This window comes from Lissotriton vulgaris, chromosome 3_1 (genome assembly GCF_964263255.1).
Source record: "Lissotriton vulgaris chromosome 3_1, aLisVul1.2, whole genome shotgun sequence".
Classification (NCBI taxonomy): Eukaryota; Metazoa; Chordata; class Amphibia; order Caudata; family Salamandridae; genus Lissotriton; species Lissotriton vulgaris.
The window spans coordinates 164,997,186-165,069,274 of record NC_141689.1 but is presented as its reverse complement, the minus strand read 5'-3'; the positions used below and the strand labels follow the sequence as shown (position 1 = coordinate 165,069,274).

General features: G+C 44.8%; 1 long non-coding RNA gene across 2 annotated transcripts; it reads right to left on the bottom strand.

Moving 5' to 3' along the window:
- Positions 1 to 23,255: 23,255 nt before the first annotated feature.
- Positions 23,256 to 27,265, bottom strand: LOC147726157 (uncharacterized). Of its 2 annotated transcripts, none has more exons than XR_015309268.1 (3): positions 25,689 to 27,265; positions 25,050 to 25,620; positions 23,256 to 24,911 (listed from the first exon to the last, which is right to left on the bottom strand). It is a non-coding gene; the product is annotated as an uncharacterized LOC147726157 (long non-coding RNA). The 2 variants fall into 2 exon arrangements; XR_015309269.1 differs by having other exon boundaries at positions 23,256 to 24,917; positions 25,056 to 25,620; positions 25,689 to 27,263.
- Between the last annotated feature and the right edge of the window lie 44,824 nt (positions 27,266 to 72,089).

Sequence of the window (72,089 nt, the reverse complement as noted above, 5' to 3'; positions counted from 1 at the left end):
TGGGTGAGTGGTGTGTCTAGGTGAATGCTGGGTGAGTGAGGTGTCTGTGTGAGTCCTGGGTGAGTGATGTGTCTAGGTGAATGCTGGGTGAGTGATGTGTCTGTGTGAGTCCTGGGTGAGTGATGTGTCTAGGTGAATGCTGGGTGAGTGATGTGTCTGTGTGAGTGATGTGTCTGTGTGAGTGCTGGGTGAGTGCTGTGTCTAGGCGAATGCTGGGTGAGTGATGTGTCTGTGTGAGTCCTGGGTGAGTGATGTGTCTGTGTGAGTGCTGGGTGAGTGATGTGTCTGTGTGAGTGCTGGGTGAGTGATGTGTCTGTGTGAATGCTGGGTGAGTGATGTGTCTGTGTGAGTCCTGGGTGAGTGATGTGTCTAGGTGAATTCTGGGTGAGTGATGTGTCTGTGTGAGTCCTGGGTGAGTGATGTGTCTAGGTGAATGCTGGGTGAGTGATGTGTCTGTGTGAGTCCTCGGTGAGTGATGTGTCTGTGTGAGTGCTGGGTGAGTGATGTGTCTAGGTGAATGGTGGGTGAGTGATGTGGCTGTGTGAGTCCTGGGTGAGTGATGTGTCTGTGTGAGTGCTGGGTGAGTGATGTGTCTAGGTGAATGCTGGGTGAGTGATGTGTCTGCGTGACTGCAGGGAGAGTGATGAGTCTTTGTAAGTCAAGTTTTAAAAAAATGCTTTCTTGAAAGATATGCTGAAAAGGCATCATTTTTAACCACTTTTCCCTCAGATGTTCCTGCTGGGGAGAAAAAAAAACCCAGCAGCCTGCCCCCCAACCATGTTTGATTAAGGTTCATTTGAACTTTGTATTCAGCTCAAAGCTTTCTGCCCCACCACTTTTAAAATGGCACAGAGGGCTTTGAATTTAAACCATTGCTCAAAAAGGAGGAGGCACCAGAGTTGTTTGCCCCAGCCTGGGATATCTTTAAAATGTTTATATAACACAGATCAGACCTGGTTTGCTTTTGTGGCATAGTCACAATGAGGCAGGCATCTTCATCCGACACCAAGCAACAATATCATCTGAAGGAGTCTCCTAATGTGTCCCTAGGGACGTTTGTGACCCGGACCCACAAAAGCTTCTGACATGCCTGTCCACTCGATGAAGTGAATACCGTTGAGGTGGGTAGCAATAAACATCTCTCATCTGCACCACGCGACCCCTGTGTCTTGAATGTGTGCTCCACAAATGCACATTATCTCCAAAGGTTGATAAGTTATCATAACTACATCTATCAGCATTGTGATCCAAGTTTGCAATGGATGCTGCCAAATGGCCAATACTTTACAAGGCTGGAGTGCACAGAGCAGTGCTTAATTTGAGCTGGTGGTGTCCACATAATTGTCAACACCAGTGCATGTTACAGTCTGCCACATGGCGGCAGTGTTTGTCTAATTTAGAGATGAGCACAGAAACAGCTGTTTATGAATCCAATATTCATAACAAGCATTTACAATGCAATGGTCTCGGCAATATTATAGGTAGAGCTATTGGCATTGCTCATTATTATTTTTTTTTTGTGTCCCTAAAAAATGGCATTGTCATTTATATTGGCAATAGCTTAATTGCTTGCATATGCGAGACCTATTGCATTAGCAGAGAGAGAGTGAGGTAGTGAGATAGAGAGAGAGTGAGGTAGTGAGATAGAGAGAGAGAGTGAGGTAGTGAAATAGAGAGAGAGTGAGGTAGTGGGAGAGAGAGTGAGGTAGATAGAGAGTGAGGTAGATAGAGAGTGAGGTAGTGAGAGACCGAGAGAGTGAGGTAGTGAAAGAGTGAGGTAGTGAGGGAGAGGGATGTTCTGAGGTAGTGAGATAGAAACAGAGAGTGAGGTTGTGATGTAATGAGATAGAGAGAGAGTGAGGTAGTGAAAGAGAGTGAAAGTGAGTTAGTGAGAGAAAGATAGAGAGAGTGAGGTAGTGAGATAGAGCGAGAGTGAGGTAGTGAGTTAGAGAGAGAGAGTGAAGTTGTGAAGTATTGAGATAGAGAGTGAGGTAGTGAGAGAGTTCCTCTTTGTGGGGCTCATCAAATATCGGTCACATTTTAAGATTCGCAATACTGTTCCATCCTGGATGATCCGTACCTTATAGCGAGTATTTCAGGCTCAAGATCCAGAAAGCGCCCCCCTCAAATGTCCGCCCTAAGATTGATGACCCCCTCGCACAACACTGGAGGCAGATGCGGCTGAGCAGGGTGGAACCAGGGGGAGCGGGCCTAGGAGCAGGGAAAATAAACAGGGGGAGGGAGGGCCATGCACGGAGAAAGGAGAGCGCGTGGAGAGGGAGAGATATGCGAGGGGGAAAAGAGGAGAGAAATGATGAGGGAAGTAAGGGCAAGGGCAAGGCCAAAGGCAGAAGAGAGGAGGGTGTGGCGCAACTGCCAGAGCTCGCGACTTTGGAGCTGGGGAACCAGCTCGGCGTCTGCACAACATATGTGATTCTGGACAAATCCCTTAATCTCCAACTATCTACAGCGCTGAGGAGAGGCAGATGCGGCCGGGCAGGATGGAACCAGGGGGAGAGGGCCAAGGAGCAGGGAGAATAAACAGGGTGAGGGAGGGCCGTGCAGCGGAGAAAGGAGAGCGTGTGGAGAGAAAGATACGCGAGGGGGAAAGGAGGAGAGAAATGATGAGGGAAGTAAGGGCATGTGCGAAAGGCAGAAGAGAGGAGGATGTGGCGCATCCCAATCACGTAGTTTTGATTAAGTTTGCCGTAGTGGTGGTTTCTCCGGCCTCCCTGCCCTGCACCGGCAGCTGCTGCCTGCTGGGATAAGATACATCGATATTTCACTATGGCGGCTGCTAATCGGGTACAAAATACAGACTTTAGGATCCTGTTTTTATTTCAATAGGACAGCAGATAATCGTGCATAGAACGCTAATTATAGGATTCCATATCCTATTTCTATTTCATCATGGCAGTTGCCAATCGGGCATAGAACAACAACTATAGGATCCCACGTCCTATCTCTACTTCAATCGCCACTCTAGCGGACCAGATACGCGTTATGTAGCTAAGACGCGAGGGACCTTTAATAAAAAAACGGGGATGTTTCTCCTGCCGTTCGTGGATGCAATTTTCAGAATATGGCAAACTTGTGAATATAAAAGTTGGTGCAAAGAAATGGTTGTGCCATTTTACTTTATTTTACGGTCTGGGAGATGTATACCTAAACCATATGTCTGGTTAATGTACTCAATTACTTACATGTATATCTTAATTGGGGATAGCCGGGATGCACAGAAAACAGCAACACGAGAGGGGACGAAAGGAGGGGGCAAGGGGGGGACAGACACAAGGACACAAGCACAACGAGGAACAACGAGGAACGGCTCACCTTCACTGCGGGTGACAAAAAAATGGCGGCCGCAAGCTTCCGAATTTTTCGGAATCGGGGGCGTGGTTTTGTGGTTCTGAGTGACAGACTACGTCACTGTCTAAAGAACAGCAAAACTTACGCCCCCGAATCCGAAAGAGACGGGGCTAAATTAGAGTGACGCATCTCTCCTCCAATGGCTGGCCTCCGTTTAGGAAGCCAGCCAATGAAGGAGAGACGGGGCAGGGAGGCGGGTTAAACCACACTACTAAGAAACATTAAATCTCTGACCCCAGACTGCGCAAGCGCAGCCTTTAGATCCTCGACCTAAATATGACTAATGTCAATTGCCCAAGCCATTCTTATAGCTTTGGGAGTACGGAATAGTGTGAATTGTCACACTTCCAGCTGCGTGATGGTTAATAGTAGTGTTATACTGGCATTGGCAGCGCTGGCAGGAGAACTGGGGGTGCAAGCTGAGGTGGCCTCCTAACAAGGACCCTGACACTTATTTCGTTATAAATTAAGCAGTGTGTTGTATCCCTTTAACTATGACTCCATTTATGATTCTGTATTCATTTCTAATAAACTCTTCTTTTTAATTGAACTTGCTTCATTCATAATGGTGTGACCATAATACAACACAGTGGTACCACTGCTACTGCTGCTGTGCTGAGAAGTGCAGGTACTCCCCCTTTCAAACTGTAGAAGTGCAGGTACTCAGGGGCCTATTTACAAGCCCCTTGCGCCGCCGGTGCGTCACTTTTAATATGGAAAAAGAGACATACCAGGGGCGCAAGGGGCTTGTAAATAAGCCCATTAGTACCTGTCGAATTAAAGCACTAACTGGCACAGAGATCTATAGGACACCATTCACTCGGTGCACGGTGGTTCCAGTAACTCCAAGTTCGCGTTATTATTTCATGTAAACCATTATGAGCCGCCCTCTTCCTCCTCCGCCGAGGGATGCGCGTTGTAATGCTTCTGACGGAGTCCGACAACGCTGTTGCGCTGTAAAGAGAGGCGTCAGGTGTGTTTCGAAGAGAGTGACTGACACTGACAGGTTCCATCTTCCCGTCTCGCGGGCCTGAGCTTGATTGACACTCCATCGCTGCCCGCCGCCTCACTGTCCGATAACTATCCAGAGAGAGCCCGCGGCCTAACAGGGTGAACTGGTGGGCGACGGGGCGAACATGCCGAGTTCAATAAACCCATAGTGATGTGTGCCTCTTCGGAAGAGCGAACGTCGCCATCAATCGCGCAAACACGGCTCGCGCGGCCCTCGGTCGATGCACAGCCTTTTCTTGGAAACCTCGTGACACGAGCCGGCGGCTCTGGCAACCCGATCGCCGATCCGTCAACCGTGATCAGCCAGCTCAGATGTTAGATTGTGGTGAAACTGAGCGAAGCAGCCTTCAACGCAATCGAATGGCACTGGGGGAACGAATGGAGTCAATTAAAGGAGTAATTGTCATGTATTGGGAGCTCCTGAGGCGAATGCAAGATGGGTAACATGATAGGTTGAGGAAGGGCGCCTGGAACAGACTCTCACGGCTTCTTAAAGAAACATTCAAGTGATTGGCACAGTTTCCACAATAACCCAGCTCGACAACGCACAACACCCTCCAAGCATTTGCTCTGTTTCCAAAAGAGCCACCTGCAAGCCAAACAACACTATATTCCACCCCGCGATTGGTTCAGCATTAGACCTGGGAATAGCTGACGTCAGTACTAAAACATGGATGACGCCATATTCAATTGGTCAGTATTAATCGAATAAACACCTAATGCTTGATTGTGGAATGGACTTGTCTTCTGGTGAGTGTTGCTATACGTTTGGGGATAGCACGTGCTATCTGTTAATCTCGCGCCTGCCTCCCATGCACCCATGCAATTAATTACCACTAACCATGGGCGTCAATTCACCAAAATGCCAGGGGGTAAATGAAGGGACTTTACAAGCCTCTCAAACTCCACTTTCACTCTCACATACATATGCTTATATATACACACACACACTGCCTACACATGCACACTCATACACACTCTCTCTTACATAAACACACTCAAAACTACAGGCACGCACAAAACAACATACATACATTTAATAGCATGCTTTTACTTACCTCAGCTGCCAAGAAAAGTCATATTCCAACTATTTGTACTCAAGTTTTTTTTTTATTAAACTAATAGCGAATAAGGTATTATTATTCACTATTAGTATAATAAAAAAAAGACAAAAAACGAGGTGAGCGAAGCCCCCATGTCCATCAGGGCGAGCTGCTTCGGATCTTGCCACTGATTTTGCCACTGCTGATGCTGGGGGTTACAAAGGCAGTGCCAGCGTTCACACGGAGCGCCAAATGACGTCCACGCTGGTAAAAAGCACCCACTTTAGAGTTATGGAAGTCACTCTTCAGTGACACCTCTGCGCACCTCTCTGCTCTGTCCTACTGACGTTGGACCTGGCGGTACTGCAAGTGGTTACTAGATGTTTGCTGTTGGATCTTAGTCATGCATTAGTCTTAGAAACACGCTAGTACTTCACCATACGTCTCTACAAGTGCACCTCCCACCCTAACCGCAGGGACGTCACTCCAAAACTGCGACGTCAGGAAAAGCCACAACCCCTGCGAAAAATTCGGAAATTGAAAATGTTTGCAGTGTAACTCAAGCGCCCTCAGGCAAATTCTTTTTAGCCAGTTGAGCAGAAATAGGCCATAGTCATTGACAGAGAGCAAGCCATCGAGGCTAGAGCTATTTACAAAACGGCATGCATCACCCACAAAGCTTTGCACTCTTCCTCCCCTCGCTATCTGGCGAATAAACTGAAATTGTCTGGAGGCTCAAGACCTTCTAGGAATGCAGAAAAGTTCCTACTTGAGCCCCGCTCCTTCAAAAGGGATGAATTGACAGCGCAATCGTTCTCAGGTAATGCAGTGAGAATCTGGAATTCGCTTCCTCCTTTGCTCTCTGCCATCACCTCCATCGAGATCTTCAAAGCGGACCTCAAATCTCTTCTATTCCAAAGACACTTTCAGAACTAATTCCCTCCTTCTCAGACCCCGCCAGGAAGTTCTTTAGTCATTGTAAATGTGTCATTTATATTTATATTTTTGTTTGAACATTCTGTGCTTGGTGTGTTTGATATTGTGTTCCTTTTGCCTGCGTTGTTGTGATTCAAAGAGGTACAGGGTCAAGGCTGATTTGCATATGGCCATGTCTGAACTAGGGTGGTGTGGAGTGCAAAAAAATTATGGATTTAGCCCCAGATCTCTGTACTGGAGTGAATGTATGAAATTGTTCTGCATTCTGTCCATCAATTGTTGTTTTTGCATTTGTCACCCCGAGTGGGATGGGTATGGTCAGACGAGAGTCCCATGCTCTCCACACCACTGGAGTCAAGTTATCTTGGCTGAAGACGGCTGATAGCCAGAAACTGGTCCTAGGATGCTTGATTCCGGTCCAGGAAAGACAAGGCTTGGCAGTTCGGGCTGGACTGTTCCCATGAGGCACAGAGTCACGGCTGATTTGCATATGTCCATGTCTGAACTGGGGTGGTGTGGAGTGCAAAAAACGATGGATTTAGGCCCAGATCTCTGTACTGGGGTGAATATATGACATTGTTCTGCATTCTGTCCATCAATTGTTGTTTTTGTTTTTGATTCAATGGCCTGCTATTTTTGTTTGTTCCATTTTTGTAACAGTTCTCTCATGTAACGTAACTGGTTCTATTGTACAGTGCTCTGACACCTTCGGGTAAAGTCTGCGGTTTATGAAAATGCATTAAATTAATAAAACGAAATAAATAAAACCGTTCTATTTTTTAGTTATTGTAGGACTTTTGTTCTTGTCTGCTGTTCTCTATGTTGGGTTGGAGGATGGCATGAAATGTGGAATGCTAGGGCAAAGGAGGATTCCAGGGGGACAGTTGGACCAGGGTCTTGATGAGAATGCTGGGCGATGCATAGCTGCCAAGGTTTCGGATTGCTTATGAGTGACACTTTCTTGCACGCAAAATCAATCAATGAAGTCAAGGGAAACACATAAATATCAGAAATTAAAACAATTTTGAGCAACCAGAAACTCTAAGCAGATCTTAAAGCTGCTGGAAAGAACCAGAGGTGGGAGGGCACTAACCTAGTGACCAGGTTGCTTAGGCTCATGATCATGACACGTTAAAAGTAAATTAAATAGGGATTGGAGAAGGTACTAGTGACACTTACTAGTCTGTAGCGAGCAGCATGTGACTGTGTTGTAGACGAATCTAGGGCTCTAGTGTAATTTTCCCGATTCATGCCCTTATACAGGTATATAGGGATCAGAATCATAACCATATTTAGACACAGCCAATGTAGCCCAAATATGGCATGGCTACTTCCACAGATTCCTAGAAATCACAACGAGTTCTTGGAGAGACCAAACCTCCAGCAGTCCGGAACTTTCCCCTGCTTCTGTATTGATTTGTGCTAGAACTCCTGGAGTCCTAAAAGAACTGCGAGTTCTCAGTGATGTATTATGTCAACCTGACGTCAACCTCGGCACCTTCCAGGTACAAATATACCAGCATCTGCCCTAGCAAAACACACAGTGGTTTGGAGCAGATCAACAAACTACTTACCCGACGCCCTGCTGTAGCGAGTGCCGAAGGAAGCCGACCCTCCAGCTGACGCACTGAGAGAGACGCTGTCTTTTCTCTTGCCGAGAAATCCAGCTCCGGTGTTTCCTGGCTACCCTTGCGGGTGACTGGGAGATCGAGTCCTGAGAGAGAGATACAAGACCTCCTACATTCTATAAACAAGGTACGGGGCTGATTAGACCCTTAGAGAATTCTTGGATAGATTCTTGGCAGAAACTATTTAACTCAAACTACATCTCACTTACTCCTTCCCATGTACTAGGCTTAGGTTAGGTACACCGGGGTAGGCGTATCTTAGAAGCACCAGTTGAGTACGTTTAGTCATCTTTTATCATTGTATGTATTTTATCCATTTTAAGTATTTTATGGCTTAGAAACCATATAAATGCTTTTACAGCATTATTTCATAATACTCTTTTTACTGTATGCACTTTACTTTATGACAAGTATTGCTATTGTAGCAATTCACTTCTCTTGCATGAGAAAGAAGACTGCTCAATAAATAACCTTTTTATTGAAAACGCCCGTCTCTCTATTTCTCTGCACTTCTGGTGAAACTAAGCATGCACGATTGACTGAGTGAAATAGCCATCTATTGTTTCCGCGACTCTGGAGATACATTCCTTATTCTTGGGGAACAAAGTTGTCATGTTATATGGTTGTCAGAAACGAATCCCTTCTTGTGTATTCGAGAAAGTTTCTAGTGAAATCTGAGCTAGCTGGCATTCACAAATGAAGTCTAACATATTCAATAGAGACCTAGTCGACTTCAGTCCTACCTCTAAACTATCGTTTATGTTATTCCGATGCGCAGAGCCTACTGGGAATATAGGAACTACAGTACATGGCCCCCAACGTTTGGTAAGGCGATAATTTAACGCTAGATACTAGAGTAACTCAGTCGTGCTTTTCACACAGACCCCTTTCCTGTAAAAACTCCAATAGACGTCTGGAGTGGGTGAAAGGTTAATATCCACCAAAACAGTAGGAGGAGAATCCTATGTATTAGTTGTTGGTTTAGTCATCGTTGAAGGATACAGTGTTCCAAAATATTGTGCACCTAATCTTTGTTTCCTTGAAACTTGCTTTGCAAACTTTCAGTCAGTAAAATGACGGAGAGTGACGATGAAAGGGAGAGTGCTAGAATAGCAACTCAAGCAGTCTTAAATGATACAACTCTCCAACAAATGACCCGGATGCTATATTCATCCCGGCAAATATAAAGAAAACCATAACTATAAAATGTATAGAAAATGGGGTATCATCGAGAGGTGGTAAAGTTATATTTGTGATAGAGGCATATGAGTATCAGCAGACAGAGGAATTATATTCATGGATAACTTTTCCAGCAGCAAATGTTGTGACACACGAGTTCCACTACTACAAAACAGAGGAACCTCCATCGCAATACGTTCCTTTCGAGGACGTTGAAATTTCACTAACTTACCAGGAGCATCAGCTCTGGTTTAATGGCGCCCTAAAACATCAAAATCACATTACCAGGCTCGGTCGACTAGGTAGACCAGGCGCTATATGGCCGGTTCTAGCCAGCTATACACCACATCCGGACATTGAAGAAATGTCAGACAGAGAACTTTTAGCTCAGCTAAAACAATTACCAAAAGCATATAGACAATTAGTTCAATTGACAAGTGACGGTACAACCTGCCGCCAAAAATTAAAAGAAACAGAAATAGCAGACCAGCCTTTTGAACCTGCCAGAATAATTGAAAAGTGCTATGAAGAATAAGGTAGAGATAGTTTGAGTGGGAAACCACTAAAACCACAACTAACAGAAAATCCTGAAAAACTTTTATTAAGAATAATCTCACTACTCCAAAAAAGAAGTGGGAGAGTAATAAACAAACTCTTCCTAGAGAAAAATATTCTCAACCCAGAGGAAGATCTCCTCAACAGAGAGACAAGTCTCCCCGAAGGGAGCCCTCTGAAAAGAGATATAACCTCAGAAATAGGGATAATTTGAGAAACCCTGACAGATATCAAGATAATGATACACATCCCTCTCGATCTTTTTTCAGACTTCCTCACAGAAATCAGAAAGAAGAGGAGAGGACGGTCAGAACATAAAGAAGAGCACGTCAAGTCGAAAGACAAGGAACCTGCTCATCAAAGTAAAAAATCACAATTTTCTAAAAAGAAGGTAGCTTGCATAAAGATAAAACATGCCGAGGATCCTGAGGACACAACTCAAGGACGGAGAATGGGCCAAGACAATGCTAGACAGTGCAGCAGAAGTGACCATAGCTCGCAATATCCTGATAAATCTTCTGGAGACAGTGGACACAAATGAGTACATTCAGGTGGAAAATGCAGACACCAGAGTTAGTGTAACCCATACATTATATGAAATAACATTACGTATAGAAGAGGACAAAACTAGGAAAATAAGAGGTCTCTTTTGGGAGAAGCTATCTAAAGGCTATGATATCCTTCTAGCTGAGAAAGACTGGCCACCAGAATTTGTTAGGGAGTGCCCACATGGCGAAGAAATGATTATGCCTGCCTTCTCAAATCACATTCCAATTCATAAACAAGCATTTGCAATGCAATAGTTCTCGCATTAGGAAAGTTTGAGCTATTGGTCTTGTAAGTGACACATTTTTTATTTATGTGTTGGTTTTGAAAATAGCGAAATGAATAGCTTTGTCATTTACAATGCCAATACTTTTATCTTTTGCAAATGTGACACCTATAGCATTTGTAATGCAACATGTTTTGTATTTACGTGACTTAGATGTATTGATATTACAAATAACAATGGCTTTTAATTTTTTGCATTAATTAATACTTAAATAAAAGTTATTGTTATTTATAATGGCAATAGCTTAAACTTTTGTCAATAACTTTTGTGAAGATTATGTTCAGTGTATTTTATTGTGACGAAAATCCAAGAACGGAAGTGAAATATTAACATCTTTTTGTGACATTTGTAATAAAGCTTAAAACATTGAGAGAACATATTTGAATCAGTTGTTGTTGAATGGTTTCACAGATTGATACTGTGGTGGCGCTGAGTGATGTTGTGGTGTGATGTTGTGGCATTCAGTGATGCTGTGGTAGCCCATAGTGATGCTGTGGTGCCCCTGAGTGATGCTGTGGTGGTGCCATAGATAGATTGAGGGCGATAGATAGCTAGAGGGAGGGCGAAAGATAGAGTGAGGGCGATAGATAGATAGAGTGAGGGCGATAGATAGATAGTGTGAGGGCGATAGATAGATAGAGTGAGGGCGATAGATAGAGTGAGGGCGATAGATAGAGTGAGGGCGATAGATAGATAGAGTGAGGGCGATAGATAGATAGAGTGAGGGCGATAGATAGATAGAGTGAGGGCTATTTGCAATGCAATAGGTCTCGCAGTAGGAAAGTTTGAGCTATTGGTATTTTAAATGACAAATTTTGTATTCATATGTTGCTTTTGAAAATAGCGAAATTAATAGCTTTGTCATTTACAATGCCAAAAGTTATAACTTTTGCAAATGTGACACCCACAGCATTTGTAATGCAATATGTGTTGTATTTATGTGACTTAGATGTATTGCTATTACAAATAACAATGGCTTTTAGTTGAAAAAAATATTAATACTTAAATAAAAGTTATTGTAATTTATAATGGCAATAGCTTAAACTTTTGTAAATAACTTTTGTGAAGATTATGTTCAGTGTATTTTATTGTGACGAAAATCCAAGAACAGAAGTGAAATATTAAACTTTGTGTGACATTTGTAATAAAGCTTGAAACATTGAGAGAACATATTTGAACCAGTTGTTGTTGAAGAATGGTTGCACAGATTGATGCTGTGGTAGCGACGAGTTATGCTGTGGTGTTCAGGGATGCTGTGGTAGCGCATAGTGATGTAGTGGTGCCCCTGAGTGATGCTGTGGTGGTGCTGAGTGATGCTGTGGTGATGCGATAGATAGAGTGAGTGCGATAGATAGATAAAGTCAGTGAGATAGATAGATAGAGGGAGGGCGATAGATAGATAGAGGGAGGGTGATAGATAAAGGGAGGGCGATAGATAGAGAGATAGAGTGAGGGAGATAGATAGAGAGATAGAGTAAGGGCGATACATAGAGTGAGGGCGATGAATAGATAGAGTGAGGCCGATAGATAGAGTGAGGGCAATAGATAGAGTGAGGGCAATAGATAGAGTGAGGGCGATAGATAAATAGAGTGAGGGCGATAGATAGATAGAGTGAGGGCGATAGATAAGAGTGGCCGATAGACAGTTAGATAGAGTGAGGGCGATAGATTGATAGAGTGAGGGCGATAGACAGATAGAGTGAGGGCGATAGATAGATAGTGGGAGGGCGATAGATAGATAGAGGGAGGATGATAGATAGAGGGAGGGCGATAGATAGAGAGATAGAGGGAGGCCAATAGATAGAGAGATAGAGTGAGGGAGATAGCTAGAGAGATAGAGTGAGGGCAATAGATAAAGTGAGGGCGATAGAGTGAGGGCGATAGATAGATAGAGTGAGGTCTTTGTTCTGGGACCTCAGGACTCTGTCTTCTGAGCACACCGCACAACCGAGTGAACGCTGGTCGCGGACCCTAGCTACAAACATTTCCCGCCGCCATTGACGGCGAGCCGCGAGGCCACGCCCACTTGGAGGACAAGCCCCCGCCCTGCCCTGCTTAAACACGCTGATCACAAGCGCCTGCAGATAGAGGCACGTATCCTCCTGAGGCGGAAGCCGGGAGTTCTTGGTTGTATTTTAAAATTTATATGTCACGTTAAATTGCTGATTTTAAAAGCACTCACTTTGTTCTGGGACCTCAGGACTCTGTCTTCTGAGCACACCGCACAGCCGAGTGAACGCTGGTCAAGGACCCTAGCTACAAACATTTCCCGCCGCGATTGAGGGCGAGCGGCGAGGCCACGCCCACTCGGAGGCCACGCCCCCCGCCCTGCCCTGCTTAAAAACGCTGATCACAAGCGCCTGCAGATAGAAGCACGTATCCTCCTGAGGCGGAAGCCGGGAGTTCTTGGTTGTATTTTAAAATGTATATGTCACGTTAAATTGCTGATGTTAAAAGCACTCACTTTGTTCTGGGACCTCAGGACTCTGTCTTCTGAGCACACCGCACAGCCGAGTGAACGCTGGTCGCGGACCCTACCTACAAACATTCCCCGCCACCATTGACGGCGAGCCGCGAGGCCACGCCCACTCGGAGGCCATGCCCCCCACCCTTCTCACCTCCTTGATAACATGTGCATTCACCGTACGCGCAGCGGACGGGCGCAGCGGGCGTGCCGTTTTTGCGCCAAAGGCGCGCCTAAGGCAAGCCCGTCTGCGCCCGTCATCGCCAAGACATCGCCTCTCGCCTGTCCCCCTGGTCAAACTACCTGGGAAGTCCATCGCTATGATACAGACTTCCTTATCACCCTGAACCCTAGGAGGAACTGCGAAATGATATCGGGATATCTCGGACAGACATACCTTCACTGTAAGTCATGTCATTTCTCCACACCCAACCCTTGTCTTCCTAAGCGCCTTTCAGCTGCTTACAAACCTATCCCCCTCACTATCCTACAACTTGATGTGAGGTCACTCTGTAAGCACCACCAAGAGGTTAACACCCTCCTATCTGAAGAAAAACCTGACATCCTCTTCATCTGTGAAACTTGGCTACATGACGATATGACCAGTATTACCGACAGCGCGCTACCAGAGAGCTGTCACATGAAATCGATAAATAGAGACACTCAAGGTGGTGGCATCGCTGTCATATACAGAAAGCAATTTCTGTGCTCATTCATTAAAGAACCTATCCCGAACTGTGAAAGTGCTCGCTTTAAGATCACAGCGGGCTCTCATTTCTCTCTATCTGGCCTCTATATTTATCGGCCCCCCGGTCCTTCATCTAAGTTCACAGAAGCTCTCCTTGAAGTAGCAAACTCCCTGGTAGTGAGCTCGGCTAACTTCACTATACTAGGAGACCTAAACCTTCATTTCGACCGGATTCAAGATCCCACTATTAAAAATCTTCTGGCCGACCTGTCAGCCCTACAACTCTGCCCCCTGATTTAGGATGCCACCCACTCGGCTGGTCATATCCTAGACCCTGTTTTTACTAACCTCCCGGAGACTATAACAGAGGTGCCCAAACCCATGGATTGGACGGACCATCACTTAATCAAATTCACTATATTGATTAAGGAGGCGTTCAACAGGGTTGAACCTTCCCGTCACCTCAAAAGAGCATGGCACAAACTCTCTATTAGTGACCTACATGCCACTTAAGGAGAATTCCATCAAGAAGCACATACAAACATAAACACCACATATGTTGCTTTTCATAACTGGATCACTCAAGGATTAGACATCCCTATACCTCTCAAATGGACCAAGGGACGCGGCTCCCCCTCCAACCCTTGGTATAATAACACTCTGAAAGACATGCAAAGGGACTGCAAGATAGCCGAAAGGGCATGGAGACGAGAATACAGTAACAAAGACAAATCTGTCTATCGTCTCAAACAAAAGCTTTATCACAAAGCTATTTGCTCCGCTAGGGCCGCCTTCTATGCTGAATAAATTAATTCTAGTCCAAACCCCTCTATAGTTGTGTTCAAACTTGTAGAAGAGCTGCAGAGTAGCAGATCTTCTGCCTCACATTCCATGTCAGCACAGCAATGTGAAGATCGTGCTTCTTTTTTTGTTGACAAAGTACAAAACATCTACAAATCCTTCCCACACCACTCTGCTACATCTTTCAACTCTCCCCTATCCATCAATGAAGGCACCAAGCTGGTGCAAATACCTGAAATCTCTCACGAAGACCTGACTGTACTTTGCAGGAAAGTCAAGTCTGGTTGCCCTGCAGACCCTATGAGACCGGCCCACTTCATGGAATCTCTGGATTTTTTACTTCCCTCCCTAGCATATATAATGAACCTATCCTTTCCTCGGCCACGGTTCCGACTGCCTGGAAGCAAGCTTGGGTCTCTCCCATCATTAAAAAACCGTCTCTCGATCCCTCCAAACCGGAGAACTTCAGACCCATTTCATTGCTCCCATGGATATCCAAACTCGCAGAGGCCCACGTAAACATCACCCTGTCCAAACACATGGATCTAAACAACACCTTAGATCCATCTCAAAACGGTTTTAGGCCAGGCCACAGCACTGAGTCTGCCCTCCTAGCCACGTCAGAACATCTCCGGGCGATACTTGATGCCGGCCAAAGTGCTGCGCTGATCCTATTGGATCTCAGCGCGGCCTTTGACACGGTATCCCATAACATTCTGCTGAATCGTCTGGCTACTGCAGGTATCGCGGACCGTGCTTTGGAATGGTTCCGTTCCTTTCTGGAGGACAGGTAGTCCCTCAGGGCTCTGTACTCAGCCCATCCCTCTTTAACCTATATGTACAACCGCTCGTGGCTGTAGCCAGAGAATCGGACCTCTCGCTGGTGTCATACGCTGCTGACACACAGCTGCCTATCACTCTTACCGAGGGTACCTCTATCTCTGCAGCAAGGTTCAGGGATGGGCTGGCTGCTGTAGCCTAATGGATGACAGATAACTGCCTGCAGCTTAATGCAGGCAAGACGGAGGTGCTGCTCCTTGGAAAGAACACCAATCCCCAAATCCGTGGTCAAGAATCTGGGCGTTTGGATGGACTCATCACTCAACTTCCAGACCCACACAAAAAGAGTAGCGGCCACCTGTGTGGGCCTGATGAGGAGTCTCAATCCCATAATTGGCTTCTTGGATCCCAAGGTGCGTCAAACGATCATTCAAGCCACAATTCTGTCCCGTCTAGACTATGCTAACGTCTTACTCTTGGGCGCCAACAAAGCAGAGATAGCGCGTCTGCAACGCGTGCAGAACACCGCTGCAAGAACCTTGGTCGGACTTCCCCGCAGGTGCTCGGCCAAAGCCACAATACGAAAACTGCATTGGCTACCTATCGAGTCTCGAATCCAGTTTAAAGCTCTCGTCATGACCTTTAAAATTCTTAAGACTGGATGCCCAGAACTTCTCCGGCCACTCCTTATTCCTTATGTACCACAGCGCAATCTGCGCTCACTAGGCCAACAACTACTGACGGTTCCTCTCACAAAGTTGGCTCGCACTGGCAGACGCTCCTTTAGAGTGCTAGGAGCCAAACTTTGGAACAACCTGCCTATTTGATATTTGATATTTATGGAAATTTATAGAGCGCGACTATCGCTCCGGAAGGAGCATCTTGGCGCTGAGCGTACAGAGGATAAAAACGTGGTGATAAGATGGATTATATAGCTGCTAGGACCGAGGCGTCAGACTATTGGAATACCCAGGTTTTCAGAAGTTTTCTGAAGTGGGACTCAGTTTCAACTAGCCTGAGATTAACAGGAAGGCTGTTCCAGGCTCTGGTCGCTAGGAAGGAAAAGGGTTTTCCCCCCTTAGTTTTTAGCTTGAACCTTGGAATTATGACAAGATTGGTTCCTGAGGATCTTAGACAGCGTGTAGGGGTGTAGTAAGTGAAACGCTTGGAGAAGTAGAGGGGGCCTGATTTCCTAGTGGCTTTGAATACAGTAAGCAGAAGTTTAAACAAAATTCTTTTGTGGAGTGGTAGCCAATATAGGGCGTTGAGGGCTGCAGAGGCAGAGGACCTTCTGGGGAGTTTGAGCACAAGTCTGGCCGCGGCGTGTTGAACGCTTTGGAGTTTCCTAAGGGTAGACTTCTTCACTCCTGCCATTAGTCCATTGCAATAATCAAGTCGGGAAAGGATTAAAGCGACCGCGACTGATTTTCTGGCTGCAATGGGGAGGAAGTCAAAGAATTTCTTCAGTTGTCTGATGAGACTAAAACAACACCCGGCAGTGATACGGACATGATCATCGAAGGAGAGGGATGTGTCAAATTGAATGCCAAGGTTACGTGCCGAGGAAACAGCGCTCGGGGGGGCTTCTGAATTTTTAGGCTACTAGTCTTTTGGGCGGAAGGATAGGTCTTTTCCAAGAGGTATTATTTCAGTCTTAGCACTGTTGCATCTAAGATGATTTTTGTTCAGCCATAGAAAGACCTCAGAGAGACAATTCTGGAATCTAAGTTCTGCATCAATACATTTTTTATCAATAGTGACGACCAGCTGAGTGTCGTCAGCGTACGATGTAACGAGGATTCCGTGAGATTCAATCACTGCAAGAAGGGGGGCCATATAAATGTTAAAAAAGAGGGGACTAAGCACGGACCCCTGGGGGACTCCTGATGTGATAGATCTTTCACTGGATAGGTAGGGGCCTAGTGATATCGTTTGAGATCTGTTGGATAAGAACGAAACTATCCATGCCAACACAGTGTCTGCCACACCAATCTCGCGCATTCTGTTAATAAGAATGGCGTGCAAGATGGTGTTGAATGCAGCTGTTAGGTCAAGCAGGATGAGTACAACCTGTCTCCCCTCATCCTGCAAGAACTTAATGGAGTCCGATAATTCTATCAGGGCAGTCTCGGTGGAGTGGCCGGGGCGGAAACCTGATTGTTGTGGGTGCTGAATATGGTTGTTCTCTACAAAGGTTTTTAACTCCCCATACACTAATTGCTCGGTGATTTTACCTAAGGCGGGTAATAACGAGATCGGGCGCATATTAGTGAGATCAGTGGGGGATTTGTTCTGCTTCTTCATTGGGGGCTTTACAATGGCCTTTTTCCAATCATCGGGTACAGTACCTGAACCAAGGGATTCGTTAATGATGGCATTAATTGTAGGATTAACAGCTTCGATGAGATGGTGAAGAATGCTAGGGGGGCATGAGTCCGTAGGAGCTCCTGATTTACAGGCAAGGATTGCCTTCTGAGTTTGTTGAAGGGAGATTTGTGGAAAACTGCCCAGGGTGAATGAATTAGTAACAGCTTCATGGGTAGTGATTATGGGTTGGGGGAAATCCTTCTGAATGTTAGCAATTTTATCTATGAAATAGGCAGCAATTTGATTGCATAAGATTTGGGATGGGGGAATTTCGGGTACGAGGGCTTTAGGATGGGTAAAGGACTTAACTATGGAAAAGACAGTTTGCTGTTTTTGTTGGGCATCATCTATGGCTTTGATGAAGTATTCCTTTTTGGCGGCCTTGATGCTAGAGAGGTATAATTTCCTCTGCTGTATGTAAAGTAGTCTTGAGGCTTCATCATAGGTTTTTCTCCATTTCCTTTCTTGGATTCTACAAAGGAGGTGGATTTCAGTGAGGGACTGGGTGTACCAGGGAGCATTGGGCTTTCTTTGACGGCGGGCTGGATGATGGGCGTTTGGACCAGAATTGTCGGAGACAATTTGGTCAATCCAGATGTGGAAATTGCGAGAGTCTGACGTTACATCTCCGACTAGTATGGGGGCCGGGGCCAGGGGCTGGGGCTCTGACTTGATACGTTCAGCCACTTTCTTCCAATTGGTGGAGAAAGAAGGGGGGGAATGTTTGGCGCTAGAAGACATAGAAGGTTTTTCCTTTATAGCAAAAGGGATAAAACAGTGGTCGGTCCAAATTTGAGGGATCGGGGGGGACGTAATTAAGGTTGTCAGGTTAGAGCAAATACCGTCTAACGAGTGGCCAGCCTGGTGTGTCGAGGTAGTAATGAGCTGGGAGAGACCAAAGATACTTAGCGACTGTTGAAAGCTAATGTTGTGAGGGTCCGTACAGGATTCCAAATAGAGATTCAAGTCGCCTAAAAGCGTGAAAGTGGGATAATGGTCATAACTGACCCCAGGAAAATCCCTGGAAAATCTGTCTGCCTTCCGGAGAGCCATTAAAACCCACCTATTTCCTCCCCTTTAGGTCCCCTGCCTCTTGCTTCTGTCCCCTATGGAGTTTATGTGGTTCTCCAGCGCCGGGACGCCCCTTTGCTGGGGCAGCTGTTTGCGCTCTACCAAATTTTAACATAACATAACATAACATAACATAACATAACATAGATAGATAGAGTGAGGGCGATAGACAGAGTGAGGGCAATAGATAGAGTGAGGGCGATAGATAGAGTGAGGGCGATAGATAGAGTGAGGGCGATAGATAAATAGAGTGAGGGCGATAGATAGATAGAGGGAGGGCGACAGATAGAGTGAGGGCGATAGATAGATAGATAGATAGATAGATAGATAGATAGATAGATAGATAGATAGATAGATAGATAGATAGGATAGATAGATAGATAGATAGATAGATAGATAGATAGATAGATAGATAGATAGATAGATAGATAGATAGATAGATAGATAGATAGATAGATAGATAGATAGATAGATAGATAGATAGATAGATAGATAGAGTGAGGGCGATAGATAGAGTGAGGGGGATATATAGATAGAGTGAGAGCGATAGAGTGAGGGCGATAGATAGATAGAGTGAGGGCGATAGATAGTGTGAGGGCGATAGATAGAGTGAGGGCGATAGAGTGAGTGAGGGCGATAGACAGATAGATAGAGTGATGGCAATAGATAGATAGATAGAGTGAGCGCGATAGATAGACAGAGTGAGGGCGATAGATAGACAGGGTGAGGGCGATAGAGTGAGGGCGATAGATAGATAGATAGATAGATAGATAGATAGATAGATAGATAGATAGATAGATAGATAGATAGATAGATAGATAGATAGATAGATAGACGGAGAGAGAGCGATAGAGTGAGGGCGATATGAGGGCGTGTAATGGCTGGATTTTCTGTTTAGATGGGATCAGCCCCCAGGGGCCCCTATGACCCAGCCAAAACGTACTCACCTTCCGTCCTCAGGACCACCTATCCAGGCACCTGGTACCTACCTGAGGATAGGGAACTCGCAATATACAAGCTCATATTATTAAGAACACCACTAAATCTATAGGGATACTAAGAATATTACTAGGGATATCCATACACTACACTTATTCACATCAGTTGGCCTCGCGGTCGCCTCGACCCAGACCGTTCTACCCTAGGGCAGATCTGACACACAATCTGGTGCGTCTACACACGTGGGTCTGCAGCCCCAGTGCTCTCCCTTTTCCAGCGTTCGCGATCCTGCGAAACATACACGGTAATCTCCCTCTTACCGCTCTCATTTAATCTTTTACCACAATCCGGTGGCTTTACACACTGGTAATCCTCCCCAGTGCTCTCATTAACGCCGCGTGTCAAACGACGACCACATTCCTATGAACACCTATACATATATATATATATTGGGATATTATCTCAGCTGTCTACTCGGGATGAAACTACAATAATAACTTTAGATGTGGGTCCAGATTATTTAATGTACTCTCTGCTCTTGGCATCAAAGGTTCACTCACTCCCTATTTATGTGATCACCACTCACCTGATTGGGATTACTCATCCATTCATGCAGCAATTACCTAGGAGCTATGTTTACCCTTAGTGAACAAGAATAGGGATTACACACCAGTTAGTTATAAACTGGGGACATTTATTATAGGATGGTGTACTAACTTAGTCCCTTGGTTGCAAGTCTCCTCTCTCCCTCACTATTACTTACCTGATCAGGGGTAGCATCTGTTCAAACAGCAATACTTACCAGGAAAGATTATTCTTACAATATGAGGACAAAGATATACACACTATGTGCTAGAGTTGTTCTCTGATTTAAGCGCTCCTACCCCCCTTTTTTGATCCATCAGTGGCTCAACAGCAACTGGCTTGAAGCCAGGATAACTTTATCATAAAAGAACTCAAGCACTGTAGTTATGGGGATGTTTATTATTACACTAATAAGAAACACATATACAGATATGTAACTGACAAAGACTATAGGTAGAACACACCACTTGAAAGAGAAGGATTAAACATAACAGGAACACTCCACTGAAAAGGAAAAGATTAGAAAGTGTAAGTGTAACTAATTCAGACTACCTCACCTATTAGAAGGAAGATTTCTCTCTCTGCCTCTGGTGGGATTAGGGCTCTCTCTGTCTCTCCCTCCTTCACCACATCACCACGCCTCTGGTTCAGTTGCTCCAGCTGACAGCCTTCACTGCTTCCTCTCTCCTCATCTTCAGTAATCGTCTGCCTTCTTTCTCCATTCAAGAACTGCACTCTATTCTGCAGCTCCCAGCGGACATCCTCTCTCTCTCTGCAAGCTATTTGGAGCTCCAAGTTGTTCTGGGCTCCCTGCAGTCCTGTGCTCCAAGCTGGTCTGAGCACCACGCTGAACTGCACACCACGCTGCACTGACTTCCAGAACTGAACTGACTTGCACACAAGCTGGAATGAACACTCCTCCTCTCCTGTAGCTCGCTAATATGGATGCTTGTCCTTTCATGGAAAGCTACGGCCAGTAACCTGCCGCCCACCAAATTCTTGTACCTCCCCGTACCAAGGACACGTTCCCAGCTGGCCAGCCTGAAGTTGTGTCTTCGGAGTGGGGAAAAATACATTCTTTCGATAAGGGCCAGCCTGAACCGGTTCTCTCCAAGCGAACAACAGCCTTAACTATAAACATTACTTTTGCCCTAGAAAGCCTCTCTGCTTCCATCAAGATGGAGTCTCTCTAGCTTTAGGCCTGAAAGGGGTGAAATGCTCCTTAGCTCTGTCAGAATACCTACATGAACCATACCAATATGTCTAATATGTCAAAGCCAATAGGCAATAGACAGGTTAAAGTCAAGAATAAAGGCATATTAAGCAGCTATCCTCTTCTAGGTCTAGAAAAAGGGCTTAAAAGGGCCAACACAGGCTAAGAATACCTATACTAGATGCGAGCAGGATTAATGATCTATATCACTTCTAAGTAAAGCCAAAAACTCTGCCATAACATTCCACCCTTAGATCCTTATCATGCGAGCATCTATATAAACAATAACATCCAAACAAACAAACATCAACACAATCTATCAACATAGGCTAAAAATACCTATCCTAGATGTGAGCAAGATTAAGATCTATATCACTGCTAAATATCCCTGCCATCCACCCTTAGATCCTTATCTTGCGAACATCTGACAAACAATAACATCTAAATAAACAAACATCAACACAATCTATCAACAAATCAAAACCTAAAAAACTCCCTAAAAACAATGACAACTCAAGGAAATTCCACCTGAAACTCAATTGTAGGGAATAGAAACCTAAAAACAAATCAAAGCACCCTTGACTTGAATGCTGAAACATATCTGAGATTGGATCTGATAACGAAAGAAACTAACCAAAGCATCCTCAAACTAAATGTGCCTCAACTTCTAATGATAACTGGTGAAATCTAATGATGTAGGGACTTATGTGTTGAATGAAAACAGCAAGGGGCCTAAATGGGCCTACTTCGGACAACTTAAGGCTAAATGAGGCCTACCTACAGTTGTGAACTTAAAAACTAAATGTGTTTCAACTTCTAATGAGAGAACAAGAAAGGGCCTAAATGAGCCTTACGTACTATAGGCAACTTAAGCTAATGATGACTCATGAAACTATTGGTGTAGGTGCTAATATGTGAGATGAAAATAACAATAGGCCTAAATGAGGCCTACCTGCTGACATTAGTCAATTTAAGGTGAAATCTGAGAAATGAACATGACAAACTGTTGCAAGGTCTGGATAAACATTAACACATAATCATACTAAAAGACACACCACCCAGAACCATCTAAATTGTAAGGTAACCACCCTTTGATCAATTAAGGTGAAAATGCAAGAACAGTAAAAAACTACAACCCCAGTCTACAAGATTACTAGTGTAACATCAAGCTTAAATCACACAGTGGAGCACATGTGTGCGCCATCATTGAAAAAAGTCCTTCATTCGGAAAAACTATAATAGGTGACATATTTTTTTTTAAAGTGGGGCCTGCTTGTACAAGGGATTATGAATCAAGTCCTTTTACAATCCTGTAACAAATAAAACATGTTTGGGTTTCATTTTTTTTCAAAAGTGGGGCCTGCTTGTAGTATTGCAGGCCAAGGAATTAAATAACTTAGTCACAATAGGTGACACGTTTTTTTGCTTTAAAAGTGGGGCCTGATTGTCCAAGGGATTATTTAATGTCCAAATTCTTCAGTGTAGGCCACCACCCTGCATCCTGGATACTTCCTCCAATGTGGCCATCCATCACCCGGTCTGGTCTGGTCTGGTCTGGTCTGGTTCCATCATCCAAAACAATAAACTAAAATAATAACATGAAAATAAAAAGCTAAAACAAATAAAGGGAGTGGGCAGATGCACGCACGCACCCCAACTGCAGCAATCCTAGAAACCAGAGAAAAAGTATCATTATTCTTGTAAAATAAAATTTTCCATTTAAAAAGCACCCCGGGTGCCTTTCATTATTGAAAAGAAAATATCCTAATTAATTAAAAACATTCAAAATTTAACTTTTAGTAACATTGAGTGGGGCCTAACATACCCTAATCCTAACTAAGCCAGTCCCACCCTTCTGGGCAAGAGTCATGCTACAGTGTGAAAAAAAAATTGTAACACTGCCAAATGATGACAGCATCAGCAGGGCACTGCAAGCCTCCCAATTTCCATGGTCAGAGAAGCCCAGGCCACCCCGCCCTTAAATAAACAAGCCGTGCGCGGAAGAAAATTGGATTGTAGCCCATCATAACACACTGCGACGTGATCGAAACTTGCAGAATGAAAAAAAGTTCGTCTGCGCAGACCAGCTGGGCTGCCAAGGTCAAAAAACAAATTCCTTTTGCCTGTTCTCATGGCCTGATTCTCAAACTAACGGAGGCTAATATTAATAAAAAACAATTCTGTTACAGTGTATTGCCAATTAAAAAAGATCCACATTTTTTTAAAAAGACGTTTGTCCACAAAACATTTAAAAATATGAGCACTTATTTAAAAGGGGCAACTATCTTTTGCACACCAAATTATATACATTCTGCATTTGAGAAACGAATTAACATGGCCCATTTGTCAAAAAGAAATAATTTGTAAAACAGCATAAAATGCATATTCATTTCAACATTATATTTAAGTTCACATTTTTTGATGACACATTTATAAAAGCATACATTTTAATTCACATTTGGGAAAATAATAATGTTACATTTTAACTTTTTTATTCAAAAGCATATGGTTGCCTCACACTAATTAAAAGCACATGTTACCACGCACTGTCGGGCAAGATTTATTATTCTAAACCTATTATTATTGCAACCATCACATTCCTGTCTAGATGGAAACCCCTCACAGAAATAATTAATGAAAACAGCTCGCAGCGTGCACTCTAACGGGCTATATTTTATCAACATTTCTCTCATTTTAAAAGAACAGCTTTCTCCGTAATTCACTGGTTGATTTATAAACACTTCAGTTCCAAAGTGAACCCACACAAATACGTAGACGCATTTCAAAAGGAATGTGAAATGAACAGAACTCTTCTCAAAACACAAGATGTTACCTTTCCGTCAAGAAACTGACAAAGCACATAGGCTGACCAAGGAACCAAAAAAAAAAAAAAAGTCAAAATCAAACCATCAAAAATCCTTAAAATAATTCACTGACTTTTATAGTCAGGTCAGATAACCATGCATGTTGACAGCATGTAAAAAATAAAGGCTGCCACCTCAACTCAAGATATTAACCCTTTGGCAGCTCAAATGGAAACATTTCCCAACGTCCATTTATACATGGGAAAATCATTAGCACATTTCTTCACGTTTACAAATGACACGTACACATATTTTCAAAAACGTTATCCCCAAGCACCCGAGAAAGAACCAGCTCTCTCCTGCCAAACGTAATGAGAACATGCCCTGTCCAAGCCATGACCACATGGCGCTATTTACAAGCCATATTTACAAGACAAGCCTTTCACAAACAACATTTCCAAGGCGCAATGCACAAGGAACACAACTGATTAACATAAGAACATGCACCTCACAAACCACATTAATATGGCGCTATTCTAAAGCCATATTTACAAGACAGTAAACAAACTCAAAAAACAACACGCTTTTCACAAAGAATATATCCAAAGCACCATTCACAGGCAACACAACAGATCAACATGAGAACCTGCACCTCACAAGCCACATTAAAATGGCGCTATTCCAAAGCCATATTTACAAGACAATAAACAAACTCAAAAAATGACACGCTTGTAATATATTCAAAGCACCATTCACAAGCAACACAGCAGATCAACATGAGAACATGCACCTCACAAGGCACATTAAAATGGCGCTATTCTAAAGCCATATTTACAAGGAGCTATATTCACAGAACTCCACAGATCATATTAAAATGAACACATTTCACATTGCACAGCATAAGCAGATGCAGCAAGCAATTTAATGGGCAATTTAAAAGCACTTTTTACACACATTTATACAATTGGACCATCACAAAGATGTAACTGGCTTCCTCATGTAATGCCATCCTTCAACTCTGACAGTTTAAACACCAAGATGAAAACCATTCCTTCCACCCTGAATAAACCAAATGCCATGATGTAATACAATCTCCTCACGCTGCAACTGTTCAAGCCAATAGGTCTAACAGGCTACATAAACTGCAACATTACGCCAGATGGAACTAGCGTTCAGGGCATTCCCTCAGAACACATGGGCAACTCTCTAAGCACATGGCCAGGCACACAGAGTTCGTAAACTGTCCGACTACGCCAAAATGTAATTGGCGTACATGGCACTCAGGGCACTCCCACACAACACATGGGAAACAATCTAAGCACATGGCCAGGCACACAGAGTTCGTAAGATGCCGACTACGCCAAAATGTAATTGGCGTTTACTCACAACACATGGGGTCACACAGAGTTCGTAACATGCCGACTACGCCAAAATGTAATGGCTGGATTTTCTGTTTAGATGGGATCAGCCCCCAGGGGCCCCTATGACCCAGCCAAAACGTACTCACCTTCCGTCCTCAGGACCACCTATCCAGGCACCTGGTACCTACCTGAGGATAGGGAACTCGCAATATACAAGCTCATATTATTAAGAACACCACTAAATCTATAGGGATACTAAGAATATTACTAGGGATATCCATACACTACACTTATTCACATCAGTTGGCCTCGCGGTCGCCTCGACCCAGACCGTTCTACCCTAGGGCAGATCTGACACACAATCTGGTGCGTCTACACACGTGGGTCTGCAGCCCCAGTGCTCTCCCTTTTCCAGCGTTCGCGATCCTGCGAAACATACACGGTAATCTCCCTCTTACCGCTCTCATTTAATCTTTTACCACAATCCGGTGGCTTTACACACTGGTAATCCTCCCCAGTGCTCTCATTAACGCCGCGTGTCAAACGACGACCACATTCCTATGAACACCTATACATATATATATATATTGGGATATTATCTCAGCTGTCTACTCGGGATGAAACTACAATAATAACTTTAGATGTGGGTCCAGATTATTTAATGTACTCTCTGCTCTTGGCATCAAAGGTTCACTCACTCCCTATTTATGTGATCACCACTCACCTGATTGGGATTACTCATCCATTCATGCAGCAATTACCTAGGAGCTATGTTTACCCTTAGTGAACAAGAATAGGGATTACACACCAGTTAGTTATAAACTGGGGACATTTATTATAGGATGGTGTACTAACTTAGTCCCTTGGTTGCAAGTCTCCTCTCTCCCTCACTATTACTTACCTGATCAGGGGTAGCATCTGTTCAAACAGCAATACTTACCAGGAAAGATTATTCTTACAATATGAGGACAAAGATATACACACTATGTGCTAGAGTTGTTCTCTGATTTAAGCGCTCCTACCCCCCTTTTTTGATCCATCAGTGGCTCAACAGCAACTGGCTTGAAGCCAGGATAACTTTATCATAAAAGAACTCAAGCACTGTAGTTATGGGGATGTTTATTATTACACTAATAAGAAACACATATACAGATATGTAACTGACAAAGACTATAGGTAGAACACACCACTTGAAAGAGAAGGATTAAACATAACAGGAACACTCCACTGAAAAGGAAAAGATTAGAAAGTGTAAGTGTAACTAATTCAGACTACCTCACCTATTAGAAGGAAGATTTCTCTCTCTGCCTCTGGTGGGATTAGGGCTCTCTCTGTCTCTCCCTCCTTCACCACATCACCACGCCTCTGGTTCAGTTGCTCCAGCTGACAGCCTTCACTGCTTCCTCTCTCCTCATCTTCAGTAATCGTCTGCCTTCTTTCTCCATTCAAGAACTGCACTCTATTCTGCAGCTCCCAGCGGACATCCTCTCTCTCTCTGCAAGCTATTTGGAGCTCCAAGTTGTTCTGGGCTCCCTGCAGTCCTGTGCTCCAAGCTGGTCTGAGCACCACGCTGAACTGCACACCACGCTGCACTGACTTCCAGAACTGAACTGACTTGCACACAAGCTGGAATGAACACTCCTCCTCTCCTGTAGCTCGCTAATATGGATGCTTGTCCTTTCATGGAAAGCTACGGCCAGTAACCTGCCGCCCACCAAATTCTTGTACCTCCCCGTACCAAGGACACGTTCCCAGCTGGCCAGCCTGAAGTTGTGTCTTCGGAGTGGGGAAAAATACATTCTTTCGATAAGGGCCAGCCTGAACCGGTTCTCTCCAAGCGAACAACAGCCTTAACTATAAACATTACTTTTGCCCTAGAAAGCCTCTCTGCTTCCATCAAGATGGAGTCTCTCTAGCTTTAGGCCTGAAAGGGGTGAAATGCTCCTTAGCTCTGTCAGAATACCTACATGAACCATACCAATATGTCTAATATGTCAAAGCCAATAGGCAATAGACAGGTTAAAGTCAAGAATAAAGGCATATTAAGCAGCTATCCTCTTCTAGGTCTAGAAAAAGGGCTTAAAAGGGCCAACACAGGCTAAGAATACCTATACTAGATGCGAGCAGGATTAATGATCTATATCACTTCTAAGTAAAGCCAAAAACTCTGCCATAACAGGGCGATAGAGTGAGGGCGATAGATAGAGTGAGGGAGATAGATAGATAGATAGATAGATAGATAGATAGATAGATAGATAGATAGATAGATAGATAGATAGATAGATAGATAGATAGATAGATAGATAGATAGAGTGAGGGGAACAGATAGTGTGAGGACGATAGATAGAGTGAGGGCGAAAGATAGCTAAATTGAGGGCGATAGATAGATAGAGTGAGGGTGACAGATAGATAGAGTGAGGGTGATAGATAGATAAAGTGAGGGCGATAGATAGAGTGAGGGCGATAGATAGAGTGAGGGCGATAGAGTGAGGGCGATATTTAGATAGATCGATAGAGTGAGGGCGATAGATAGATAGAGTGAGGGCAATAGATAGATAAGAGTGGTCGATAGACAGATAGAGTGAGGGCGATATATTGATAGAGTGAGGGCGATAGATAGATAGAGTGAGGACGATAGAGTGAGGAGGATAGATAGAGGGAGGGCAATAGATAGATAGAGGGAGGGCGATAGATAGAGGGAGGGCGATAGATAGAGGGAGGGTGATAGATAGATAGAGGGAGGGCGATAGATAGAGGGAGGGTGATAGATAGAGAGCTAGAGGGACGGAGATAGATAGAGAGATAGAGTGAGGGTGATAGAGTGAGGGCGATAGATAGAGTGAGGGCAATAATAGGGTGAGTGCGATTGATTGATAGATGGTTGTGTGTGTGTGGTTGTGTATGTGTGGTTGTGTGTGTGGTTGTGTGTGTGTGGGTGTGTGTGTGGTTGTGTGTGTGTGGTTGTGTGTGGGGTTGTGTTGTGTTTGGGGTTATGGGTGTGGTTGTCTGTGTGGTTGAGTGTAAATGAGTGTGGTTGAGTGCGGTTGTGTGTGTGTGGGCGGTTGTGTGTGGGGGGTTGTGTGTTGGGGGGTTGTGTGTGGGGGGGGTTGTTATGTTATGTGTTATGTTAAAGTTTTGTTAGAGCGCGCAGCTGCCCCAGCTAAGGGGCATCCCGGCGCTGACCGTTTAATTGTACAGGAAATGGTAAGACTGAGAAGAAAGATACCTTAGATCAGAGGGAAAAGATAGGTCTTAATGGCTTTCTGAAATGGGAGTAGTTCATCAATACAACGAATAGATACAGGCAAGGAATTCCACAGTTTGGCCGCAAGCAGTCGAAAGGAACGACCTCCTACACGGCAAAGTCTGATCTTGGGTACATTTACCAAATGTTGACCCAAGGAGCGCAAGTTACGCTGAGGAGTATACGGAGTTCAAAGAGGGCGGAGTAGCTCAGAGCTGGTACCATTCAAAATTTTAAACGCCAAACAAAGTGTCTTAAACTGGATTCTAGCTTGAATCGGCAGCCAGTGTAAAGCTCTAATAGTGGCTCTAGCAGAACATCTGCGTGGAAGACTCACAAGAGCCCGGTGGGGTTGTGTGTGGGGGGGGGTTGTGTGTGTGGGGGGGGTTTGTGTGTGTGTGGGGTTGTGTGTGTGGGGTTGTGTGTGGGGGGTTTGTGTGTGGGGGGTGGTGTGTGGGGGTGGGGATGTGGGGTGTGTGTGTGTGTGGGGTGTGTTTGTGGTGTGTGTGTAGGGGGTTTGTTTGTGGTGTGTTGGTTTTGGGTTGTGTGTGTGTGGGGAGCTGTGTGTGGGGAGTTGTGTGTGGGGAGTTGTGTGTGAATTTGTGTGTATGGGGTTGTATGTCTGTGTGGGATTGTATGTGTGTGTGGGGTTGTGTATGTGGGGGTCTGGGGGTGTGGGGGTGTGGGGGGATGTGGGATGTGGGGTGTGTGTGGGGGGGGTGTGGGTGTGTGTGGGGTGTGGGTGTGTGGGGTGTGTCAGTGGGTGTGGGGTTGTGTGTGTGGAGTTGTGTGTGTGGGGTTGTGTGTGTGGGGTTGTGCGTGGGGTTGTGTGTGTGGGGGTTTGAATTATCATTTAACTTGCAACCGGCATCTTTTGTTCACAAGCTTGAAAGCAGCAGTCACATAAATCGGGAGGTGCAGCATGACCATGGCTCGCCAGTGTATGTTGCAAATTAAACGAAGCATAATGTGTTCGGATCGTATTACAAAGAAAGGCAATAAAAAGTCAGGGATATTAAGGTTATTGACCAAGCATAGAGAGAAAGACTTGAACCTTGAACTCCTCCTACATGGCTTCTAAACTCCAGTCTGGTTTTGCACTGTCTTCGTTTGTAAAGGCATCAGTCCAGCTCGCCTCAGAAAGTTGTGCAGGCTGGAGGCTGCATGTGCTTTTCCATATTAACCTGGTACTAGCGTCTTTCATGCAACAAAATGTGGCATTCAACAGTTAAAATACAACGCCCAGCAAAATTGCTGCCTACTCCCTTGACTCCATGCTGCAATAAGTCGAAACAATGGGGACATTGGGAGCGGGAAAGGCTTTGTTGCTGGCTGTGAGAACAGTTTGGAGGCAATTGGCGTACTACTCAGGTTGCTAACATACACCAGATAATCGGACTTGATATTTTCATAAAGAAATTCTACAGCCTTCGAAAATGAATAAACAGCACACACCAGAAATGTTTTGTTTTTAAAAAAAATGTATACAGGTATGAAATTGCTATAGAATCACTCGGGATGTATGTGATGTCAGTTTCTTCATCCAATTAGCTTTCCTTAATGAACTTTCCAGACGTAAATAGCAGCAAAGGGAAGAAAATGCAAAAACGAGGCGGTGGTGGAGGATTTGGCTACCAGAAATCTAACAGTTTTCACAAATCAAAGATCTTCAAACACATCAATAAGAACACATCAGACCGAAGACAGTTCATCCGTTGATGAACCATTCTCTGACCGTGTTGTAAAATTTAAAAAAGAAAAACTCAGCGGAAATATTTTGTACACATTCTTGCTGGCTTATTTGCATTTTAGCCGAAATGTGAAATAAACTGTACATACTCTTTTTGAAAAGTAAAGTCAAAATTCTGTTCTGATGGAAGTGCTAGTTTCGTGTTGCTTTGGAGTTCTGATGAAAGACAACTAGGAGTCCAGAAGGAGAAGGGTGACTTGATCCAGCTGTAAAATATGCAACTTTTACTTCGATTTCGTGCCTGCGCCTCTGTCCCGGTCTTTTAAACCGTTCCTTTACACTTATTTTCTGCATTCAGTGCCTTTAATACGATTGTCTAAAGTGTTAATCAGAAAATAAAGTCCTGTCCCATGTATGGTTTTTTAAACGTCCTGAGTGTCTCTAAATATCACTTGAAGTTGGAATACAACTATTAAAATAAATAAATAATTGTATCCCACTCTTGTATTCTTAATGGCAACTGTATGGCAGCCGGTAGTTAGAATTGACCGGTATAAGTAAAAGGTGTACACTTAAACTGGGCAGGAAAAAAGTGGTCCTTTCCTGTAACTTTAATGGAACTATTCAGCCGCAATACTTCCCCAGTGCTGTGTTCCTTTAGGGATAAGGAAACAGGAACTGCTAATACATGAATTGCACACGCGCGTAAGTAGTTCTGAATAGTTTGTTGAGGTCTGCCTGCTGCGAGCATCGGCAGACCTCAACAAACTGGTTTTTGTCTGTAATGCTACTGCAGTTAAGGGCCACTGGAGAGAGCTGTTGCTTGATATTACTTTTTAATCCGATCCGTAGTAAAACAGCACATTTATTTGTACTGAAATTACACAAAGGAGTTTAACATTGACAAACCCTCAGTAGCACGACCAGCAAACTTTTAGTTTAATGTAATTACATTTGTGTTCATCGACAAACTTTTTTTTAAATGAAGATTGCGTTATTTGAAGAGTAAATGTATCAGAAATAGACACGAAATTTAGTTGTGAATGCAGCATTATCAAACGTTTTTCAAGGTTAAAAGTGTAATGTGTGTGGCAAGAAAAGGCAAATGATGCAGTACTGTATTATGCGGGCACATTGTTTGCCCAAACAATGTAGTCATTTTTTTCATATGGCAGTACTAAGAAATACTAGCAAAGATTGCACCTTATTAGTAGCAATTTAACAGCCAAATACAGAAATAAGCTACTGAAAGATGACCAGTTTCCCTTTGTGAAGGGCTTTAGCTACGCCCAACCCCATCACCACGTTTTTAGTAACTTTTGATTTGTTTGAGCTAGAAACAAAATTGTTCTTGTTATAATCTGCATGTTACCTCAGGTGGTGGTTTATGTGGCAACGTGGCAAATCCATAATCTAACATCCTATATACATGCTGTCTAGCATGGTACAGTGCGGCCTGGTGCAGGGGCACGGAGATAAAGGCACAGACAGGGAGGGGGTGGGCAGGCTGATTAGCTGCGGAGCGGATCTCTTTGAAGTAGTTCACGGCCTTGAGGCCGTGAAAATTAAAGCAATTAGGGGGGAGGTGGGAGGGAGGCTGATAGGCAGAAGGCTCTGGGCAGATGTCAGATTAGATGGAGCGGGTGGGCTGCCTGCAACTCGAGCGACCATATGGAGAGGGAGGGGGGTGGGCTGCCTGCTGGGAGAAGCTTGTGTGAGGTAGGCTGGGCTGCCTTTGATGAGAGCTCGTGCACGAGGAGCTTGTGGATTCTCGTGAACTGTTGAATATCCGCCGCTTGAGGAGAGCCTTTTGAGAGCCTTGGGTTAGCTTTCTGGTTTGACGGCAATAGGTCTCTCTCCGAGACCTAAAAATACACATATGCTAGAAAATGGGCAGTGGCCCAAGCACCTGCATTATATTAAAATCATGTAGGATGGGATGAGGAATCCCTTCACCATAAAATCCAGTTAAAAAAATCAACCTACTCCACAAAGGCAGTATCCTGTTAAGCAAGAAGCTAAAATACAAGTCAGGGAGATCTTAGATCAACTTGAATACCAGGGGGTGATTGAAACATGCACCTCACAAATGAACAATCCTTTGTTTCCTGTCTCCAAACCAGACAATTCAAATCGTCTGGACTACAGACACTTAAACACTTGTTGCAAAATATTTGCAGTACAAAATTCACACAGTGCAGCACTAATGAATAACATTGTGCGCAAAAAATATAAAATGACTTTAGATATTTCAAATGGTTTCTTCTGTCAAAACATTGCACCAGAAAGCAGGTATTGGACCGCTTTCTCCAGTATGGGGGCCCAGAGGCAATTTTGCCGTCTCCCCCAGGGATTCAAGAATAGCCCAGGGTTATTTTCAGCAAGAGTAACCGAGTTACTACAAATGTATGATGATGGGGCATTATCTTATGTCGATGACATCTATCTAACAGACGATGATTTGGACAGGCACTTGGAAAGAGTGAACACCATTGTACTTGGGTTCGCATCAGAAGGGTACAAATTCAACTTGCGGATTGCCCATCTCACTGTCCTATTTCTAGGATATGAGTTATCAAGTGAAGGCCAAATCCTGGCAGCCAACTTCTTAGAGAAATGTGCGCTGCTCCAAGCTCCAAAAACGCTGAAAAACCTACAATCATTCTAGGTTTCTTGAATTTTGGAAGAACGTACGTTCTGAATTACGCAGAGAGGGTTAAACCTCTCTAAGAATTAATTAAACTTGATTTCAAATCAACTAATTGGACACAGAAACACATAGAAATTTTACGTTCAATACAAACAGACATGTTGGCTAAAACAAAGCTGCAAACACGCATAAACGTACAAAACATTGTAATCCGAGTCATCCCAGGAAGATGCGGATTCACGTACATGACCTATAATGAAGGGGAAACGGTACCAATAGCTCACAAATCACACTTGTACACACAAGCTGAAATAAAATTCACTTCTACTGAGAAAATTCTGACAGCGGTTCAAACTGCTGTAGCAAAAGAAAGAACCCTCGCACAGGGTAAACGTATATTAATCGTTACACCTGTACCTGCCCTAGAAGCAGTGACAAGAGCAAGCATTCCAAATGCTAAAGCTTTACTTCCGAGATGGATACAATGGGTTAATTCTCTTGCTGCATCAGACGTAATTTACGAATTTGATCCTAACTTGAAAAGACAAGAATTTCTCCAATACAGGTATGAATGTCCTCTGCCGACCGAAATTCTGCCTCTCGAACATTACGGCCTTATAATATATACAGACGGACCAGCACAGCCCGCAGTTGGGGGTAAACAAGCTTATAGTGCTGCATGCGCGATTGTAAAGGTCGCTGGCACGAAGGTAAATTCAGACCTATGGTCACTAAAACTCAATCACTCGGAGACTGTACAGCTCAGCGAGCTGAACTACAGGCTTTCAAGATGGCGCTTGAGAATACCGATCGCGAATTCCCCACACTAATAGTGTGCGATTCGTATTACTGCGTCCAGTCTTACAATGAATACTTGCAGAACTGGGTTCAAACCGGTTTCAAAGATGTGAAAGGTGGCACAATTAAGCATAAAAAGCTTTGGGAACAAGTAGTTCTTTTGCAGAAAGAACTACAAAAGACTCACGTGAAACATACACTGAGTCATCAGCGTGATGGCGTTCACGTTGCAGGGAATTTAATTGGCTGATGAAGTCGCAAAGGCAGCTGTACACACGGCATTCCGTAGCTACAATAAAGCGTGCTAGGAAAAGAATAGACGGTGAAACAATGTTAGCAGTAAAAGCCACAATGAAAGGCAACTATGCGGCGTTACCTCTACACTATCCACTCACGAATACATACATAATTGATGCAAACTCCGTTCCTTTTGCTCGAATCCCTGGAGTGTGGGACAGAGTAATTCCAAACAGGAAGCAGAGAGTTTTCTTGATTCAAGAATCACACATGGGAGAGGGTCTAAGACATCAAAAGATCATAGATTCCATACGGGAATTAGACAAAATGTACTGGTGGCCAGGAATGAGCTTGGACAGCTATGAATTTGCAAGTAACTGCCCAGATTGCAACAGAGATCGCAGTAATGAACCGCCCCAGACACCTGACTACAGAGTAGCCAGCCATATACAGACACCTATGTTAGACAGTATTAGGCTATCTACCCGCAGGCGTCCCTACAGACAAATGCGGTCCCACAACTACTTGGACGAGATTCATTTGGATGTGGCCCCAGCGCTCGACTGATGCCAAAACTGTTATTAAAGATCTGTGAGTCTTTATCTGCACATACGCAATTGGCAGGCTACATTCTGACCAGGGTCCTGCGTTTAGCTCTTGAGCTTACAAAGAGGCCACGGCCAGCTTGGGCGTTGCATTGCGGTATTCTAGTCCCATCCATCCTGAGGGTAATGCGGTAGTGGAGAGAAAAAAACGTGACATAAAGCAATCTATAACAGCGATGGTATTAGTTTCGGGTGATGGGTGGGTCAAAGATCTAATAAGTGTCCAACGTAGTCTTAATAATCTGCCAAGACATTCTCTGGGTGGAATCACTCTGTATGAACTTTTGTTTGGTACTAGAATGTTGATCGAAGACCTCAATCGTCAGACTTCAGTGGTGGAACAAAAAACCTTTGATATCAAAGATCGTTTGGCTGTTTTACAGGACTTAAATGAAACAAGAAGAAGTCTACGTAACTCAAAGCAAAAGCCAAAGGCCACTGAAGAGAAACCACCTGTCCCAGCAAGACCTGTCTGGATTCCAAAGATTGGGGATCTGGTCAGAGAAAAGATCGCGGTGAAGAAGGAATTTGGGCCTTCTTACAGAAAAACAGTACCTGTTTTAGCAATCCACGGAACAAGATCAGTAGTACTACCGCCCCTTGCTGGAAAAAAGGAGAACAGAGTTGAATCAATCGACCTGGTAAAACCACAACCATGTGGCCAATAATAAGTAGTAGGCCCAATGGACTCCCAAGATGTAGCAGGAGACCAAACCTTGCTACAATTCAAGAGGTTCAAACTGAGAGACTAATCACATTTGATAAACCTGCAGTGAATAAAGAGGGACTAAGCAACAAAGCCATGGAACTAGTGCCTCTTGAAACCCAAATTGCAACAGTTTGTCAAGAAACACCTGTCTACAATGATGTAGCCTCTGACAAAACTAATATGACAAAGGAAGAAGCAACTACAAAGATTAATAACAATCATGATGCAATTCCAACAATTGATAGAACTGCCTCTGGCTATTTTATCAATTTCGATGACTTTTCTGAAGATCCTAGTGAACATAGGAAAATCCAGCAAATAAAACTTTCAAAGAAAAAATAACAGAACTCTTTCATCAACTTGGAGAAACATATCCGATTTCACCATGGATTGAATTGTGGATTGTGTTAGGTTTACTTTTCCTACTGCTGTGGCTCATTTTGGTTTTAAGCTTGGGAAGAATGATTGATGGAATATACTGTACAATGGACACAGCAAGTCAGAAAATCAACTTGGTTCCTCACAAATCTTCTCAAATTGAAAAAAGAGAACTATCATCAGTAAACATCACAGCCATTCCTATACCTGGTGGTGTAGCATGGGACGCTAGTGATTACGACATCTATGGCCCGGTTAAACTCTTGAAGTATCCACACCAGTTCAAGATTTCTTTAAGTGACTTTGTCTCACCGAGCACTTTCTCTGATGATTGGGACTTTGAAACTATTAATAACATGATGTCAGATTTAGAAATGTCAGCAAAATTTACAGAACATGATTATTTAAAAGGTTCATCAGATTATGAAGAAATGTATTGCTTTAATCATTATGGACACCACTATTTGCATAAAACTGCGAATCCTAGAAATGTTTTTACTTATAATCAATGGGAACATTGTCTAACAGCGCCAAAAGGCAGCTCGAAAACATTTAATGAGAAATTCCCATACTTCTCAGGGTTTAATAACACAGATCCAGAAACGATTTATTTAAAAATTATGAATAAGACAGGAATGAAAAACATGTTGACAAATACTAAACTAATTTATTCTGCAAAATTTTATGCACAGTTGCCTACATTTGGTTTTGAATTTTGGAAAGACAACATTGAGACAAAAACGGTCTGGGGTACAAAAGACCGGCAGATACAAGGTTTAGAATCATTATTCAGAGCCTGCATGATCCCAGAACAAATAATGTTCCTGAATGACACCATTCAACAAACAACCTGTCTTGGCCTAGCCAAGATAAAGGATTTAAACAAGCTGTCTATACCAAAGCCCATACCTGATAGTAATAGCACTACAGATGAGGAGATAGACGTATCCCATATTTTACACCAAAACAGAACTAATCCTGATTGGAGAAAATGGTTGATCTGTCCTACAGACACTAATAACTGTCAAGATAGATTCCTGAACAAAACACAGGGGTTCACACAGAACAGGCCAGACCCAAGATATTCCCAGAGACAACATCCAGGGATAATAACAACATATTGTGTAGGAAAACTATGCCTCGAATGGCTACAGAAATCCACACTACCTGAAATTAAGCAACACTTGGCCTTACTTAAAGAAGGCATTGACTTGCGAGATTTCTTATTGGGACCTCGCAAACAGCATTAAAAACGTTTCATATACGCCGGTATATATGCTGCTTACAACGAAGCTTGGAAAGTAACGCAAATTGAAACTGCTGAAAAAATACGAGAAATTGATTGTATTCATTTGGAAAAAACACTGTCTGTAGTGGACAATGGGTTAACGACTCTGTCCTCCAGAATTTATTCTTTGGACAGCATTGTATCATCTGCTATTGATATAATAGAACAGGATATGCTAATGTTAAAACATGGCCAGTCCCAATTACGTTCTCTGGTACAGTTAGGCTGGACGTTACAAAATCTCCATTCAGGCTACGTGCCCTGGCGTCTAATCAACACAACCTCATTATTTTCTATCTTTAACCTTACAGATAAACAAATCTCTTTGGCACAAAGAGGTGCAGACTATACGGTGCTGAGCCAAAGATTACCATTGACAGTTTCCGAAAAGCCTGTCACTGAATGGATAATACATGGCACCATTACAATACCAATAACGACATTTCAGTTTCAATATTGCCTAAAGCACATATCAGCGGGCCTGTATGGTAAAGGGCACATTAAGTCAACCTGGAATTTACCTTACACACATAGATGGAGTGGGGGAAAAAAGAGGTATTTCTTAGTGGTAACAATTATAAAAACTCACTAAGTGGTACACTTCTGTGTCAAGGAATTAACTTGCATGGAGCCTGCGAGGGTTCATCAAATGACCTTTCTTGCCACCTGCACAGTACCCCAGCCACACAAAAAGAGCCTTTTTTTAAACAACTTTCCAACGGCAGTTACGTTATGTTACGTGACCACAGCTGTTGTGGCATGTTGCCAGGAACGGCCTATCTCGTTAGTGTACCAGCCAGGGTTACTTGCTGTATGCAAGTATTGTATCCTAACAGCAAACCAGACAAGGAGGCAACAATATGGCCTTCATTGAATATCTCTTCTATTCGAATTGATACTTTAAGCAGAATGAAAGTCATTCTTTTACAAAAAAACTGTGCCTTTGACCTCGTCCAGAAAGACGTATGATCTGCAAGTCACAAGGACATCAGTAGAGATACATGCATTATTATCAACAAATTGCCCAGTGCATTTCGTAGAAATGTTAAGTCAAATCTTAAACATGTCTGATACCAGCGGCATTGCACATGTATTTAAGACAATTTTTTCGGGACTATTATCCCCTTTGAAGCAGTCCTGAGCACCTTCCCGAATTTCATGCACTTTGTGTTCGGCGGCCTGCCTCTCATCTTGGGACTCGTAGCAGGAATTTTATTTTTGTTCCTTCTGCTCTGATATGGCAAGTCCAGTCACCAGAAATACCCAGGTTACCATGGAACAAACGATCCTGGCAATGTAGTACAGAGATAGGATTACCAAGGTCCTCGGCTTGGCTCGGCTAGGAGATCTGAATGCCACATGGTTTCTTTCATTCAGACCAATCTGGCAAGATTGCATCCTACCTGTTCTACGATGCCTGCTCTGCGGAGAAGAATGCATGTTAGACGTCTGTCTCACACTCCCATCAGCAGTACCAATGGATGTCGATACTTTGGTTGGTTCGGTAACGGCTCATGCAACGTGTTGTCCCCAGCGGCTACCAATTCTGATGACGGCATTCATTGAGACCTCACGGCAACATGCTGGCAGTGAGGTACGAGATGAATGCGGCACACAGGTACAACATTCCGTGACCATTGCTGATCTAGACAACGAAGACGGCAATGCATCTCACATATGCACTATTTCTACTTTTTCGGACATGGTCCAACTTTCACCTACTGTTGTAGACAAATTCTTTGCCAGCCTATCTGAGTTAATGTTCTCTCCTAACAACGAGAATAACTTTTGAAAACACGAGCATACAGCATTCCCTGAACTTTGAATTCGGCCTTCAGTTTTGATAAACAGAACTTCTAAAACTTTGGAACTATTTTTTGCTCAAACAAAATTATTTTTTCTCATTCCCAAAATATTTTTTTTTTTTGGCACAGCGTAATCTGCTTAAAGTAGAACTATTCTTAGAGAACAAGATTTCTATTTTTAAGGAAAAAATCTAGAGACAATCAGCCCGATTCATCATCGGCATGTTTTGCGAGTCTGTAATAGCGAATAATAAGGAATCGCTATTACAGACTCGCACAAGAGGATTCATGTAGGAATCGCAAAATAAATTGCGATTTCTACACATTCCTTATTTGCGATTAGCAAATTGCTAATCGCAAATAAGGAATAACTCCCCATTCAATCTTATGGGCCTAAAGGCCCATAGGAATGAATGGGGAGTTATTCCTTATTTGTGATTAGCAATTTGCTAATCGCAAATAAGGATGTGATTTCAAGGGTGCTAGGGGTGTCCACAGGACACCCTGTAGCCCCCCTGAAATGTAAATTAGACTAATGTTGCACACACACATGTCCAAAGGACATGTGTGTGTGTAACATACAACTGAGAAAAATGCACAAAAGTGCATTTTTCTCAGTTTTCGCTATTTACCACGAAGTCTGACTTTGCGGTAAATAGCGGGAAAAAATAGCGAATTCGCTATTTTTTATTGGGTCATGAATAGCATTTAAGGAATCTCAAATTGAGATTCCTTAAATGCGATCGCAATTTGAGAAATCACACTTTTTTCTGATTTCTCAAATTGCGAGTACATGACCCAATGATGAATTTCAAATGCCATTTTTGTGGGTGCAAACGGCCGAATTCTGCGATTCGCACCGTTTGCGCCCACAAAAATGCTTCATGAATCTAGCCGAATATTTGAACTCAGCCTCTAGCACATGTACAGTCTTGTATAAATATGTGATGAAATGGTCTCGACCTTCTCTTCTGTATTAAGAGCCATTTCATGAATGTAACTTTTCGTGATTCATTCAGTCAGCATTTCAAATGTAAACTATATGCATTGTTTGAATGATACAACTGCTTAGAAAACGTACAGTAGAGTACAATACACATTTTTCGCGTACAAACCATTTCAAATGTATTTTATGTATTTTTGAGTGGGATTGTAAAAACATGCTTAGATATGTTATACTTGCGTAAGTACTTAGTAAAGATGGACATTCTACGTGGAGTGGGTGTTGTAGATGAATCTAGGACTCTAGTGTAATTTTCCTGATTCATGCCCTTATATAGGTATACCTCATCATATCCTTATATAGGGATCAGAATCATAACCATATTTAGGCACAGCCAATTTAGTCCAAATACGGCATGGCTACTTCCACAGATTCCTAGAAATCACAACGAGTTCTTGGGGAGACCAAACCTCCAGCAGTCCGGGACTTTCCCCTGCTTCTGAATTGATTTGTGCTAGAACTCCTGGAGTCCTAAAAGAATTGCAAGTTCTTAGTGACATATTATGTCCAACCTTACGTCAAACTCTGCACCTTCCAGGTATAAATATACTAGCATCTGCCCTAGCAAAACACACGGTGGTTTGGAGCATATCGACTAACTACTTGCCGGATGCCCTGCTGTAGTGAGGGCTGAAGGAAGCCGACCCTCCAGCTGACGCACTGAGAGAGACGCTGTCTTTTCTCTTGCAGAGAAATCCAGCTCCGGTGTTTCCCGGCTACCCTTGCGGGTTACTGGGAGGTCAAGTCCTGAGAGAGAGATACAAGACCTTCTACATTCTATAAACAAGGTACGGAGCTGATTAGACCCTTAGAGAATTCTTGGATAGATTCTTGGCAGAAACTATTTAACTCAAACTACATCTCACTTACTCCTTCCCATGTACTAGGCTTAGGTTAGGTACACCGGGGTAGGCGTATCTTAGAAGCACCAGTTGAGTACGTTTAGTCATCTTTTATCATTGTATATATTTTATCCATTTTAAGTATCTTATGGCTTAGAAACCATATAAATGCTTTCACAGTATTATTTCATAATACTCTTTTTACTGTACACACTTTACTTTATGACAAGTATTGCGATTGTGCAATTCACTTCTCTTGCATGAGAAAGAAGACTGCTCAATAAATAACCTTTTTATTGAAAACGCCCATCTCTCTATTTCTCTGCACTTCTGGTGAAACTAAGCATGCACGATTGACTGAGTGAAATAGCCATCTATTGTTTCCGCGACTCTGGAGATACATTCCTTATTCTTGGGGAACAAAGTTGTCATGTTATATAGTTGTCAGAAACGAATCCCTTCTTGTGTATTCGAGAAAGTTTCTAGTGACCGCTGAGCTAGCTGGCATTCACAAATTAAGTCTAACATATTCAATAGAGACCTAGTCGACTTCAGTCCTACGGCTAAACTATTGTTTATGTTATTCCAATGCGCAGAGCCTATTGTAAATATAGGAACTACACTACAACTGGACAGCCGCTGTTAGACATGGATCTGCTGCTGTTTTAGAGCATGACCAGCTCAACATGTCGAGCAGCACTGAGGAGTTGGGCATTGATCGAGGTCGGTGCCCCTTGTCTGCTATGTCAGTGGCAGACCCGGCAGAGAAATACAAAGTTGCCACCCACCGCCTCAGTGACTGTTTGAGGCAGCCAATAGACCAATCAAAAACTGCAGTGAGTGTGTTTAATTTTTATATCACCCTGACCAGTCATATTGCGCTGCAAGACCACATGCTGATGAGACACTTAGAGGTCAGCTCAAATTGATTGAAGTGAGCCCCAGCCTGCGATGCGCCTTAGGTGTATTAACTAGCGCAGGATTATCAGTAACTCTCTAAAACAACAGAGATGTCAGTCTCATCATGACCACTGTAGTGCTTCTATGCCTGAAGAAGGTTTTGAGGTCAACTCTAATGAACCTGCAATTGCCTGCCTCATTAACATTCACTTTCGCCCATTCCTTCCTCCTGCACTTAATTCCACTCATGCCTACTTAGTTTCCTTTCCACCCTCTTTTTCCTCCCTTCCCTCTCACATTTCCGTGTTCCCCTTTTCCTCTCAGTCCTTTTGCTCGAGCATCCCTCTTTTCTTTTAATTCACTCTCCTCTCTCTCCCTACATCCTTCTGACACATTGCATATGTCCTCATCTCTAGCTTCTGCCCTCTCTCGAACATCCTCACTTGCCATCATCTTGTTTCTCTCACTAACCACTCTCCAACAGTATCTTGCTCTTGGACAAGTACCTACTCAAAATTTAAATGCAGTAAAATCAATGTTGTGAAATTGTATATTAGGTTTATGTGCAGAGTGGCGGATACTTCAGGCACAATTATCTCAGTACATGTCTGCACTCCATTAGTTCCTTGCTGACATATTTATTACGCTAAGAAACCAATGTTCAGGTGTGCATGATAATGGCCCAGTACGAGCTCAAGCCAATTGCATCTCACAATTGAGAAATGCAAGACTGTGTAAACTATTAAAGACCAGACTCTCTCCCCTCTAAAGCAACATCCTCCTCCTCACCTGGTTTTTCCTCTACCTTTCATGGGTGACATCTGCCATCATTTCCCGTCTCTCCCTTTACTTCTATTTTTTTCCTCCTTTCCAATAGGCTCCTCCTTTTTTTCGACAGTCACAGGTATCTGTATTTTCCTTCCTTCCCTCGTGCTATGGGGATCCCAATAAAAGTGAAAATGGCTGGAAAGCAGCAAAAGCACCTGAACCATTCAGGGGAATATAGTAGGTGGCAGCTGGATCCTGTGAGAAGTTGGCCTGGTATATAATGCTCACTAATTCTTAGTGATCACTTTGTACCATGCCAAGCAACCCTTATGATGATTGGTTGTAATTCAACCTTGTAGACCAGTTATCCTAGTGGTAACGTGGACAAAGCAGTCTTAGGCTAAACTCTGAAAGGCATGTGAAGCTAGCTGTATTACCATACACAACCCCCTTGAATACCAAATGAAAGGACACCACACAGAAATATATTAAAAATATATATTGATTTATTAACTATAAAATCCCCTGGACTCTTTATGAGCACAGAAGCACAAGCGTTAAATCACAAGACAGTTTAAAATACACAAAAGTTGCACAATATGGATGAGCCCGAGGGGCCACCTAAACCATATACTAAGAAAGTGGTATAAGAGATACCAATCAGAAAGGGAACCGGCCTAGGGCCTTGGGAATCGCTGGAGCTATTCGAGACTAGCAGTGACTAAGTCAGGAAAGGCCCGCGGGACTCGGGTGCAGTGTTCAAAGTGCACGCACTTTCCAATGTAAAGTCTATGGTGCGTAAAAAGTACAAAGTTAGATAGTTAGGAACCTTCCGAGTGACCTAGAACGCTGAAACTTAAGACACAGGCGCTTGAGATGTGTACCAGTGTAGGAACACCGGCGGAGCTGAGTTACCTCACCCACAGGAATCGGGTGCACAGGGTCGAAGTAGTGTCGGGTTTCGTCACGCTGGTCGATGGTGCTTGGAGCTGAAGATGCTGCAGGCGGCTCGATGTGAAGAGTTCCGGTGGATCCAAGGGTGGATCTGAAGTTGTGAAGACCTGAAAGCAGAGGGGACAATGTTCAAAGTCACTAGCCAGTGACTACCGTGGAACCAGATTGGAACCAGGCGATGTCGGGTGCAAACAGGCGTTGTCGTGTAGCTTCTCTCTGCAGCCACGTGGGCACCGGGGGTCGAGGACGTCCAGGAGTCGGTCACGAGCTGTCCCACGCATGCTTCTCGCTGTTGGCGGTGTTGGCGACCTGATCGGAGCAAACAGGCCTTGGCTAATGCAATCCACGCAGGAATCGAAAGATGCTTAACATTCGGACCAGCAAGGTCAGAACGAGTGCTCCTTTTCACAGGAGCTTGGGTGAGTCTGGAGCAACCAGACCCGCTGTGTAGTTTGTCGGTTTCGTCGCCAAGATGGCCGCTGACCACGGGGCTAGTGGCCGGGATGGCGCGTCGAGTGGCACAATGCAAAAGGGCCCCACGCAGATCGTGGAGATGCTGGGGGGCTGATCTTCGGTGCAAGGGCTGCTCGGTAGTGGGGGTTCTCAGTCCCCAAAGCACAACGTTGAGGATGCCTCAGATGCTGCGCAGTCAGCTTTTCGAGTGTCTTCCAAGAGGTCCGGTCCCACGTCACTCGGTGCCTCCACGGGTCCCTTCTTTGCAGGGACTGTGGATCGGGCTCTGAGAGGTCTGGGAGTCTGGTTCTTGTTGGGCTCTGGGCTCGGGCTCCGGCGGGAGGCGGCGGCAAAGCAGACGTCGAGTTGCTGGTTGGTGCCTGTATTCACAGGGTGGCCACTCCTAGGCCACAAGGGAGATTCTCTTCAGTCTTCTGTGCAGCAGAATGTCGAAGTCCAGTCTTCTTCTTGTTTAAAGTTGATTTCAGGATGATCTGCTGTGCAATGGCACTGCTCCCACTCTTATTCCCAATCTGAGGGGTGGATCACCTACTAGGTCCCTCCTCTGGGAGGAACCAGGAAGGGGGGCGGTTACACCCCCTTTCCTTTGTCCAGCTCCTCGCCAGGCCTGGGTCTGGAAAGTCCCCAGACCGGTTTGGACTGGCCTATGCACGGGGACACCTTGTGTGCCCCGGGCATGTCTGATTCTATTCAGCCCTGTCCTACCCAATACACAAAACCCTGTCTGGGGTGGTGCTCGCACCTCTCAAGGCAGGAAACCCTTTGTCCAGGCCACCGTCTGCCGAGTTTCGGTCAGCAGCAGGAGGCCAGACTCGTGTCTGTGGCGGCAGCATCCATTTTGTGATGCTGAGGCTCTGGTTAACTTTAACCGGGGTTAAGGCTACACACATGTCGTGTCCCTCTAGAAGGGTGGAATGCTATCCCCGTCGACAGAACTGTCGAGGGGATAGTATTCCAATTCGTATGACACCTTACTCGACATGTTTTGATAAAGCCAAACCAAAGATAGCATTTAACCGTGAGGATTATAATGCACTTAAGAGTATATGGTATGGCAATATCCCGGAACAGCTTAGGGAGTGGTTCCCGACAGCTGCAGACGGGCTCAGCTCATGCTAGAGCACCATCTCACATATTTACAAGCACTCTGCCTCCTGGATTGATGAGGCCTTCCATAGGAGTGGCTGATAGGAACATATGTGTCCAGTTTAAGGTTAGATATAGGGATACTATATCTAAGTAAGAGGTGATTACACCAACTTACCCCAGCTGAGTGATCAGCCAGTTGTGTCAAATGTGGAGGCCAGGCCAGGGGTGGCACAATATATGCTGCAGCCCCTGGTAGGCCTTGGAAACACCTATGCCCTGGGTAGCTAGGGTACACTGTTACAAGGGCCAATAAGGTGAACCAGTTCCAATGGTGTATGCACCTAAGGTACATGGAGTCCATTTTAAGGAGAGAGCAATTAGCCTGGGGCCCTGAATAGCAGGATCCCAGGCCAACTATGTCAAAAACCAGATAAACACCAGGCAAAAAGTTTGGGGGTAACCATAGTCAGATATCCACCTTCCTACATAACCCCCCCCAAACGAAAGGAGATAAGGCTATCCTTGACCAGGTAAGCCTATATTGCCTAAGTGGCCATATAAGGAAGTACCAGCTCTGGCTTGGTAACCCCCTGTCTCATGGTCCACTAAGCAATCCCTCACCCTAAGGGCATCTGAGGGTCTCCACCATAGGGAATCCCTACCTGTGGTGTGTCTTTGCAAAGTCAAAGGCTGGTGTTGAGATGGAGTACTGAAGTGTGTTTCCTCTGTAGGGCTCAGCTTCCTCCAATCATTCTCCACCATGTGTGCCTTTCTTTCTCTGACTGAGTTGCACTGTACTCTCAGGGTCAACCTCTGGCTACCTAAAGCTGGAGGCTGAGTCCCTCTGTTTGGCTTACTGGAGGGACAGTTCAGGTTTGGGCCCTTAGGGTCCAAGGTTTGGCTGTGCCCAACAATATCCATCAGGGGGAGGTCCCTAACTACTTTTAAGGGGGATCCCTCAGGAGTTTTTTAAGTTTGCACCTCACTAGGGCTACTAGTTTTGGTGCCCCTAATCTGTTGATGGGGGTGCTTTATTTGACAGGGGGCCCTTTGGGTCTCACTGTCCTTCTTGTCCTCTACAGCCCTGGGCTGAGTAAGGCAAGGTAGAGAGGGGCAGGTTACCTGCTCCAGACTGGGTCCCACCTGAGAAGGGTCCACTGCCATCAGAGGCTCTGTTAGGCCAGGCCGAACAACCTCTGGGACAGTTCCTTCATCAGGGGCAAGATCAGTTCCCTGAGGAGGCTGATCCTTTCCTAAAGTCTGGTGGGAGGGAGATTTCTCTTCCTCCTCAATGCTCTCTGTTTGGGTGGAGTGATCCATCATTTCAGGCTTCACTACCCATGTATCAGTTTGAGTTTGGGCTGTGGCCATCACAGCCCCTCCAACCTTTTCAGGAGGAGACTCAGTTTGGGTATGGGCTGTTACTAGTACAGCCCTGCTACTCTTTTCAGGAGGGAAGTTAGCTAAAGATGGGGTTGAGGTTTGCTCAGCCCTCCCAACCTTTTCAGGAAGGACATCTTAGATTGGGGCTGTAGCCATCACAGCCCCACTAACCTTTCCATGGAGATTTACCATTCTAGAATGGGTTTGCTGTTCAACCTCAGCCTAGGCTGAGATTTCCAAATCATTACCCAGTAGGCAATCTACAGGCAAGTTTGCTGACACTGCCACTCTCTTTGGGCCAGTGACACCTCCCGAGCTAAGATTGACTACTGCCATGGGATGATTGGTTTCTATGCCATCAATGTTTGTCACCTGATATTTGGCATCAGGTAAAAGTTGCCTTGAGGGGACTAGACATTCAGCCACCATGGTGATGCTAGCCCCTGTGTCTCTGAAGGCCTCAACTTTCAAACCATTGATGAGGGGCTCCTGTCTATACTTGCTCAAAGTGTTTGGGCAAGCAGTGAAATTGCCAAACCCCATGCCAGTCTCATAGACAAGAGTATCTGAGTTAGGGGACCTGGATAGGCCAGAGTCCACCTGTCCTCCAAAAGTAAACCCACCCAAATTATTGGGGGTGCTCCCACCACCTGGGGGACCACTGCTAACAGTGACAGGAGGTGTTGGAGCCTTACCTGGAGGTATATTCTCTTTATTGCCATTCTTGGGACAACAGCTATCTGTTTTGTAATGCCCCACCTGTTTACAGGTATGACAATATGGCTTTTTCTGGGTTGTAGAAGTGTCTTGGGACCCACCCCCATTCTTGGAGTTTTGGGGCCCTGGGGAAGTCTTTTCCTTACTTTTATCCCCACCCTTCTCTTGAGGCTTGGTAGTCTCTTTCTTTTGGTCACCACCCTGGTTCTTAGGCCTGATCCTGGTTCTGACCCATTTGTCTGCCCTCCTACCCAATTCTTGTGGGGAGGTCAGATCGGAGTCAACCAGGTGCTGATGTAGAAGCTGATTTTGACAATTACTTAAGATTTGCTCTCTCATAATTAAATTATACAATCCTGTATAGTAAGTAACCTTACTTCCCAGCAACCAGCCCTCCAGAGCCTTAGTGGCACATTCAACAAATTCAGACCAGTCCTGAGTCTGTGTCTTCTGGGTGTCTCTGAACATTAACCTGTACTGTTCAGTGGTTAAGCCCAACCCATCAATCAGAGCACTCTTCAGGACTAGGTAGTTTCTAGAATCCCCATCACTAACTGTGAGGAGTCTGTCTCTGCCTCTACCTTCAAAGGAGAGCCACAAGATTGCTGCCCACTGCTCCTGAGGGATCTGCTGTACTCTGCAGGCTCTCTCCATTGCAGTTATCCATTTGTGGATATCATCCCCAGCTTTGTAGGGGGGCACAATCTTACTCAGGTTTCTTGTATCAAAGGACCAGTCTTTATCCTTCTGGATAGTGCTGCCACCAGTGGGTTATATTACCCCACTCTCTCTAGGCTGTCTTGCTCTAGCAAGTTTCTCTTGGGCCAGGGCAACCTCTAACTCTTGTCTCTGGATCCTCAATTCAGCCTCTCTCATTTTGGCCTCATGTTCCCTTCTCTGAGGGCTAGTCATCTCCCTTCTGGAGTGACCATGAGAGCCTCTAGAAGCATGGGAGTTGTTGGAGTCACCTGAGTGAGTCCTTCTCCTCCTAGGCTTCTGGTTAAGTCCACCTGGGGGTCTGATTGGGTTGTTACCAGATTCAGTCCCAAATAGGCTTAAGTTAGCCTGGTTCAGTCTACTGACCAGCACCTGACTATTTCTGTCATCATCTGACTCACTGCTCCCCCTTCTGTCTCTTCTTCCTCTTCCTCTTCCTCCTCATCTACCTGAGGAGCTCCAGTGATGGGGGCTTCCTCATCTACCAGGATGATAGGGGCAGGGGTGTCTACAGTGTCATCCTCTGAAGGATGGCCTCCTTCAGCATCCCCTGTGGGGTTTGCTTTAGAGGTCTTTAGAGTCTCAGACTGATCCAAGAGCTCTCTTAGGTGGTCTGTAGTAGGGGAAGGCCCTGTCTTCTGACCCCTTAAGACACAAAGCTGTCTTAGTTCCTTAAAGGAGAAAATAGCAAATTTGGATGGTGCCCTTGGAGGGTCACTCTCAACAGGGACATTCCCAGGGGAACCCTCTGCTCCAGACATTGCTCTAGTGTGGGTGGATGTGTTGCAATCTACCTACACTGGTGTTTACCTACTAAACCTATCTAGTAGTTGTAGTCAGGGTGTGCTACTCCCTTTGCTCTACAACAACTAAGTTCAGTAGAACTTAAGTATACTAGTCTTGTTTTATATGTACCTAGCAGGTACCTGTATTATCCTTCAAATGATAATCTCAAAGATTGTAATGGTAAAACAACAGCAAGCTCAGATCCCAATCCGCTGCTCACCAATGTGAGAAGTTGGCCTGGTATATAATGCTCACTAATTCTTAGTGATCACTTTGTACCATGCCAAGCAACCCTTATGATGATTGGTTGTAATTCAACCTTGTAGACCAGTTATCCTAGTGGTAACGTGGACAAAGCAGTCTTAGGCTAAACTCTGAAAGGCATGTGAAGCTAGCTGTATTACCATACACAACCCCCTTGAATACCAAATGAAAGGACACCACACAGATATATATTGAAAATATATATTGATTTATTAACTATAAAATCCCCTGGACTCTTTATGAGCACAGAAGCACAAGCGTTAAATCACAAGACAGTTTAAAATACACAAAAGTTGCGCAATATGGATGAGCCCGAGGGGCCACCTAAACCATATACTAAGAAAGTGGTATAAGAGATACCAATCAGAAAGGGAACAGGCCTAGGGCCTTGGGAATCGCTGGAGCTATTCGAGACTAGCAGTGACTAAGTCGGGAAAGGCCCGCGGGACTCGGGTGCAGTGTTAAAAGTGCACGCACTTTCCAATGTAAAGTCTATGGTGCGTAAAAAGTACAAAGTTAGATAGTTAGGAACCTTCCGAGTGACCTAGAATGCTGAAACTTAAGACACAGGCCCTTGAGATGTGTACCAGTGTAGGAACACCAGCGGAGCTGAGTTACCTCACCCACAGGAAGCGGTGCACAGGGTCGAAGTAGTGTCGGGTTTCGTAACGCTGGTCGATGGTGCTTGGAGCTGAAGATGCTGCAGGCGGCTCGATGTGAAGAGTTCCGGTGGATCCAAGGGTGGATCTGAAGTTGTGAAGACCTGAAAGCAGAGGGGACAATGTTCAAAGTCACTAGGCAGTGACTACCGTGGAACCAGATTGGAACCAGGCGATGTCGGGTGCAAACAGGCGTTGTCGTGTAGCTTCTCTCTGCATCCACGTGGACACCGGGGGTCGAGGACGTCCAGAAGTCGGTCACGAACTGTCCCACGCAGGCTTCTCGCTGTTGGCGGTGTCGGCGACCTGATCGGAGCAAACAGGCCTTGGCTAATGCAAGCCACGCATGAATCGAAAGATGCTTAACACTCGGACCAGCAAGGTCAGTGCGAGTGCTCCTTTTCACAGGAGCTTGGGTGAGTCTGGAGCAACCAGACCCGCTATGTAGTTTGTCGGTTTCGTCGCCAAGATGGCCGTTGACCACGTGGCTAGTGGCCGGGATGGCGGGTCGAGTGGCACAATGCAAAAGGGCCCCACGCAGATCGTGGAGATGCTGGGGGGCTGATCTTCGGTGCAAGGGCTGCTCGGTGGTGGGGGTTTTCAGTCCCCAAAGCACAACGTCGAGGATGCCTCAGATGCTGCGCAGTCAGCTTTTCAAGTGTCTTCCAAGAGGGCCGGTCCCACGTCACTCGGTGCCTCCACGGGTCCCTTCTTTGCAGGGACTGTGGATCGGGCTCTGAGAGGTCTGGGAGTTTGGTTCTTGTTGGGCTCTGGGCTCGGGCTCCGGCGGGAGGCGGCGGCAAAGCAGATGTCGAGTTGCTGGTTGGTGCCTGTATTCACAGGGTGGCCACTCCTAGGCCACAAGGGAGATTCTCTTCAGTCTTCTGTGCAGCAGAATGTCGAAGTCCAGTCTTCTTCTTGTTTAAAGTTGATTTCAGGATGATCTGCTGTGCAATGGCACTGCTCCCACTCTTATTCCCAATCCGAGGGGTGGATCACCTACTAGGTCCCTCCTCTGGGAGGAACCAGGAAGGGGGGCGGTTACACCCCCTTTCCTTTGTCCAGCTCCCGCCAGGCCTGGGTCTGGAAAGTCCCAGGACCGGTTTGGACTGGCCTATGCACGGGGACACCTTGTGTGCCCCGGGCATGTCTGATTCTATTCAGCCCTGTCCTACCCAATACACAAAACCCTGTCTGGGGTGGTGCTCGCACCTCCCAAGGCAGGAAACCCTTTGTCCAGGCCACCGTCTGCCGAGTTTCGGTCAGCAGCAGGAGGCCAGACTCGTGTCTGTGGTGGCAGCATCCATTTTGTGATGCTGAGGCTCTGGTTAACTTTAACCGGGGTTAAGGCTACACACATGTCGTGTCCCTCTAGAAGGGTGGAATGCTATCCCCGTTGACAGAACTGTTGAGGGGATAGTATTCCAATTCGTATGACACCTTACTCGACATGTTTTGATAAAGCCAAACCAAAGATAGCATTTAACCGCGAGGATTATAATGCACTTAAGAGTATATGGTATGGCAATATCCCGGAACAGCTTAGGGAGTGGTTCCTGACAGCTGCAGACGGGCTCAGCTCATGCTAGAGCACCATCTCACATATTTACAAGCACTCTGCCTCCAGGATTGATGAGGCCTTCCATAGGAGTGGCTGATAGGAACATATGTGTCCAGTTTAAGGTTAGATATAGGGATACTATATCTAAGTAAGAGGTGATTACACCAACTTACCCCGGCTGAGTGATCAGCCAGTTGTGTCAAATATGGAGGCCAGGCCAGGGGTGGCACAATACATGCTGCAGCCCCTGGTAGGCCTTGGAAACACCTATGCCCTGGGTACCTAGGGTACACTGTTACAGGGGCCGATAAGGTGAACCAGTTCCAATGGTGTATGCACCTAAGGTACATGGAGTCCATTTTAAGGAGAGAGCAATTAGCCTTGGGCCCTGAATAGCAGGATCCCAGGCCAACTATGTCAAAAACCAGCTAAACACCAGGCAAAAAGTTTGGGGGTAACCATAGTCAGATATCCACCTTCCTACAGATCCATTAATCAACTGCCAGCAGTTCATGATGCGGCCATATTCCCCAGTACTGGCAAAGGTGCGGGGGCAGAAGTCAGCTCCTAATATCCAGTCAAGTAACAGCTCACAGGTAAGTCTGGGTGGTGAACTCCGCTCCGCTTGCAGAGTTTGAAGAGTTTTCTGCACTCCGCAGTACGCGGAGCTCTTGGAGTTCCCAAAAACTCCGCTCCGAGTACTGGAGATTATTTCCTCGTTCACGTTCATCAATGCCAAGTTGGCGAGTAAGGAAAATCCACCTACCGGGGAGATTTTTCCTTGTTTGCGATGGTCAACATCAAGTTGGCGATTGCAAGCGTGGAAAATCACCTCCCGGTGAGATTTCTCAACTCGGACAGTCAGATTTCTCATTGTGAGTGGTTGCGTATGTTCCCGACCGCTCGCATTGAGAAACTGTTCGTTTGCGCTGAGAAAGCTGCTGCTTGAGTACAAATCTACTCGAGGTCCAGAAAGGAAGCAGCGCCCGCTTGTGATGTGCATGGTGCCGTTCGCTATGATTGCACAATGCAGACAAGCATCTGGCACTGAAAATCACAGCGTACGACATTTATCTAACATGCTCTGCCACTTGTGGTGCTCCGCGTAGCACAGCAGAGTTTTTTTGCACTTTGCGGAGTTCCACTTTGTGGAACTCCACAATCTCCTCCCAGGCTTACTCACAGGCTCCTCTTGATTGGTGCAGACAACATAAGAGGCGGGGAACACGCTCCTCATCTGCACAACGGATTCTGGAGAGTGACATTTAAAAGCACGCTATGTTAGATGCTGCTCTGAGCTCATCTGAGTTGCGTGATAAATCACGGTGCCTTCGGTGATGCGGAAATACACCTTAATATGTGTTAGTCTAATGCTTGATGTGTGACACCTGGTAGAGATATCGATGTGATGTGCTGGCGGCATTTACGGAGATGCTGGTAAAATAAATATCACAACAGATTTGATGTAAAGACTCTCTTCTTTTCAGTGACGACAAGCAGGAGTTCTGTCCACCACCAGTTTTCCACATCAGCCACGAGGACCGACATTTGCCGTTTCAGTACATCTGGGTAGCTCGAAGTATCTGGTTTGGTAAGTGGAGCTGGATGCGGAGTGTGGATCCCAGCACTACGTTTGGATTTGGCTGCGCAGTTTGGGGTGTGTCCGACCGCCAGATAAGCCAGTGGCTGCCATTTGATGAAGCGCTCCGGCCGCCATCTTTGTTGTGGGTGTCTAGTCTTTAACCCTCTAGCACACTAGCACAGTGCCACCATCTTTGCTGTGGGCATTTTCTACACAGTACTTTTCTCGGCCTTAAGAGTTTAAAGATTATTGCAGAAACCCAGCTGGCAGTGCAACCGCCATATTGGAGGTATTAACATTTGCTGCATTAGTGTTGGGGAATACTTTTTGCAACAATTCTATTCTGCATTCTTATAATACATGACTAGTTTTGGTTTGTGACTATGTGACTCTTTTTATGGTTTCACTTAACTTAGCATTAAAATTGGGCATCCTTGCAAATGTATCAATCATAGCAATACCAGAAAACGTACTGCACATTTAATTGAATTGACTCTCCACCTGTTGGTACATGCACATCTTAAGCATTACACCCATTACACCAACTGGAATTGTCTACCTGTACCATTATTACTGGTCTGGAATTAATGGCGAAGGATGGAGGTGGTCTACTTCGAATTGTTGGAATTCGGTTGTACTTCTGCATTTTACATAAAACTGTTGTCCAATATGGAAAGTGTTATCGCACCACCAGCATTTTTGTCTATGCCAGGTACAACCTCCCATGTGTGGATTCAAAGGAAAGAGGCTTTCGAGGAGTACTTGGATGCCTTTGATGGTGATTCCTTCACAAATTAAAAAAAACATTACTCATTCACAATTTGGGCCCAGAAGGCAGATCTATTTTTAAAATGTTACCTTTACAAGAAGTAAAAATACAGGTACAGCAGGGAGGGGCATCTGGGTAGATGGTAGCGCTTGATGTACTAGATGCGTGTGATTCTGTAATTAAAGCCTCAATAGAAGATTTTCTCCATCTAAGAATGTCGTACTAGGAAGACCTACATTTCTACATCGAGCTCAGCATCAGGGCGAATCTGTTGATGATTACGTGTCACCGCTGCATCAATTGGCAATTACTTGCAATTATAGAGAATTCAAAGATGAAATCATTCAGGGTCAGTTGAAAGAGAAGACTCATAACAGGCAGAATAAGTCTGGTTAAGATGTCTTTTTTTCCCAAATTTAAATTTCTTTTGACTGCAATCCCCTACCTTTCATGAACAAATGGCTAGAAAGGACGCAAGGAAATGAAATGAAATTTGATTTATTAAGCGCATGGCTGCCCGAAAGCGTCCCAAGGAAGCATCAACAGCTATATCTGGGCTTCAAACGGGGTGTGGATAGCCTGGAAGAAATTGCGAAAAAAAACAGATAAAGGGGCCTTGTCTCTCCCGGATTTGAGATGTTATGCCTGGATGTATGACGTTACTCCTCATACCGTTACAACTACCTACCATTACAACGCGACCATTACAACGCATACCATTACAACGCATAGCGCTTTGGGGTGCTGGATAGTGGTAAGTATAATTTACTATTCTAACTCCAGTCCCTGTGGACCCTAGGGAAGGTGTTGGATAGTAAATTATACTTATTCCCTATCCTATAGCGCCCCCCAGCGCAATGCGTTGTAATGGTATGCGTTATAAAAGTCGCGTTGTAATGGTAGTGCGGAGTAACGAATGCGTTGTAACAGGTGCATACCGTTATGCCTGGGCATTCATGTCAAAGAATAGAATGATGTTTTAGGTAGTTTAGAGAGATCTTATATAGGTACTAAGTTCAAGGGTATGTTAAGAGACTCGTGGGCGGAGACTCTTGCCTTGCATACAAGTTTGAGGATCCTAAGTACTATTAGAAAGTGGGACTCAGGGTTTAACAAGGCATAGTTGAATTATGGTATCAAGTTAAGAAGGACACCAAAGAACAAGGAAGTCTGAAGATGGTATTGTTTTGTGACTGAGTTAGGCTCACGTATGTTATGTTAATGTTATGTTAAATTCTCTTTTGTAGCGCACAATTCACCTGGGGCATCACGGCGCTGCACATTTTCCTTTTTCTGCACAGTAACATTTTACTGTAACCTTTTGCACATGTTTGCATGTGTGACAATGTTGGATTTGTTTCTCTGAAACTGAATTGCCTACACATTTCGCTTCGCAGAACATTATCATGACACCTGGAACACCGAGTGCAAGGCCTTGCCTGCTGTACAATGTGATTCTATCTTCGTTCACAGGGTGACAAGGCTATCTGCAAATCCATAACAGTGCTAATCTGTATATACTTCGCAAGGATGCTTTTTATTATAAATAAATGAGGTATAAATAAATAAGCATTTCTGAGGGTTAACCGGAGGAGACACTACTGCTGACATCGAGAGGGCCCTGCATGCTGATGCTTCGCCAAGCAGCTGCCTAACATCCAGTTTGTGACGAAGACAGAGTCCTACATTCTGTACCACTAGGTAATGGGTTTGGATGATCCTGTAGGGGGCATCTTGACGATACACTCACAAACATAGTCTTGACGCACATAGAGTAGGGATTGCAGTGTAGCAGTATGCCTGATTTCCACCTTGTTTTATATGCCATTCATATATACATTGGGGCAGATTTATGAAGGCCTTGCGCCGCCGGTGCGTCACTTTTAACATGGGAAAAAGTGACGCACCGGCGGCGCAAGGCCTTCATAAATCTGCCCCATTGTTCTTAGCCCTATGGTCAAAATATAGCTGCAATTTACTATTTTGGTGCTTGTAATCACTTTCATATGCTTCTGTTTACTGATTATTGCAGGACATAAATTCTATAAAATAATAACGTTGGTTCAATAAATATAATGAAGAACGTCCCATTGTGTATTCTATGTACATTTTTCTGAGAACAAGAGTACACGAGTGACTGGGCAAAGGGTTCTGGATCTGTTTCCACGATGCCTGAGGGGTCAGGGTTGTCAGGTTCAGTGGTTGGCAGAAACCATTTGCTCCAAGTTTAAGTTAAGGGGCCTGTGGAGGCCCTATTTTGATATGAACAATATTTTTATTGAGTAATGTGATTATGATGCCGGACAAAATCAATTTATCTGGACTTTAAATATGATCGTACAAGTAGGCTTGCGAAATGAATGATGTTTTTAAATAAATGTGATTGTAAATTTTATATGCTTTTATGATTCTTGTTTGCAAGTAATCGAATAAAGCTTGGTTTGATTTGATTTGGTGGCACTGTGAGCTAGCTGGTCTCTAGGCCAATATATACTACTGGGGTGCATGGAATCAGTCGAGGCACCTCACCCAAAGTTTATGTTGTCCACAAATGCACAGATTCTATGGATTAGTGGGAACTACATGAAAGTATTAATTGATGATTGACATGGCAGACAGAGATTTCAGATTGCTGGAGGAGTTGAGGAGAAAGCACTTGCAGGAGTTCGAGTTAGATAATTTATGGCAATTATCTATGGATCTTCTATATAGCACTGTTAACCCTGTCTATTTAAGGAGGAACCATCTTTTCTCCCTCCATAGGGCATATTGGACCCCCTACAGGTTATTGATGTTGAGGAAAGGTAGAACGGTGAGCTGCATGAAATGTAGGCTAGAGAAAGCAGATTCTGGAATGCCTGGGAATCTAACATTTCTGGAATGACCTGAGTAAGGCTCTAACTGACATTCTTGACATGAAAGTTCAGGAAAGCTAATCTCTTGTTAGTTTTGGTACTCTGGAAAAGGAAGTCAAAATGAATGAAGATGGAGCGAATTTGCTATTCTATACAATCCTCTTGGCGCGAAGGAAGCAAAGATATGTAGGAAGTGGCTAAGTAATCTTCCACTGACTTATGTTGATGGGCTAAGGTCAATTGAATATTATTTAATAATGGATTCTGCAGACCTAAAAGGTAGAAGGCTTTATTTCTGGGCACCATTGGTGAGGTGGTTAGAACGAGAGAGGTAATTGGTGTCATTTGTACAAAAGATGGAAGTTATAGACCTGTCCTATGATTCCACCCATCACTTCTTTTATATTTCATTACCTTTTGGATCTTATGGTATAAAGAAGAAAAAGCAAATTATGCTTTGGGTGCTGTGGATCCAGTAAAACAAGGGCACAAACAGTGTATGATCATAGAAGTATAACCTGAGGTGAAATGAGGGCAAAAAAAATAGTCATCACAAGAAGATCCAGGAAAGATTGCTGTCGACGGATGATCCTCGTCTAGAGGTGGCAATCACCATTGCCAGGGTTGTAGAAAATTCTGATGCATAGTTCAAGGAATTGTCTGGCCATGGGGGTGCTAGCATACCCAAGGTGGTAAATGCAGTGCAGTCTAAAGAAGGACATAGAGACGGGAAGAAGCACACTCCATTGGAATAAGATGGACAGAAGTACACCACTTTGGATGGCAAACAGAACTAAAATTACATTATAGTGTGTTTTAGATGTGGGAATCACAATGGTGGGCTTTGGCTAAAAGCTGCCCGGAATTATCTGTCACATGTTTTACATGCAATCATAAGGGCCATTTTGCAAGGGTTTACAGAAACAGACGCAAACCTGTGGTATCTCATGTGGATGATGAAACTATTCTTGAGAGCGATGAGGATGTCATTCTAACTATCACAGCAAAAGACACACAAATGATGGACGGAATGCAGACCAAATTAAAACATTCACCTCATGTCCAGAAATCTAGGTTCATTCAATTGTGCTTTTCCTCACCATGCCACCCCAGTTTAGACCAAGCCATATGCAAAATAAATTGTAATTTGCACGTGAATGCCATAGTGGTATGAGAGCGATGAAATGCAGGGTATGTGAAGATTTCTTGTGGCCTGTGGTCAACACAATGGTGGAAAGTTTTGTGCATGACTGTGGAACTTGTGTCCTTAGTGATAAATCTCAGGGAACCCAACCTAACCCTATTGACCCTGTGAGTTATCCTTTAATTCCATGGGCAAAAGTGGTTTTGAATATAGCTGGTACTCTTTAACTTTAGGTGGAAATTTCAAATTTGACATCATCCACATTGATAATATGTCAAAATGACCTGAGGTAGTGTTTGTAAATAGTGTCACCTCTAGTGCACTTGTTCAATTTTTACACTGTGTAGTTATGAGAGAGGTCTACCCTGCAGAGCTTATGACAGACAATGGCACACAATTGTTGTCTAATGAAATTAAGGTGTTCTTGAGTTCACAGGGCTTAAGCACATGAAGACATTGCTATAGCATCCTAGGAGCAATGCACTAGTGAAATACTTCGAAGTACACTGAAGGACCATTTGCAACTAGCAATGACCCAAAAATTGAACTTGAGATCAACTGGAGATGACATGCTTTGGGCATACAGGATGACCCCATGGAGAATTCTAGAAGGACAGTTGTGCCAAGGACTTGTAGGGTAGGATGTGCTTCACAGTTACTTTTCATCTGTTTATTGAATTATTCATTTGAATACTTTATTCAAATGGTTCTTTCCGGGGCATAGTGTTGCACTTTGGAAAACTGGCAGTAAAGCTAAATGAAGGCACAGGATGAACCATGCCCATTCTCTGCACCTGCAGTTATTCATGGATTGCAATGCTCAGTTATAGACAGTGGCGGGCCGCATGAGTAATAAAGTATACCCTTGCTGATAGAATTCCACAAACCTGTTTTAAATCCTCCACATCACACCATAATTACCTACATGACAACACACCTCAGGGAAGTACACTGGCTTCCAGTACACGAATGCGCTCAATTGAAAATCCTCACACACACACACCTTCAAGGCATTACACGACTCAGGTCCCACCAACCCAGTCACACCTCCTTCCACCAACCACCCAGACACATCTGCTCACCATAACTCCTACTCGCACACATCCCATGCAAATATAGAACCTAATCAGAATGGCGAGTGTTCTCTTACATTGAGCCTAAAGTGTGGAACGGCAACCCACTCCACATCAGAGCCTCCTCCTCTCCGCTTTAATTCCACAAGGAGCTGAAGACCTGGCTTTTCAATTCACCAACCTAGGGTAGGCAGGGCTCGGCACACACACCTGCTCGGCATCAGGATACACTCAGCGGTAACAGTGCACTTTACAAATACATATAACATAACACAACACCTCTGGCTCCTTAGTGTCAAAGAAATCCTTCGGCAGCACTGTGAACATGAAACATGGAATCAGCACTGTGGCAATCTACAGCTTGTCGCTGGCAGCAAAGTACATTTTAAGAAGATTAATATTCCTCTCAAACGTGTCTGCAGCCTGAAATATGTAGTATCAAGCTGTTAGATTTCTGATTTTGTGCAGCAACTCCTGCAGTGCAATAAATTAAATGTAATCCCATAAATGTCCTTCATCCGCTGATGACTGTATATTTCCAAGGGAGAATCGTTCGGATATAGAGTTGACAATCTAGATATTCTTTTCATTGTGTGAACAGTAATTGCTGTTCTGCTCCTGGGGAGTCCTGTGAAAGCAAAGAATTAAAAAACATATTTTCCAAAAACATTGACTCCCAGACAAAGAGTGCCTCAAATGAAACGAGTCTGCCACATCACATAAATATATCACAAAAAACACAGTTAACCCACCCTCCACAAATTTGGACTGGGTTGATTTACAATTCAAACCCAAGCCGTGGCATGCTTGAGAGGAGAAGATTGATAGTGAAACCTTTACTACCAGGTGTTGGAGTCTGTTTGCAAACAATATCTTTGCAGTCTATGTTTCTACAAGCTTCCAGCTTTGCAGGAGGCACTGTTGAATCACCACTCAACTGTGATAACTTATTACAGTAGAAACATTATGTAATTTCTCATTACAATTTAGTTCTGTCAGAACTAGACTGTAATAAAATGTTTTCATACAGTTATTTCACACTTCCATTTCCTATATACTTATAGTACATACTCAAGACAACATAACAACCATTGCGAATTATTATGCAGGAACACCAAAGCACCCCCATCTCTGATTTAGGCCGATAGATTCACACTAAAATCTGGCAATTGCAAGTTTTGATCCCAGACCGACGAATACCAGCCAGACTGAGGAATACTGGGTTCTTTTCCGAGTATTGTCCCCCAGTTTATGTGAGATGTCATAAGGCATTTTCAGGGCAAATGGGAAATGTTGGGAGAAAGACCTGTAGGGGATTTGTTTGGGAGGTCAGGGCAGGCCAGAGAAGGAACTTCCTTAGTAGTGCTACAGGGGTCATACAGGAACTGGGAAGTGCTCCTGTGCTCAGGCCCTAACGCCACCTCTGCAGAGATGTCACTGGATGTGCTTTGGTACCTGGTAAATCCAGGCCTGGTGTTTCCAGTCCCAGAATTATTGCATCTGGAGGTTGCAAGCCCAGGTGTACCAGTTCTGGTATATGAATACTTGTAATTCTGGCCCCAAGAACAACAGGCCACTAATAATCGTCCGGTGATAAACTTCACATGGAGTTACCATTCTGGTTAAAACTCTACCATTCCTGATGAGGGCTGCGGTGCTTACTTTGAAAAATAAACGAAATGTAGCAACCCAAAAATGTTATTAAGAGCCAGCTGCCAGTTCCAGACTTGTGGAATACCAAGGCTACCTACACTGATTCTATCACCTACCTTTTTTATGTGCCACCCGGCTCTTTGTGACTATTTATTTTACTTTTGTGGGTTTTTATCCTTTATCTATTGATCACAGCTGTCCTTTCTTTTCTTACTTCTTTTTTCTCATTTCCTGCTATTCTCTCTGTAGCTCTGGGCCAAGGACTGATGATGAAACATAAGTCCTGCCTCTCAGAAACGAGTACTGCTAGCCTCCACCTGCAACCACCACCTCAAATTAGGCACTGGACATATCAGCATGACAGGGCTCTTGGTATTGGTGAAGTAAGGGATCCTAAATCCATAGGAAAAAAGTTTTCAGGCTATCTTTGAATATAGGGCAATAGGGAATTGAAAGTTTGAGTATTTGGATTGACAAACATCTGCTTCCCTTAGCGAAGTTTACATTTCACAAATGCTTATATTGCTTTATCCTAACTTCTGCGTGCACAATGGGAAATTTCCTTACCAAAATAGCACATGGTACTCGAATTTTGTCATCTGAAATCCATGTAAACCACTTTGAGATTGATTGTGTCTCACACTGAAAGATGTGCTTGCAGGCTTCATCCAGTGAAAATCATTTGCACATCTACAAACCAGTCAAATTCCTGTTATTTGTACAAGCTAGATTCAATGCGAATCCATCTAGGATAACTGTGCCTAGAAATATTTTTCTATGCATATCATAAGTGTTAGACCTGACAGCCTTAGTGTGGTCTTCCCCTAAACTTTTTGCCTGATTGCCTTCAATTTTGCTATATTCTTTTTATTGGCCTAAGGACTCTTAGCACTTTGCCACTTCCGGCCAGGGCTACTGAGTATGTGCTTCTCCCCTAAACATGATTGATTTACTCATCCACAATTGGCATTTTTATTTTATCTACAAGGCCCTAATACGTGTACCCAGGGCCTGTAAATTAAGTAGAACAAGTCTCAGGCCTGCCACACTAGAGACTCGATGTGCATTTTACACTGCAATGTCAACTTGCAATTTTTTTAAAACCCTTGCCAAGCCTTAAGCTCCCCGTTTATTACATATAATATAAGTCACCCCTAAGGTAGCTCAAGGTAGCCCATAGGGCAAGTTGCTGTGTAACTAAAAGGTAGAGCATGTGTAGTTAGGTTTTGCAGGTCCTGGTAGTGAAAAACACCAAGATTCATTTTCTACTACTGTGAGGGCTACCCCTCTCATTGGTTAACATTGGGAATTCCTTCTTACACTTATAAGCAGTAATTACACATTAAGAAGGAGTAGCTCTGTCATATTTCATATCAATGGAATTGTACTGATAAATCCTATTTCCTGGCAACGTTGAATTTATCATTAATATTTCAGAAATGCCACTATTAGAAAAATTGCATTTCTCTGCTCTTATCTCTGTGTGCCTGCAACCTGTATCCAATACACATCTGGGCTAAGTGGCAGCAGGACTTTGTGAATTCCCTCTACACAGCCACACACAAAGGAAGGTTAGGTGTGACTGAGTGGCTATCCACATACTCAGGGTTGGATTGGGCTTATAAATCGACCCGGGCACACTGAAAAAAGTGGCCCACATTTGCATATTGTCTTTCCGAAATACATGTATTAGTTTACACTGGTGAAATACAACTGAAAACAGGCGAGGCCACTTTTGCTAAGGCCCCCTGCCCCTGCTCAATATGTTTAAATGAATGGGCCCAGCGAGAGGAAGGGCACACACCTCTGACAGTTAATAAAAGGGAGGTACTGGCACCCATCTGCCTCCGGAAAGACCACTCATGCACCCACTGGGCCGTTAGCGGGATCCTAAAACAAAGCATAAACTGCCCAAATCGGCCCCCCAAGATGCCAAAAAAGCAGGCCACAGCTGGAACTTCGATACCGGCCCCTCGGCCATTGCCCTTGTGCCCGCATTACCAATCCGACTCTGCACATCCCGATGGGTCATTCTGGGCAGGATGGTAGGAAGAAGCTGAAACTTGCACCCTAATAGAAGGGCAGCCAAACAAAGGGCAGCAGTGTAGTGAATCTGGAGCCAGGGCTAGGAGGGGGGACCTCTGTGCATTTCAAAGCCCCTCTTTGAAGTCACCTCCACTTTAAAGGCACAACTGGGTATAAGGAGTAGGTCTCTGACCCCACCAGATTAGACACTACTGGTCCAGTGAATAACTCTGTCAAGAAGAAGGACTTCTGTGCTGCTACATGGTCTGCCCCCTGCTGAACTGTTGCTGTGGAAGAATTGCCTTTCAGCTGTGCTGCCCTACAGCCTGCTACCCTCTGCCCTGCTGAGGAAGAACTGGACTACCCTAATTGATCCCAGAGTGATCTCCAAGGACATGCTGGCTTGCCTCCTGTTTTAAGAGTCAAGGACACTAAAGTCTTACCCCCTGCTACTGGTCTTTTGGAAGTAGTTCCAGGTGCTTGCTTCCGTGGACCCGACACATCCTCTGCTGCGTGAGCAGAATCTTTTTTTTTTGGAAACAACAACGGTCCCATGCAACAAAGAATAAAGCATACAAATGAATACAGACACAGTCGATTCTGTATTAAGTGACTTGTCCAGCCGGACAATGGTCTAGATATGTTTACTTTTAGCAAAAATACAGGGAGAATATCCTTCAACAGTCTCACGTTGTGGGGCACAAGCCTGTACCTCAATTAAACACAAACACTTCAGTACACTCAAAGTGAACAGGAAAGGGCTTTTAGGCAAAAAGCTTAAAGTGTTCTCTAAATCATAGTATGAACAGAAATTACAGGATGCGCCTTTACATCAACAAAGTACATAATATAGACAATGTATAAGGCACATAAACTGGTCGACGGTGTTTCGATACCACTTATAATTCAAAGGGATCATCATCAGGACATTTGGTAAGTGCCTAATTAATTGCAAGCCTCTAAAACCTAAAAAAGAAATGTGGGGAAAAGAAGAAATACAGGGAGATATAAACTCGACATCTATAGATTAGAACTCACAGCGTGATGGTTGGTGCTAGAGTGGTGTCAATTAAAAACAGCTTCAAGGTAGGGCTGAAGACATTACCGCTGTGTGCACGAGTGGAGTGCGGCAGGGGCAGCGGAAGAGCCGAGATGTACTTGGCTGAGGGGTATAGAGAGTTGCCCTTAAACTTCAGTGACTATCAGTAGTTCCCGTGGGTGGGAATCTGCTATCGTGATTGAGATGGGTTGCGTGTGGTAAAATCCGAAAATGCCAGTCCCACGTGGGCGAGGAACTGCAGTGAAAGTAACCTTAGCGAAGTCGGGGAGCCGCCCGTAGTGGTGTAAGTTACGGGGGCAATAGCGGGAAATGCTTGTGGTGATCATGCCGGGTGAGGCCAATGAAGACAAAATTGACTTAAACAGACGCCGGATTAAAAGAGAGGTGAGCGAGTGACGTGACTCGATAAAATACGGCGCAGTGAAACAACGGGCTTACCACGTTTATTCCACGGCTATGGGTTGTAAAAGATTGAAAATTTGTGGTCACCTAAAGAGAATAACGGGGAGGGCAGTTAGAATGAGGAGAAGGATTCAATCGGTGCCGCACGGGCACAAGGGTGGACATGGAGCTTACCAATATCGGGATCCACCAGGAAGGGTCGGAAATCCGATCGCTTACAAGTTGCTGGGAGTACTTGGGAGGGAGTAGGGGAAAGGGGTTAGGGGGTTGTTCCTGGGTTAAGGTCACGGAAGGGAGATAAACTCAGTGGTGGGAGGGAGCTTACCGGTTCAGTCGGTATCTGGTCCCGCTCGGCAATGCGATCTACAACTGCAGGTACTGGAGCCTCCTAAAGAGGACACTCTAATTGGTCCAGGGGGACGCAATGGAAATAGAAGAGGGATCAGGTATAGAGTGGGAAGGTAGGAGACATGGCGCCCATATTGGAACGGGAGGAAAACCTGAAACGGTTAGGTAAAGGGCCACAAGGTGTCAGTTACGAAAGAGGGTAACAGTGGTGCCCGTGACGTGAAGTGTGAGGAGATGGAAAGTAAAGATTAAAAATTTGTTCCGAAGGGGACGGTCAGCATATAGGAACACAGTAACTGAAACAAGAGAGTAATCCAAGCATTTTCATACATTTGGTACAGTGAAGTGCCGAATTATCTGAAAAAAATACAGCAATTCAATGGAAGACACTATTTAGACCAGATTTGTCCAGTCTTCTTGAAGATTAAGTCCGGAGTTTAGACTGTCCGTTTTCAGGATCCATTTTAGTTCCTCTTTATTTAGTAGTCTAGTGAGGTCACCTCCTCTCGGCGGGAGGGTAACTTGGTTAATCACTGTCCAGCGAACATCATTTTCATTATGCCCCTTATCAGTAAAATGTTCAACAAGAGGAGCATTTGCTGTTTTACATCGGATCCTGCTCCGATGCTGCGCAATCCGTAGTTTTATCTTCTGTGTTGTCTGTCCCACATAGATCTTATTACATGGACAAAAAATAGCATAGATGACATTACAGCTATTACAGTTCGTGAAGGTTTTGCGCTCATTTTTTACATTCTAAAAAGATGAATTCTTTCCCTTCAATACAAAATTCACATACTGTTAAAATCTAGTTTGCGACATCAACATTATCGGCGCCATCTTGCCCCCTTTTGGCCCATTCTTGCGCGTAAGTGGCAGCCGTTTTGTATGCCAAGGCCTCTCTGCCCACTGCCGATAGCCAACACGTCTATCTCTCTCTCTCCTAACCTCGCAAACATCTCCCACACGCTGACAGCCCCCGCTCTCACATGCCCGGGCCATAAACCCCTCTTCAGCGCAACCCTGCCTCGGAGCCCCATCCTGTTCCCATCTCAACACCTCCCTCTATTCCTTTTGTGGTCCTGTATCCTTTGATAAACCCCCTTTTCCTCTGTGCCCGATTGCCCTACTCGTCCCCAGGCTGCCACCTGGCCCTGCGGATGCTGTTTACTGCCCCCCCCACACAGTAGGAGGCTTCCCCCATCAAAGGATCCACAACTGATCAAAGCCCCTTACCCCCTGAGATCCGATCATTCCGGGAATCGGCTGAATACCCAGCTGCGTGACAATCATCACCTATTGTGACCGGGGCGGGGACTTCTACTGTAAATGTGTGTGGGAACAGGCATGAAGCGAGGATTCCGAGGATGTCTTCCCGTACTTCAAAGTATTTTCAGGAATGTGCCACATGTAATAAACTGTAATAAAGATCATAAACCTGTTTACAACCCCCCAGGACATCAGATAAATATCGGGGCAAACCTATTAAAGCAACTCCTGCCAATATGTTTAAAACACAGAAACTACATGATAGTCGGTGATTTTAACATCCATTTTGAAAAAACAGATGCCCCAGGATCTACTGAACTCAAATCAGACATGGAAATTCTTCAACTTAAACAGTGCATCGTGGGCCCCACGCACTCTGCGGGCCACACACTAGACCTCCTATTCACCAACATTACTTCTACCAGTATTAAAGAAATCAACCCACTACTCTGGTCAGACCACTCTCTTATAGATTTTTCTCTCTCCCTTCCTGGGCGACCCCCTAAAACCAAATCCGTTCAACAGATATCCAAACGAGCTTGGAGGTTGATTAATGAAACAAATTTCGATTCTAATTTCCCTAAAGACAAGGTCATATTTCCGGAGGACTCTTCTATCTGCCTGAACGCCGCTCTACTCGAGGAGGGCATACTGCAAACACTGAATGTATTAGCCCCACTAAGAACAGCCAGAACCAAAACCATATCTGAGAAATGGTACACTCCCAACCTAAAAAGCCTAAAAAAAACCTGCCAAATAAAGGAACATCTGTGGAGAAAGTCCAAAGATAGTGAAGCCAGATTAAACTACGTCAATGCTCGGAAACAATACATCCTTGCCATAAAACAAGCAAAAAAGGACTACTTTACACAACGAATACAGGATAACTGCAACTCAACAAAAGAGTTATTCAAAATAGTCAAAGAACTAGGCAAACCCCCCAGTACGTCACAAACTCTAACCCCCTCTACAGAGGCCTGTGAACGTATTAGCACATTCTTTTCGGATAAAATCAAAAAGATTTACTCCTCCTTCATCCCTCAAAACATTAATTTGTCCGACTTTTCTTCCACAAATGTCCCCCCATCAGAATCCCGTATAGACTCCCTAAACTCCTCAGACCTAGACACCGGGCCCCATCTCACCAGCTTTGAATTATTTTCAACCGAAGAGGTCCTGGCAGTACTGAACACAATTAAATCTGGATCCCCTTCAGATCCCTGCCCCCACTTTGTGTTTTCAAAAATTATATCCGTGCTTTGTCCCCTCATCACCCAACTGTTCAATAAATCATTAACCACAGCCACCTTCCCACAAGCCTGGAAGCATGCCTCTGTCACTCCCTTACTAAAGAAAGCTGGAACTGATATCTTAAATCCCGAAAACTACAGACCAATATCACAGCTCCCTTTTCTCTCAAAAGCCCTGGAGAAACTGGTCAACATACAGCTGACCAAATACCTAGAGACCAACTCCCTCCTAGATCCGTCCCAAACAGGGTTTAGAGCCAATAACAGTACTGAAGCAACGTTGCTGGCAGTGTCGGACAGTATCAGATCCACCGCCGACCAGGGTGGGGCGGTGGCGCTGATATTGCTCGACCTGTCAGCGGCGTTTGATACGGTCTCCCATGAACACCTGCTTCATATACTTCGAAGCAAGGGAGTACAGTCTAAAGCTTTGGGCTGGCTCCACTCCTTCTTATCCAACCGTACCCAAGCTGTACACATGGGACAGTATCACTCCAAACCAAGCACCATCGGCTGTGGGGTACCACAGGGTGCCTCTCTGAGCCCCACCCTCTTCAATGTCTATGTTTCATCTTTAGCCGACATTGGGAGGAAGTGGGGCATTGGAGTCTGCTCATACGCTGACGACACACAGCTGGTGGTGACTTTGGATGAAGGCCCTGAGGTCATCAAATCCAAACTACACAACTGTCTAGGAGAAATGGCCCACTGGATGCACAAGCATTCCCTGAAGCTAAATGCCGGGAAATCAGAGATCCTACTATTTGGGGGAGCAAAACATGTATGGGATGCCACATGGTGGCCCCCTTCACTGGGAACGGCCCCCTCTCCCAGTCAACACGCCAGGAACCTGGGAATTATCATGGACGATACTCTTTCCATGAAAGATCATGTCAGATCACTCTGCGGGAAAAGTTTTGCCATACTCAAACTCCTTGCCAAAATATTCCCCTGGTTACCCTTGGACTGCAGACGGTCCGTCACGCAGGCACTACTGGTCAGTCGCCTGGACTATGGTAATGCACTTTTTAATGGGATGAACGAACATCTATTCTCACGTCTGCAGATTGTGCAAAACCAGGCGGCTAAACTCATTCTTAACAAAAGTAAGCGCGACTCAGCATCAGAGTGCCTAAATAAACTCCACTGGCTCCCAATGCGTCAAAGGGCTGCCTTCAAGTTACTTAGTCATGCTCACAAGACCCTACATGGAACTGGCCCTTCGATACTGCAAGGAAGGATCGAATTTTACAAACCTAACAGAACTCTGCGATCTTGCCAATCTGCATTGGCAAAGCCTAAACGCATCCATAAGGTCAGAACAGGTGGACGTTCCTATTCCCACCTAGCAGCTAAGAGATGGAACGAGCTTCCCCCCAAGCTAAGACACACCTCCAATTATCTTCAGTTCAGAAGGAATCTTAAAACGTATCTCTATACTAAACCATAAATCCCAGCTGTCACCCCAGTAGCTTCTCTGGCTCTTAGCGCTGTGATATCCTTCGGGATGATTGATGCGCTCTATAAAAACCGAAAAATAAATAAAAATAAATAAATAAATAAGAGGCCAGGCCTCAGAGATGTGGCTAGAGCACCTCGAGAAGATACCCTGTTGTCTGAGTTGACGTGTTCTGCTTCATCGGAATAAAAACTTCTGTTTCCTGCCTTCCAGTCTCCAGCGCCTGCCTCTTTGTTTGAAAGATTCGAGTGGTATGAGAGGCGGTTAGCGCCGGGCATCACCGAAAAAGGGTCTCGATCGGCATCAGCTCTACCTTTTTTCATCAATTGGCGCCCAACGTGGGGCCCATCAGCGACACGTAGATCCAGTGGGAGAGGTCCTGACGACAGAGTGAACGACTGCAACGATCGGGAGAGCTCCTGTCCGATAGACCCTCGTCTGACAGCCGATCATCCGAACTTCACTGGTTCCGAACAGACCTCTCTCGAGTGATCTACGGTCCTGACTGGGAACCATCAGGAGTGCCGCGACAGTCACGGAGAATAGAGGACGATCGGGCGCTGGATTCGGAAGACAAGAAACTGTCCATGCGGTCCGGGTAAGGTCGTGTGACACGACAAAATTGCAAATTGATTGTTTGGAAAATACTGGTATTACTCTTCGAATTGTTGGTTCTCTTTGGAGATTCTCTGTCTGCAAACGGAGAAGAACAGAAAAGGTTCTCCCTTCCTTTGCAGGTAGCGAAGGGTAGGTAACGCAGACTTTTGTCGCAGACTTTTGTCCCCGTTGTAACCTGTCGTGCCTACTTTTTTCCCCCACTGATTGATTGTTTGCCCGAACATTGTTTGTTCGAGGATTGTTCTCTTGAGATTCTCTCTGTCTACAAACGAGGAAGAATAGAAAGGTTCTCTTCCTTTGCAGATAGTGAGGGGTAGGTAGCGCAGACGTTTGTCCCCGTTGTAATCCGTCGCGCCTATTTTTATCTCCCCACTGATTGATTGATTGTCCGAACATTGACTGTTCGATATTGGTTCTTTGGAGGTATTCTCTGCTTACAAATAACGTGGAATAGAGATATTCTGTCTAGTCTTTGCAAGCAGTGAAAAGATAGGTAGTGCAGACTTTTGTCCCCGTTGTAACCCGTCATGCCTATCTTCTCCCCACTGGTTAGTAGTTGGTTCAGCCCGGACCACTTATTAGAGATGAACCATCCAGCTCCACTGGAAGGCACCCCTAATAAGGACATGTTCATGAAGCATGGATTAATCGCCATAGCATATAGCAAGCTGTGGCATTATATACCAAAAAGGATCAGAAAAGTCAGTGGCCACTGATAGGATCCTTCGATGAAGATAAAATAAGCGTGCTAGAAACAGCCCTCCGCAACAATAAGACAACGCCCACAATGCTCGATAGTCTCGGCATGTGGCGCAAAGAAACGGAACAACGTAAAAAGAGAAACGAAATTAGATTAGAGAAGGAGCTACGAAAGGCAGCTCACCTAGCTGCTAGAAAATTAGAAGAAGAGATAAAGGAGAGAGAGGAAGCGAAGCGGAAACAAGAAACCGAAACATCGAGTCAGTGTCCTGTTAGAACACCCTCTACGCTCTACCCTGAATTACCCTCGAAACAACGAGCCAACGATGATCTCTTATTAGGTCCCCCGATCATCTACATGCCCCCTCCATATGCCCCTTCCCAACCTTCAGCGCAACACCCACCGCCCCCAAGCACAGGCGAGGATAGTACCAGGGCCTCGGTCCCCATCGCCTCCGCGCCGTCCGAACCCCTTGTACTAGATACAGCACAAGCGACAATGTTAGATGACCCTGAGGCCCGAAAGACAGATCCCACGAGAACGAACAGGTTGAGCAAAGATGAGCGAGCAGGGATCGACAAGGTAGTCAGGACACTAATGGAATGAAAGGAGAGTGAAGGGCACATCATGGATATGTTCAATTCATATGCGGGAAGCCACAGACGACACTTTGTCGTACGATTGTGTTATCATACCCTAAATGCTTATGAGGACCGATATCGGGACAAAGGTCCCGAGAGCCTAACGACTCTGTATAGAAAGGTCGATATCGGGGATGAGGGCGAGTGTGACGTGACGGACCTCCTCGCGCGTACGCTTGAGGTTTTCCGCCACCTCACTGAACAAGAATTGGAAACTAAACCTACAACACCGGTAGCAACCGAACCCCGAACAGAACAAGCTAGCACCATGATGCCAATAAGAGAGGCTGCCCCCTACTGGGTTCCCCCATGAGGTCAGGGAACACACGATGATGTTAACCATCAAGATGCAAGAGGGAGGGTAGTGTATAACTGGGTCTACCAACCATGGGATCGGCAGGATATTCTGACATTCCGGAAATCTCTGCCCGATTTACGTAAAAACCCCACTGCCTTCTATACTGAACTAGGCACAGCCCTAGGATCGACGATTATGACCCTAGCTGACATCGATTTGTTCTTCGGGTTATGTCTACCAGCTGATGTGTGGAAGCAAATCCGGAAAGTCGACCACCTTGAGCTGTTCGGACATTCCTGGTCACAACTCGATGACATAGACAGACAACGGGAGCCTGGGCAGAAGCCTTTGAAATCCATTTTAGAACTCCCAGACAAAATCGTGCAGAAACTGAAAACCCTGATCCCAGAAAAGAAAGTAGACTGGTCGATAGTAACGGCCTGTCGTCAGAAACCCCAGGAAGACGTATCAGAATACTTCTCCCGGTTTGAAACTGTGTTCTCCGATTACAGTGGCCAGGACATGACCACTGCAACCGGACACCACCTGTTCGTCCAGAATTATGTCAAAGGTTTGTCGCAGGAGGTCTCTCAGAAACTGCAGGCCAGCGAGAGTAGTTGGGCGGCCTCCAAACCCGCGGCTATCCTCCAGATGGCCCAGTATTATGAGCATCAGAAAAATGAGAATGATAGAGTGACCGAGAAAAAGAAAAAGGACTTGAAGGAGAGGGTAATGATTGCACAGTTGCAAGGGGTGACTATAGGATGAGAGCAGTGCAAGGGAAATTACCAGACAAATGCCCCTAGGAACCCACCCCCTAAAGACCGTACTCCGGCACCCTATGTTGGACGTAGAGACATTAGCGAGGACCAGTGTGCATTCTGCAAAGGATTCGGCCATTGGAAATCCCAGTGTCCGGTCCTGTTGGAGATGAATAAGAATAGGGACCCCAAAGACGCAGCGAGCGGACCGAGAAATAGAGGACAGGGACGAGGGCCCACGAACGATATGAAAACGACAGATCAGGCAGACCGAATACATTTGACCGTCCCCGACAGAACCAGTACCAGCAGTCTGACTGCGACGACACCCACGACTTCGCATAGGACTGCCAAGGACAAGGGAGGGATCCAGTCGAGCTCTATGTTGACCAGCAAGGTCCTTATGTCACCGCTAAGGTCCTGGGTACGAAGTCTCCATTTCTGGTAGACACTGGCGCGACACGTAGTGCGTTATCTAAACGACTGATTCCAAGGGCACCCTTGTCTGGCTCACTTGTAACGTCGATAGGTTTCGATGGGACGCCCTCCACTAACCCCTTGTCCACACCGATCTCCTTTGACTTAGAAAATAACATCACTGACACAACATTTTTGCTTTCCTCAAATACCCCTAACGCCATTATGGGACTTGACTTATTGAAACATTTCTGGGCCACTATTAGGTGTTCACAAGATGGAGTTCGGGTCTTCCTGTACGACAACCCGGCTCTGCTCAGACTTTGTCCTTCCCGACGCATGCTTTCCATCACTGACGCTGACTCGTCCCTGCTTGACACTCTGCCCCTGTATCTGTGGGCCAAGACTGACTCAGACGTAGGACGCATGATGATCGACCCAGTGCACATAACTGTTCGACAGGACGCAATACTCCCAAAACTTCCACAATATCGGATATCGCCCGAGGGCGAGAAGGCATTGGTGAAGATTATTCAGTCCCTGATAGATGCAGGAGTGGTAGAGGAAGTAGTTAGCAATGTTTGTAACAGCCCTATCCTACCCATCATAAAGAAACAA